The 72,089-nt window shown below is 42.7% G+C and overlaps 2 protein-coding genes across 9 annotated transcripts in view; one reads left to right on the forward strand and one right to left on the reverse strand.

Annotated features, from left to right (window-relative positions):
- The window catches only part of KLHDC10 (kelch domain containing 10), a 60,932-nt gene extending 59,692 nt beyond the window's left edge, over nucleotides 1-1,240 (reverse strand). For 4 of the 6 annotated variants that reach the window (XM_055084839.1, XM_055084838.1, XM_028489758.2 and 1 more), the window contains exon 1: nucleotides 922-1,091. In XM_055084839.1, coding sequence (XP_054940814.1) covers nucleotides 922-1,000 — 79 coding nt within the window. In that variant the 5' untranslated portion in view covers nucleotides 1,001-1,091. Of the gene's footprint in view, nucleotides 1-825 lie in introns of all 6 variants that reach the window. The other 2 variants (XM_024128267.1, XM_028489756.2) reach the window with 2 other exon arrangements.
- A 17,776-nt stretch (nucleotides 1,241-19,016) lies between these two features.
- On the forward strand, nucleotides 19,017-37,863 carry ZC3HC1 (zinc finger C3HC-type containing 1). 3 transcript variants are annotated; one of them, XM_007109132.2, is made up of 10 exons: nucleotides 19,017-19,418; nucleotides 21,127-21,238; nucleotides 24,125-24,275; nucleotides 24,838-24,921; nucleotides 31,191-31,318; nucleotides 32,535-32,692; nucleotides 33,455-33,698; nucleotides 34,319-34,531; nucleotides 34,994-35,200; nucleotides 37,429-37,863. In XM_007109132.2, the coding sequence occupies exons 1-10, from the start codon at nucleotides 19,273-19,275 to the stop codon at nucleotides 37,495-37,497; spliced, it is 1,512 nt and encodes a 503-aa protein (XP_007109194.1). In that variant the 5' UTR covers nucleotides 19,017-19,272; the 3' UTR covers nucleotides 37,498-37,863. The 3 variants fall into 3 exon arrangements, with proteins under 3 accessions (XP_007109194.1, XP_023987371.1, XP_023987379.1); XM_024131603.3 differs by having other exon boundaries at nucleotides 19,221-19,418; nucleotides 34,289-34,531; XM_024131611.3 differs by having other exon boundaries at nucleotides 19,264-19,488; nucleotides 34,289-34,531.
- The last annotated feature ends 34,226 nt before the right edge of the window (nucleotides 37,864-72,089 follow it).

Here is a 72,089-nt window from a genome sequence, read left to right on the forward strand (position 1 = left end):
GGGTACATTTTTCCAGTTCTCAATCAGCTGTTTTCATATGGTAGACACAGCATAATTTTGTTACTGAGTATATTCCTGACCTTCATTTTCTCCAGTTAAAATCCATACACACTATCTATTCTGTCTCTCTACGTTCCAAAATATTAATAATTCGACTAGTTTTCCCTAATTCTCTTGGTTCTGTTCCCCCCCCCCCCCCCCCCCCCCCCCCCCCCCCCCCAGTTAAAATCCATACACACTATCTATTCTGTCTCTCTACGTTCCAAAATATTAATAATTCGACTAGTTTTCCCTAATTCTCTTGGTTCTGTTCCCCACCCACCTCCCACCCACCTCCCACCCACCCCACTTCCTCCTCCTTTCTTGTTTCAGAATGCCTAACTCTTACACACTCGAGGTGGTTTTTTTACAAAAATCACTCTTTGGGATGCTCTTCCCTTTTCTCTCCTTAAAGATAATTTCCCACAGCTAGGCGCCAATGTCTTTCTTTTACAAGATCAAACTGCGGAAGAGGACGAGACTGGAAACCGAGTAAGCGAAACATTTGAGAATGTCAATGAGACAGCAGCCTCTCCTTTGAAAAGAAAACACAACTCTCAGCACAGAGCTTTCAACAGAGCAAAAATACTTTTTTTTCCGCTGTGCTCCTGTTCCCTCCCCGATATCAAAGACACCTTTCCTTTTCTCTAAGCCCCAGTCGCTTTGCTATGCGTGGGGCCTGCCTTTCCTCCTCCCAAGGAAAAGAAAGACAGGGAGAAAAGAAAAGGTAGCAGTCACCTTCCCGCCAACGCCCGCGAGCTGTCAGGACCATGCCCTACGACTCACCTGGCAGGTGCGGCCGCCCGGAGAGTTGCACGAAGCGGTTGAGCTGGCCGGTCCCCCGACCCCCGCTGCCCCCACTGCCCCCGCCGGCCCCGCTACCTCCGCCGCCGCCGCCACCACCGCCTGCGGCGCCTCCTCCCCTCCGGCGGTTCCTGTCCCAGCCCTGGGCGGCCGACATGACCCGCTAACGACGGCTGCAATCCGATCGCGGCAGCCCGTGGCCCGGCGGCACTAGCCGAGCCTCCTTCCTGGGCTCCTCAAGAGACCCGGGAGACAGGGGAAGGGGGAGCGCCCTGTCTCACCAGCGGCCAATGACTGATGGACTTGGTGACAGAAAACCAATGGCCAGTCCTCTTCTTGGTAGGTGGAGGGAGGCGGGGAGAGACGTGGTAACCATAGCTATGGCTAAAAAAAAAAGTGGGGGGAGAGAAAGGCAGAAGCAGCCACTCATCACTCGCATCCACCGCGCTAAGCAAGCCCGCGTCGCGGTGACTCCTGCGGGATCAGGCGAGCCAATCGAAGGCCGAGTGAGAGAGGCCACGCCTGCCGAGAGAGTCCCAGTGGCGACTTCAGGCGTGTCAGGATTCAGGAACGGGACGCGCACGTAATACAGATATTTTGAGGCAGTACTGTGTTCTGCCAGCTTTACAGGCTTAGATCCCTTTCCCACACTACACAAAGAGCTCTCTTCGAGGGGAAAAAAACAGGGGGCGGAGTCAAAGCTTAACTGTAAGAATGAGGTTTCATTTGTCTGTCTTTCAGTCGACTGGCGGAAATCCTCCCTAATTCAATATAAGCCACGTCCCAAGCAAACAAACAGTTTTAAACCTGGTTAACAAACATGGGAAGATGTTGAAGCTCACCAGTAATCATAGAATACAAATTAAGACCCCAATGAGAAGCCGTCTCAGGCTTATTACGTTAGAAGGATTGTTAAAATAACACCCAGCAGTGAATTAAGAGTCCCAAGAAAAATGTTCTTTCATAGATGACTGATGGCTATGTAAATGTTTTTGTTCAAATTCCTTTTTGCTCACAGAAAATTTGAATCATCTGGAAGACAGGAACAGGTACGGAGGATCAAGATCAAAGAAAAACGTAGATGTACAGATCAGGAATTCCTATTGTTCCTAAATTAAACAGAAAATTTGGCTTTGAACTTACTGGGCACAGTGCAAAGTGGGAAAATAGATTGTTCACTGACGTTTATGAGTGGTAAGGGAAAACCATATTAATTCCTCAAGGGAAACAAAACTTTTCAAGATTCTTAGATCTGGTGGCTTTTTTTTTTTTTTTTTTTTTTTGCGTGACGTTTCATGTAGGAGAACCTTACGTAATGCAAAGAAAAAAGAAAATCTGCTGGAGCTGAGGATGCATATCCTCTTGGTGCAAATTTCATGTCCCACCAGCCCCGCCTCCTTATTTTGCTACTTTCAGGCCTTGTGGGCAGGTATTTTACCCATGAAGCAGTAGAAAGCACTGCTTACAAAAATGTTTGAGGCCTGAAAAAAAAGTCTATGGCTCTAAAATATGAAAATCAAAATTAATCAATATTTTTATAAAGAAACTGTAGCATTGAGTAACCAAATAGTAGATGAAGAAAATTTTCTTTTTATAGGAGTATTCCAAGTAATAAATAATGAGTGATAGACTATCACCATTTTGCAACCTCTAATGAATTCAGAGATCAACCCACTGAGCATCAACCAGTGCTGTTATCACAAAAAGAAAGTTGAAACATACATGCCTCTAGAATGTAAACATGACTATGAAGTAGTCTTGTAGGAAAAAATTGAACCTGAATCCCATCAGAGGTCTATATCTAACCACCAATTTATAGGAAATATGGAGGACAGAGGAACATTAAAAAATACTGCAGAGATGCAGAAAGCAAAATCCAGACTATGGATATTCTACAGGATAAACAAGCAAATTTCTTTAACAAAAATTCCAGAGGAAAAAGATTTGAAGGGAAATAAAATCTATAGATTAAAAAGAGACTTGTGATGATTGTATAACTCTGTGAATATATTAAAAATCTTGACTGGAATTGGTTGCACAACTTTGTTAACATATTAAAAACCACTAAATTGTACACTTGAAAAGGGAGAATTTTATGTTATGTGAATTATATCTCCAAAAAATTTTAAATAACATGGGAGAAGTGGATGGTGAGATAGATGAAACAACATTGACTTCATTTTAAATCAGTAAATTATATGATATGTGAATTATATCTCAATAAAGCTGTTTTAAAAGAGAGCAACTTAAGAGGTATATCAATGATTTGCAATAACATTCACCCTTTAGTAGCATTACCAAACCAAACTTAGGTCCACTCACCCATGCACGGTAAAGCCAAGGAAGGAATGTGCAGCATTTACTGCAGGCGCCAAACAAGGAGTAGGGGCAGCTAATGCTCAAAAGACCTGAACTCCCAGATGGATTTTAGATAAGGGTTTTTAAAGGCAAGGTGAGGGAGAGTCACAGGGTGTGTGATCAGCTTGTGCATAATTCTCTGATTGGTTGATGGTGAGGTAACAGGGTGATGTCACAGGGGTTAACATCATCAGTCTTAAGGCTCCAGCCTGTCTGGGGGCTAAGTGTTCATGGTCATCATTCAGTTAGCTTCTTCCATCTGGTGGGGGTTTCAGTATCTGTAAAACAACTCAGGAATGCACATCAGACACTGTCGTCTATGTCCTTCAGGAAGGAACTAAAGGTTCTGTGACTATACTATGTGGCTGATGTATTGTTTAAATTGTCACCAGTTCTCCTGGCCCAACTGCTATCTTTTGTTACATGTTCACATTCTTCCAGACATTAACTCTTGAGCCAGCCTTTTGTGACTTAGGGGAGGCCTGAGAGACTAAAGCTTTTCTGCAAACAAGCAGCAGGTAGAGGACATGGGGGGGGGGGGTCTGTCCTGGGAAGACCCCTAGGGTGCAATAGTAAGCCTTATGTGAATACTGACTCATAAAAACTGGGGCAAAAAGCATTGATGAGACCACTAGAAATCTGAACACTGAATATTTTATGACATTAAAGAATTGTTAATTTTTAGGTGGAATAATATTATTGTGGCTATGTTAACAAGAATCCTTTTCCTTTCGTTTTTTTTTTTTTGGCCGTGCCACATGGCTTGTGGGATCTTAGTTCCCCGACCAGGGATTGAACCCCGGCCATGACAGTGAAAGCACCAAGTCCTAACCACTGGACCACCAGGGAACTCCCCAAGAGTCCTTATCTTTTAGATATACATACTGAAATATGTGTGGATAAAATTATATAAGTCACTTATTTGCTTCAAAATAATATAGGAACCAGCAATTCCACTCCTAAGTGTATACCCAAGAGAAATGAAAACATACATCCACACAAAGATGTGTACATTGCTGCTTATAGCAGTATTATTCACAACACCCCAAAAGTAGAAAAAACCCAAATGTCCATGGACTGATGAATAATCAAAATATGGTATATCCATACAATGGAATATTATTTGGCAATAAAAAAGTGGAATACTGATACATGGATAAATTTTGAAAAATTATGCTACATGAAGGAAGCCAATCACAAAAGACCACATATTATATGATTCTGTTCATTAAAAAATGTCCAGAATAGGCAAATCCATGGAGAAGGAGATTGGTGGTTGCCAGGAGCTGGGGGAAAGAAGAAGGAGTACAGGGATTCTTTTTAGGGTTACGAAAATGTTTTGAAATTAGATAGTGGTGATGGTTACACAATTTTGTGAATATATTAAAAACCACTGAATTGTACACTTGGAAAAGTGAATTTTATGGTACATGAATTATATCTCATTAAAAATAATTTTTGATAACACAATCCTTATCAATCCTTTTGATAAGGAGGGAGAAGTGGATGGGGAGCTAGCCCACCTTTGTATATGTTAAAAATTCTTCATAATAAGAAGGAAAAAAATCTACAAAAATAAGATGATATTAACCAATCAACTGAAAACCATCTCATATAGTTACATAAATATATAACCAATTTAAATTCCAAAAACAAAATGAAAGATTTATTCTGAACTAAATTTAAAATTATTAAATTATTTTAAAAGCCTTTTAGGACTTCCTTGGTGGCTCAGTGGTTAAGAATCTGCCTGCCAATGCAGGGGACACAGATTTGAGCCCTGGTCCAGGAAGATTCCACATGCTGCGGAGCAGCTAAGCCCATGTGCCACAACTACTGAAGCCCGCGTTCCTAAAGGCCATGCTCCACAACAAGAGAAGCCGCCGCAATGAGAAGACTGCGCACCACAACGAAGAGTAGCCCCCGCCTGACGCAACTAGAGAAAGCCCTCGCGCAGCAATGAAGACCCAATGCAGCCAAAAGTAAATAAATAAATAAATTTATTTTTTTTTAAAAAAACACCTTTTTAAAAGGTTACAGCTGATTTTTAACGTGGAGTGTGGGTACACTGATGGGTATCGACATGATTTGGAGAGGAGCCTTCAAAATAAGTGCATGCAGACAGTATGTACCCACTAACATGATGTAATATGAAGTACACAGTATCACCTATGGAAAAACATTAACTTGAATTAGTGAAGATATAAGTGCTAATGTCCAGTTTATAGGAACTTTCAGGGGACAAAGGAACAAATTAAGTGGCATGTGAAATGATCTAACAAATCCAGAGGGACAGTCTCCATAATAGTTAGACTGATCTTGCCAATAAGTCAATGTCATAAAAAACAAAATGAAATAACACAAAAATAAAATGGGAGGGTGGTAACCCCTAATGACATAATAGATCTAAGCAATGATAATCAATGTCTGCTAGCACAGCAAAAAGAAACCAGCAGGGCTTCCCTGGTGGCGCAGTGGTTGAGAGTCCGCCTGCCGATGCGAGGGGCGTGGGTTCGTGCCCCGGTCCGGGAGGATCCTGCATGCCGCGGAGCGGCTGGACCCGTGAGCCGTGGCCGCTGAGCCTGCGCGTGCGGAGCCTGTGCACCGCAGCGGGAGGGGCCGCAGCGGTGAGAGGCCCGCGTACGGCAAAAAAAAAAAAGAAAGAAACCAGCAGACATTATGTCGATGAAGTATTCTTACCAAAAAAAAAAAAACAAACCAGAATCTGAATAAAGTCAAAGTTTTAGCTCTAACTACCAGTTCACAGGAAATAAAAGGACAGAAAATATGTTAAATGATACTTAGGGATGTAACCTGGAAAATATATAATGTGGAAAACTCTAAAGAACAAATCGCCTGTTTTCTTCAACATTACATTTCAAGGAGAAGGAGGAAAAGGAAACCTACAGATTGATAGAGTTTTAAGAGACATATCAACCAAACGTAGTGTTTGAGACTTGTTTGCATTTTGATTAGAATAAGCCAAATATTTTTTTTAATTGGAGTATAGTTGTTTTATAATGTTGTGTTAGTTTCTGCTGTACAATGAAGTGAATCAGCTATATGTATACCTATATCCCCTCCCTCTTGGACCTCCCTCCCACCCCACACCCCCCATCCCACCTATCTAGGTCAAAGCAGAGCACCGAGCTGAGCTTCCTGTGCTTTATAGCATGGCAACTATTTTTTTAATGGGAAAATTTGATTGGACATTGGATTATATTGAGAAATCATTGTTAAATTTTTTAGGTACTGTCGATTTTTTAAAGAGCTCTTATCTTTTGAAGAAGCAGACTGAAATATGTACAGGTAGAATGTTATGATGTCTAGGATTTGCTTCAAAATAACCCAGGAAGTTGGGCATGGGATACAGGATGAGAATGTAGATTAAACAAGGATGTCCATGAGTTGATGCTTAATGTTGCTAGGTGATGGGTACTTGGGGTTCATCGCACTATTTTCTTCTTTTTTTGAATATCTGAATTTTTCCCTCGTAGAAAGGTTTTTTTAAAAATAGTTCTTAAGGGAATTCCCTGGCTGTCCAGTGGTTAGGACTTGGGGCTTCTACTCCAGGGGGCATGGGGTCCATCCCTGGTTGGGGAACTAAGATTCCACATGCTGTGCCATGCGGCCAAAAAAAAATTCTTCAAAGAACAACTTCAGATTAAAGGAAATTTACAACAGAATGTATGTGGTCCTCTTGAACAAATCAACCTTTAAAAAAATTGGAGGAAACAACTGGAAAAACTGGAATTTGGAAAGGGTATTAGAGGATATTAGGGTATTAATGTTATATTTGTTAGGTGTGGTAGTGATATCATGGTTATATAAGAAAATCTACTTTTTAGACATACATAATAAAATATTTAAAATATTTAAGAATGGACTATCATTATGCCTTGAGAAGGAGGACCATCTCTACCCTCCTGAGGCTTAACTACGAAGATAGCATGATAAGCAGTTAGAACTCGCAGTTGGTACTAACTCAGAAAGCAAGTCATTTGGAATTAGCAAGAAGTCTGCATTGAGAATATTTTTCAGGAAATTCTGTTTTGTAAATGTTAAATACACACAGTGATTCAAACAAATTTCCAGAATTGTTTTCCAAAAGAGATTCTGTAATTACAACATTTGATGTAGTGAGGAAGTAGAGGATTGGGGAAGTGGTGAAAAGCACTATTTATATTATGAAAGCTAGTTTTATTTATCATACTGGTGTCTTAAACTCAACACTGCACTGTGTAACCCAGTGACTCCCAATCCTGACTGCAATTTGGACTAACCTTAGGCCATTTTGGAAAATATTGATGTTCGGACTCTATTCAGACTAATTAGATCAGAATCTCTGGAGCACAGATGTTGGCCATAGTTTTAAATTTCCCAGAATTATACTAATCTATAGCCAGAGTTGAGAAAACAAATGCAATCCTCTGAACCCCAGTTTTATCACATGAAAAATGAGAGTAATATCTTCTGTTTTAGCAACATCTGAGCGTTATTGTGAGAGACCAATGAAACAGGATATGTGAAAGTACATGGAAAAGTATAATGTTTCACCTAAATGTAAGGTCATAGTCCCACATTAGCAATCAATGTATACAATCCTTTAAAAATGTTTACTTCTTGGGGCTTCCCTGGTGGTGCAGTGGTTGAGAGTCCGCCTGCCGATGCAGGGGACGTGGGTTCGTGCCCCGGTCCGGGAAGATCCCACATGCCGTGGAGCGGCTGGGCCCACGAGCCATGGCCGCTGAACCTGCGCGTCCGGAGCCTGTGCTCCGCAACGGGAGAGGCCACAACAGTGAGAGGCCCGCGTACCGAAAAAAAAAAAAAAAAAAAAGTTTACTTCTTGGATTGTTGGTTATTGTTGTAGATTAAATATAACCCAGGATCATATAAATTCCTTGGTGAATAGTCAGAGGTGACTAACTGCTCGTCATCAGCCCAGATCAAATGAGCATTGATATTTAGAAGCCCAAAGTAATGTCTTAGTTTACTTAATTATGAAAATTATAAGCATTACACATACAAGCATTACATACATATGCATCATACATATAGATGTCATAGAAACGCAAAGTACAAATTGTAGCTAAGGCCGCCGAAGGGAAAGAAGGAAGAGGGCTCCCATTTATTGGCCACCTTTTGTGAACTAGGTACTTTTATGTATATTATCACTATGGTAGTTTTTGAAACATTAAGTCATGAAATTGGTTTAGTGGGTTATGACCAGTAACTTTTTTTTTTAACCACTATAAGTCTAGTTATGATATGTCACCATTCAAAGAGATTACAGTTATTCACTATATTCCCCACACTCTACATTCCATACTCGTGACCGGTGACCAGAATTTCATAAATGAAATACAGTGGAAAAAGAAGAATAAAAATATGAACATGAGAAAAGGACCGAGAAGGTTTTGGGGGTTGTTTTAAAATAAATTTATAAATTTATTTATTTATTTATTTTTGGCTGTGTTGGGTCTTCGTTGCTCTGCACGGGCTTTCTGTAGTTGCGGTGAGCAGGGGCTACTCTTCATTGCGGTGTGTGGGCTTCTCATTGTCGTGGCTTCTCTTGTTGTGGAGCAAGGGCTCTAGGCGTGCAGGCTTCAGCAGTTGTGGCACGTGGTTTCAGCAGTTGTGGCTTGCGGGCTCTAGAGCTCAGGCTTAGTTGTTTTGGTGCACGGGCTTAGTTGCTCCACACATGTGGGATCTTCCCGGGCCAGGGCTCGAACCCGTGTCCCTTGCATTGGCAGGCAAATTCTTAACCACTGTGCCACCAGGGAAGCCCAGACCTGGAAGGTCTTAAAACATGTTGCCTATAGGTATTCAAGTTGGAAGGGCCTGCCAGGGAAGAACGGGTGGACTCTACTGCCCTTAAGCTCCCCTGTCATGATTCTCAGGCAGGTATTTGATCAACGGTAGAGCAGGCAACTAATATGTTTAGCATAGTTTTAAGTTCCCAGAAGCCCAGTAACGTGAGCCCTGTTTCAGAAATGAATCTGCTAATTGTGAAGGCAACTCCTTGTCTTTCTCCTACCACCGCTTAAAACAAAACATTGAAACAAAACAAAACGAATTTCAAAGCTTTCATGTTTCTTTGTGTAGTCTGGACGTAAAGGCCTGAATTTGCCGTTGAGGTTTGGAAAAATGACCTTGGGCTTTGCAAAGATAAAACTAAGATTTTATTCTGGAGTGGGGAAGGAATTAAATAATTCTGCTTGAGATGACATTGGAAAGGTAAGCCTCATCAAGGAGCTTAGATTGAATCCTAATGGAGTGAGAAGCCATTGAAGGCTTTAAGCGGAGAGCTGACATGATCAGATTTATGTTTTCAAAGATTACTCCAGTGAATTGGGTTGAGGATTTATCCCAGAGGCTGTCCACCACCACAGGTCCGCCTGCCTATAGGCAGCAGCCTCAGGGAAAAGACCTCTGATCCCAAATATCTTCTATCTGCCGCACTAAAGATCTATCAGGTCACATTATGCGTGTTTGCAAGCAATATAACTACAGATTGGAATTCTTGTTTAGGCTATGATTTAAATGCAATACTGTTCTAGCACTAAGCCGCACGGTCTTATAACCATCAATTATGAAGACAATGTTCTTGTAGTGGTGTTCTGTAACTGGAAGACTGAACAGAATTAAACTTTAGTTTATTGTTATTTAATGTTTAGTTTTTTACTTGACATCAGAAAAATGACATAATGTAATGCAGTAATATTACTTTAGTTGTTGCAGGCTAATGAGAAGAGGACAAGGGCTGCCATATAGCATATAAATGTGCACTCTTAACAAATGAAGGACTGCATGACATCACAGAAGGCAGCCCAAAAGCAAGTTTCACAGTGGTCTTAATGTTCCAAGTCCAATAAAAAGTGGAAGTTTATAAAGAAAACTGAATAAGGGTCAACCATTTTTAAAGTTATATGAAGGAGTCATCTGAGTGTTTACTTATTTCCTTCAATAATCTAAAAGAAATGTCTGGGCTAAAACTAGACAATTTTTTCCAACGTCTGCAATTGAACCTGAAGTCCAGATATTATTTCTTGTTCCCAGTTCCAGAATAATTGGCTTATATACGCATTTAATGCAGACTTAAAAAACTCTAACTTAACTACAAGGGAACGAGACAGTTTTATGAAGATATCAACTGACATCTTATTAAACTGACATTAGAGGAATGCTGTCTGGCATAGATTTGTGAAGTATTAAGTTGGATGATCCTGAACAAGTAAACAAAGCCTTGAAATTATTAATATCATTTTGTATTTTTGGTGTGACAGGCTTATGTGAACAAGTACTCTCTGCATGTGTTAATATCAGTGAAACTGAATTACCCAAGCAAATTAAATAGAGAACCTAAACTAGGACATAGTTTTCTACTTTTCTCCAAGGCTGGTGATTGTAGTTCGCCAAAGCAACATCATTCATCAGAGTAATGTTGTTAATGTGAACTATTTTGAGTTTATGGCTATTTAATTTACAAGTGTATTCTGATTTTATGTTTTATAAGCACTATAAGCATAAGGAGCTTTAAATAATTTATGCATTTAAGTAACATTTTGATAAAAATAACTTGTCAACATTGAGGAGGGGACTTTTTCTCTGTTTGAAAGAGGATGAACAAAATTAAAACATGGAATGAACATTACTCAATTTTTTCAATTTAAATTTTTATTTTTTCCAGTTTTATTGAGATATAATTGACATACAGCACTGTATAACTTTAAGGTGTACAGCATAATGATCTGACTTACATATATTGTGAAATGATTATCACAGTAAATTTAGTTAACATTCATCATCTCATATAGATACAAAAAAAGGTATTTTTCCTTGTAATGAGAACTCTTAGGGTCCACTCTCTTAACAAGTTTCATATATACTAATGGCAGTGTTAACTATAGCTGTCATGTTGTATATTATCTATCCTTAGCACTTATTTATCTTATAACTGGAAGTTTGTACCTTTGACGACCTTCATCCAGTTTCCCCTCCCCCATAAGAACATTACTCAATTTTAAGAAATACTGTTCTACCAAATTCTCCTTAAGTTAAACTGGGTTTGTTACCTGAAGCCAATAAAATCCTAATTAATACACTCACTACCTCTAGAGTTGTGAGAAATAGATGCAAACCATAAAGTAAATGACAAATGTGAGATATTTACTACACAAAGTAGATTCTTTTTTTTTAACATCTTTATTGGAGTATAATTGCTTTACATTGTGTGTTAGTTGCTGCTATATAACAAAGTGAATCAGCTATACACAAGTAGATTCTTAAGAAATATCTTCTAACTGGTCACATGAGAGAGGCAAAATAAGATAATAATATATGAAGTTGTAATAGTCCTAAAATAGCTATATGGCTCAAGAGGTATATGGATAACTATACTGTGTTTGAATTAAACTTAAATTTTAAAAACAATAAATACAAACTTCTTGTATAATCTTCAATAAATGGAAGAATATATATAAAAAGTGAAACTCTCCCCTTCACCCTCCACTCAGTCCTACTCCCCACTCCAAAAGACTGTTAACAGTTTGATGTCTATCCTTCAAGATGGTTTCTATGTACTGACATAAGCATGTGCGGACCCTTGAAGCTATTCTATTTTAGTTCGTTACAAAAATGGGACTGTACAGAATGTATTCTGCATGGCTTTTGTTCTTTTATACAATATGTCTTAGGAACAGTAAATACATTGGTATTCATTCTTTAACAGGTCATTCTTTTTTTAACCTGCAGACATTCTTCTGTTCCCTTTGGTGGAAACAATAAAAGTGAAGGCCTCTTAGCCCCAAATCAGCACATTGTCTTTTGGAATGTAAGTTTACAAACACAGCAAAAAACAAACAAAAAGGTGTTAAAGAAATCCAAGGACTCCAAACAAATTCAAGCAAAGTTAGAGTTGCCTTCAGCACCTGAACAATCTTTTGCTTCCAAAAAAAAAAAAAAATGTAGGGGTTGAGAGGGGGAATTTCTCCAAATGAGAAATATAATTTGTCAAGGTCTCAGTGGATCTGGGAATACCTTTGTTGACTGCACTGCTTAGTAGGTTGAAAAAGCCCCACTGACTTTCATCTCCCTGAGAGATTTGTTCACAGGACAATATTCTGGTTTCTCCATGCGAATTTCACTTAAATTGGGGGTTTTAAACCTCTTTCAGTCTGGTGATGCTTATGGATATTTTTTCAGAATAATGTTTTCAATGCATAAAACAAAATGTTTGACCAGGGAAACCAATTATACTAAAATGTAGCTATCAAAATATTAAAAGAATTAAATTTGTGATATAGTAGATATAGATTCATGTGCCTCCCTATTAACACATTATGACAAGGTCAAATGGGAATCTAATAACTACTATAGTTTAAAATAGGGCATAAACAATATTTCAAGGTATTTGCAGTAACTGTAATGGGATATGAAAATATCTGGATTTCTACTGTTGACAAAATCACAGTACAGTTAATACCACTGTAGTTTGTTGCCTACATTTATAACTGATGGAAATGCTGAATTTCAGTTAGAGGATTTTTTTAAATAGTAGTATTTTTTCCCTATCTATATTAGTTTCCTTGGTGTATTAGTTTGCTAAGTCTGCCATAACAAAATAACACATACTAGGTGACTTACACTGAAATTTATTTTCTCACAGCTCTGGAGGCTAGAAGTCTGATATCAAGGTATCAACAGGATTGGTTCCTTCTGGAGGCTCTGAAGGAGAATCTGTTCTGAGCCTCTTTTCTAGATTCTGGTGGTTGCTAGCAATCCTTGGCATTCCTTGGCTTGCAGCGGCATCACTCCAAGCTCTGCCTCCATCACCATACAATGCTCTCTCCCTGTGCATCTCTGTGTCCAAATTTCCCTCTTCTTATAAGGACACCAGTCATATTGGATTGAGGGCACATCCAAATCTAGCATGACATCATCTTTACTTATTACGTCTGCAAAAATTCCATTTCCAAATAAGGTCACATTCAGAAGTTACAGGTAGACATATATTTTGGGGGCGGGGGGAACACTATTCAACCCAGTATACCGTTCAAGTTCACAGACTCCCTAGCTTAAATGGAATCAGTACTAAGTCTGAAAGAGAGAAATGATGAAAAATGCTTATGATTACTGTGTTGGAGAGTGAAATTATGTAATTTTTTCTTCTTATCTCTATTTTCAGAATGTTCTATAATATGATTATATTACTTTTAGAATAAAAAAATTAATAAAGAAATGATGATGGTATTGATTCTAAGCACTGGCAACTTTTTATTTATTTATTTATTTATTTATTTTTGCGGTACGCGGGCCTCTCACTGTTGCGGCCTCTCCCGTTGCGGGGCACAGGCTTCGGGCGTGGCTCACGGGCCCAGCCGCTCCGCGGCATGTGGGATCTTCCCGGACCGGGGCACGAACCCGTGTCCGCTGCATCGGCAGGCGGACTCTCAACCACTGTGCCACCAGGGAAGCCCCTGGCAACTTTTTAGATAATAATTTCTTTTGAATTTGACCTTGGATAATTTCACCAACATAAAGGCAAAGGGATTTGGGCAGGTAAGCAGAGTCAGGCTCCTGGTTTTATACATCTGTGAAGTTGCAGATTGACCTGAAAAATCTCTCTCAAAGAAAAATGTAGAGTCATGTTTAATTCTTTTAGTATAAGAGAAACATGATCAAAGTCTCCTAGACTTAAGGCATCCTTGGATAAACACAAACTACAATTGCCATGTAACAATGAAATTAAAAACACTAGTCAACATTCCTCACTAAAAAGAGGCAGGGAACCATACATTTATGGCCAATGAGCTTTTTTTTTTTTTTTGTGGTACGCGGGCCTCCCTCTGCCGTGGCCTCTCCCGTCGCGGGGCACAGGCCCCGGACGCGCAGGCCCAGCGGCCATGGCTCACGGGCCCAGCCGCTCCGCGGCACGTGGGATCCCCCCAGACCGGGGCACGAACCCGGTTCCCCTGCATCGGCAGGCGGACGCGCAACCACTGCGCCACCAGGGAAGCCCCCTCAATGAACTTTTGACATGTGTGTCAAGTACATTGAATGGGGAAATAATCTCTTCAACAAATGGTGCTGCAATAACTGGATTTCCAGAATAAAGCTAGACACCTAACTCACACCATATGTAAAAATTAATCCTCAGTGTATCAATGACCTACATACAAGTGCTAAAACCATAAAACTATTAGAAGAAAACATAGAGGTGAATCTTCATTATCTCGGATAAAACTGTGATGCAGTTTCAAGGAAGGCCCCAGGGGACCCTACTGGAAACTCTAAAGCTAATGGCCCTTTAGCATTGTCCAGAGTTGGGGCAAGGGGCTAGGCCATTTATATCTCTGTCTTGATGAATCACTGGATGAAGGATGCCCTTGAGAGAGGGGGGTGGCGACCTCAGGCAAAACGGCCCTCTCCAGTCAATAACTCCTAAGGGAACTGACAGCTGAGGGTTTCCTGTTGGTGGTACTCCCAGTGGCTGGAGGAAATAGTTCCTCATTCCTGAAGGGGGATCTGGGTGGTGCATCACTGCCTCCACCACCTATACTAAAATGCTTGGGAAGAAAACTAGCACTTACCAAAAACCTACTGATATGTGCCAACCACTTTCATAGATGTTATCCCATTTAATCTCATAACCACAGGTCCCTCGAACACAAGGTCACAAGGTGAGTGACGGAAGTGGGAGGAGGGGCCATCTCTGATTCTAAAACTCTTTCTTCCACATCACATTTGCCAAGTGACTCTGACAATTGTCACTTTGGGAAATTATAGAAAAAAGACAAAATGTCTGCCATATACAAATATACATATTTATGTATGTGTGGAAATACACATGTATGTAAATATGTAAACATATATGTGTGTATATACATATATATGTATACACATACATAGTTGTTCAGGCCAAAATCTTGGAGTCCTCCTTGAAATCTATTTCCTCACATGCTATGTATAACCCATCACCACGTCCTGTTGTTTCTAGCTCCAAAATGTATCTTGAATCTGCCCACTTTCAGCTATCTTTGCCCATCATCATCTTTTGCTGGGGTTTCTTTAGCAACCCCCTAATGGTCATTCTGTATTCTCTCTTGGCTCCAATCCATTCATCACCTAGTCTTCAGAGTGATTTTTCCCAAAATGCACAACTGTGCATGCTACTGTGCTGCTTAAAGTCTATCAATGGCTACATTTGGCTTTTGGATAAAGTCTAAATCCTTTAGAAGCTTAACATACATTTATTTAACAATTATTAATTGAGTATCTACTCTGGTCCAGGCACTGTTGTAAACAATGGGAATACAGCAATGAACAACAACAACAAAAACCCACAAAAACTCCTTCTCTTGTGAAAATTATAAAGAATATACTCTAATGGGGATGGGGAGAGACAGAAGTAAACATAATAAGAAAATTACATATGCTATAAGAAGATAAGCACTATAGAGAAAAACAAAGCAGGGTAAGTGGAAGAGGAATTCCAGGTGTCTGTGTGGGGTGGGGAGGAGTTGCAAGTTTCTATAGAGTGATGTGAGTAGGTCTCACTGAGAAGGTGACATTTGAATAAAGAAGTCACAAAGAATTGAAGGAGGTAAGGGAGAAAGTCACGTGGGTGCCTGGAAGAGCCTTCCAGGCACAGGGAACAGGGAGTGCAAATGTCTTAAGGCAGGACTACATCTGTTAAATTCAAGGCCTAGTAAGGAGGCCAGTGTAGCTGAAGCAGAGGGAATGAGGGGGAGAATGGAAGATATTGGAATCAGTGAGAATAGGTAATTTTTTTCAAGGAGTTTTGCTGTAAAGAAGAGCAGAACAATGGAGTGGTATCTGGACGAGGAACTGCAATCAGAGAAGGTTTTTGTTTTGTCTCATTTTGAAGACGGGAGAAATAATATCCTAATGCTGACGTGAATGTTCAGTAGAGGGGAGAATCAGTGGGCAATGTCCTTGAGTAGGCAAGAGGGAACTAGGCCGAGTGTACAAGGTTGGCCTTATGTAGGAGCACAGACTACAGCAAGTTTTCTCAATCTCTACACGTTTGACATTTTTGGGTGAGCTAATTCTTTGTTGTGAGGGGCTGTGCTGTGCACTGTAAGATGTTTAGCAGCAACACCAGCCTCTACCCTCACCCCATCTGTAATAACCAAAAATGTCTCTAGAAATTGCCAAATGTCCCCTGGGAGGCAAAACTGCACCCATTTGAGAGCCACTGATCTATAGTAACAGGAGGAAAGGTAAAGTACTATCAGAGGATAAGACAACCACTCAATATATGAAATGAAAAGACAAAGCTGCATTTATTGCTTACTATAGGTAGTGAGAGTCATGCTTGTCAGGCACAGGTTTAGAGAAGACCAAACTGCTAATCTTATATTGGATTTAGAGAAAGTGGGGAGTTCAGGGATTGGTGACCTTTCAGAGGTCTAAGTGTGTTGACATTCTCTGCAGAAGTGATAACTTGAGTGAGAATATTGTTGACTGGTTGGCACTTGGAGGTGTGTGTACTGAAGTGAGTCTGTGATTGGCTGATTTTCAGAATCAATGGGTTGTCTTTGGGCTTGCAAAAGCATGTTCACTGGGGTGAGTTATCAATAGACTGAACTTAAAACTGGCTCTCATTTCTGGCTACTACCATGGGAATGTGGGAACTTAAAAAATTCTCAGTATTCCACATGCTAGTGGGTAGATGCGGTGGTGGTAATTTGTGGAAGTTTTCTTCTGATTGCTTAAATTTTTTAAGTGAAATAGGAAACAAGGACATCAGCAGACAGGGAGGATGGATTCGAAGAGACACTGAAGATTTGAGGCGAGAAATATGAAAGTCATCTATGAAAGTAGGAGAGGAGGTACACTAGGGAAACGTAGTATGATTACTGGGCAGAATTTAGGGCCCACTTGAGGTCAACAATACAAAGAGAGACAAGACAGCATGCCATGCATTTTTCTTTAACCGTATTCAGCTGACACTCTGCAGGAGCAGAGTGGTGGAACGCTGAACTGTACTGTGATTGAGGTTTTGCCAAACGAGTACTACAAAGCAAGAAAGGTCCAAGGAAATTGAGAGTACATTCTAGATAATGTATTATTTTCAGTTATATATTTTGCTTTTTTATTATGACATTGTCAAAAATACTCAATAATAGAATAATATAATGAACCCCCATGAGTCTATCACCCAAACCCAACAATTAAAAACATTTTTCAGGGCTTCCCTGGTGGTGCAGTGGTTGAGAGTCCGCCTGTCGATGCAGGGGACACGGGTTCGTGCCCCGGTCCGGGAAGATCCCACATGCCGCGGAGCGGCTGGGCCCGTGAGCCATGGCCGCTGAGCCTGCGCGTCCGGAGCCTGTGCTCCGCAACGGGAGAGGCCACTACAGAGAGAGGCCCGCGTACCGCAAAAAAAACAAAACATTTTTCATCATGGGATTTCCCCTGTGGTCCAATGGTTAAAACTCCACGTTCCCAATGCAGGGGGCACAGGTTGGATCCCCGTTCAGGGAACTAGATCCTGCATGCATGCCACAACTAAAGATCCCGAGTGCTGCAACTAAGACCTGGAGCAGCCAAATAAGTAAATAAATAAACATTAAAATTTTTTTTTCATCCATTCTCCTCACATTTTCTTTTTCTCCAGAACTTTAAGGCAAATCCCAGACATCATACTAGTTCACCCATAAACACCTCAAGACGTATCTCTTATAAGTAAGGATTTTTTTTGGCCATGACACGAGGCTTGTGGGATCTTAGTTACACGACCAGGGATGGAACCTGGGTCCTCAGCAGTGAGAGCACCGAGTCCTAACCCCTGGACCACAGGGAATTCCCAGTAAGGACTTTTAAAAACCATAATCACAGTGCCATTATCACATATAGCAGAACTAAATAAGTCTTTAATATTAACTAATTCTCTGTCCATATTCAAATTTTTCAAAGGAATGATGATAATGATTGGCAACGAACTGAAGCTGGCTAAGGAGAGAAGAAATAAGGTGGTGTTGTTCGGAACAATGGAAAGGCTGAGATCAATAGGCTGAAAGTCCTGGTGGGCGGGAACAACTACTGGAGTTAGGAGCCCACGGAGAGTGAGCTGGCGGGGTGGGAGGGTGGCCCCACTTTTATCTTTGCCCATTGCTCAGTCACATCAGTCTCCTTTTTCTGTTTATTATATGAGGAAAACTCCTTCCAGTTTGGGGTGCTGGAAGAGTCTGTGTAGATCTCTTTCCCACAATCTCATCTATTTTAACTCCAGCACTGATGCTCTCAGGAGAATCTGTAGACTGAATTAGGTCCTCCTTTACCCTAACCCTAACCCTTGGTATTTCTTTGGAGCACTTGTAATTTCAAAAGTTCAGGAAAACGTATTTTTTTAATGTCTAACTCCACTAAAAATTACGTCTCCTTTATTCACTGCTGTCATTGCCAGCGCCGAGGACAGCGTCAGTAGGACACCCTCAATAAATAATTTTTGGACAAAGCAGGGAAGAAGTGTTCGATAACGGCAAACGCCAGACTTCTAAAGCCACCCGTAACACGGTTTCTAAGGATTCTAAATTATTTACTCTCAAGTGACGGTCGCCATTCCGTCACATGTAAAAAGATAAACTTAGGAGGGTCTTATCAGTCAATTACCTTAAGACTAAATTGGGCCTCTCTCAGCCCTGCTGAACTCGGAGAGACAGCGCTCTAAAAACCTCTTATCAAGTTAAGTATGCTAGTACATAAAGGAAACGACTAATCTTGGTGTTTAACCAGAGCCCTCCCGCGAGGGTCTACCTCGGTTTTGTTTGTTTGGGCCACGCCGCAGGTCATGCGGGATCTAAGCTCCCCGACCAGGGGATGGAACCCACACCCCCTGCAATGGAAGCGCGTAGTCTTAATCACTGGACCGCCAGGGAAGTCCCTACCTCGTTCTAAAATGGCCAGGAAGGGCTGGGCCCGGCGGTGAGACCGCGCAGGTCGCTTGGGCCAACGAGTGGGAAGCCAAAAAAGGATCATAACCGCTCAGAACGGAAGTTCCTGAGCCTTCACAAGCGCGGGGAAGCAACTCGGAAACGGACCAAGATGGCGGCGCCCAGTGAGGGGCCAACGTTTGCCGCGGGGGTCGAAAAGAATTGTGGTGTGGTTGTTCGCTCCCCAGAAGGGACTCCCCAGAAAGTCCGGCAGCTGATAGATGAGGGGATTGCCCCGGAAGAGGGAGGCGCCGAAGCGTGAGTCCGCGAGTCCACGCTGGGTCTGGCGACGGCAGATTTGGAGAGGGTTTGGGGGACTCAGGCCAGGGTAGGATACCCTGGGTCTGTAACTCGCGCGATGTGAATGGCTGCCACTCGGGATCTTGAAGAGACTGGGGTTCCTTCGCTTAGTTAGCTTTAATCTTCTACTCGGGAGGTACTGGGCGCAATTTTGCCTTAAGACAGGTTTGGGGAGGAAGGAAAAAGACAGGACCGCTAACTGAATATGCACACCTGATTTCGCTTAGACTTTTTAACCTTTTTAAGTCCTAGATACCTTTGGCAGCCTGGTAAAGTTTATGAACACCTTCTCAGAATTATATTTTTAAATGCATAAAGCAAATTACATAGGATTATAAAGGGTACCAATTACGTTGGAATGCAGTTATCAAGAAGTAAAAGAAAAAAACTGATGCAGTAAAATGCTTCATTATTTAAGAGTTAAGTAATAACTAGTAATGGGTCTGTTATCTACCATAATTTTGAAGTAGCGAGAGCATAAATGGTATTTCAAACCATGTGCAACAACTATAATGTGGTGACAAAATACCTGTGATTTCCATTGATGACAAATTTACAGGTACTGCTGATGCTACTGTGGTTTTTTAAATTATCTTCATTCATAATGGAAGGAAATGCTACATTTCAGTTAGAGGTTATCAAAATAAATGTCATTTTTTTAATCCAAGTTTATGGGAGCTCTGAATTTTTTCCAAGATCCACACCTCCCTGAGGCTTTCTGTTACTCTCAGAAGGATTCTTAGAATAAATTACTTTATTTTGAGTTATAATAGTTGGTGTAATCTTACTTTTATTAAAATTACTTTCGTCTGCAGCAGTTCCTCCCTCCACACTTCCCAGGTGCTGTTGAAATGCCTTTCACTGAATATAAAATAATTGTTTTGCTGTTTTTTTTCTCCTTGAATTTTTTCATGAAATAGCTAAAATTTTTTACTTTGATTTAAATTTTCAAATTAGTTCCTTTGGGGAAGAAGTGCATAGCAAGGATCAATCCAGGTAGAAATATCAAAATTGTCATTTTCTTCTGTTAAAATAGTTAAATTTCTAAGGTGGTTCAAACTGGATGATGCACAGAGCCTTGAGTCTTATTTTGTGTTTACGAAAATTATACAAAATACTGTTGGAGAGCAGTGAGTGAGGTAGCATAGTTTGCCAGTGTAGGATTAGTAGAGCATGGTCAAGGTAGAAATTGCTTGAAACTTAGTTATGGCCAAACTGTAGAGATTTGAATGCCAGTCTGAAGAATTTGGATTCTGCTTAGTATTGTGAAACTATTGACAGTGTTAAACAGAAAAATTACCTGACTTAAATGATATTTAGAAAGGTTAAAATCCAGAGTGGCGTTATTGATGATACAATGTGCAGAGAAGCTAGATAAAAAACGTTTAGGCAGGGCTTCCCTGGTGGCGCAGTGGTTGAGAATCCGCCTGCCGGTGCAGGGGATACGGGTTCGTGCCCCGGTCCGGGAAGATCCCACATGCCGCGGAGCAGCTGGGCCCGTGAGCCATGGCCGCTGGGCCTGCGCGTCCGGAGCCTGTGCTCCGCAACGGGAGAGGCCACAACAGTGAGAGGCCCGTGTACCACAAAAAAAAAAAAAAAAAAAAAAAAAGTTTACACAAAGTGATGCCTTGAAAGGATTACCAATAGTTCTGCCACTTTATTTTAGGAAGGACACATCTGCCACATTCCAGTCAGTTAATGGATCACCCCGAGCAGAAGAACCTCCGTTGGAATCTACAAGCAAAGAAGCCTTCTTTAGCAGAGTGGAAACCTTTTCTATATCCTTTTTGGTTCGAGTGAGTTGCACTTTCTGCCTGCTTCTGGAATTATTCTTCTAGGAGTAACACCACTTACTCTGATGTTTTTAATTTTTAGAATTAAGCTTGGTAAGAAATTTTTTAGGAAAATTAGCATCATAAAATGTTAGCCCTCAAAGGGATATTTGAGATCTAACCTTTCTTTTTTACAGAAGAAAAAACTAAGAGCCTGAGAGAAGAAGGAATAATAACTAACATTTGTATATAGTATTTCCACGTATATTATCAGTTTCAAGTTGGTTATGTGACTTACCCGGGGTCAACTTGCTAGCAAATGGCAGAGCTGGAATTAATAGTGTAAGGCAGCGGTCCCCAACCTTTTTGGCACCAGGGACCCGTTTCGTGGAAGACAGTTTTTCCACGGACGGGGGTGGGTGATGGTGGGGGTGGTTCGGGCGGTAATTTGAGCAAGATGAAGCTTCGCTTGCTTGTCAGGCGCTCACCTCATGCTGTGCGGCCCGGTTCCTAACAGGCCGAGGCCTGGGGGTTGGGTTGGGGTCCCCTGGTTGTAAGGCTTTTAGCACCAAACCTAATGTTTTTTAACGTTATAATACACTTCCTATCTCTTTCAAGATTTTCCTTTGTAAATTATCTATGGTTGCTCAACAAATTACCCTAAAACTTAGTGGCTTAAAACGACAAGCACTTATTATCTCACAATTTCTGTGGATCAGGAATCTAGGCACAGCTTAGCTGAGTCCTTTGGTTCAGGATCTCTCTCAGACTGTAATCAAGGTGTTGGCCAGGACTGCAGTCATCTCAGGGCTAGACTAGGAAAGGATCCACTTCCAAGCTCACTCACGTGCTTGTTGGCAGGATTAATTCCCTCATGGCTGGATTGAGGGTTTCAGTTCTATACTCACTTTTGGCTGCAGCTCCGTGGGCTCTTCACAGGGATAGTTCACAACATTGCAGCGGGCTTCAGTCAGAGTGAGCAAGCAAGAGAGAGCAAGATAGAAGCTAGATCTCAACTGACATCACATCACTTTTGCCATTTTCTATTTGCTAGAGTGTTTTTAATGTAAAGCAATTACAGACTTATAGAAAGATTGCACAGGTTACAAAGAACTTCCTTGTGAGTACTTGAAAGTAAGTTGCCAAAGTGATACCTCATTACCCCCAAATATTTCCCACAAACAAGGACTTTCGCTTAAATAATCACAATGAAACCATCAAAATTGGGAAATTCACATAATAAATCACTACCATATAACCATTACATCATAATCATTCCATCAATTGTAGTAATAATGTTCTTTGTAGCAAAAGGATCCAGTTGAGAATCCTCAGTTTTTCCTTGAATTTCATGACTTTGATACTTTTGAAGATTATAGGCCAGTTATTTTATAGAGTGTATCTCAACTTGCATTTGTCTGATGTTTCATTATGATTAGATTCAGGTTATGTAGGAATATCACAGAAGTAATGCTGTGTTCTCATTGCATCCTGTCAGGTGGCATATGATTTTGATCTGTCCCTTTAACAGCGATCATCATTTTGATCGATTGATTAAGGGAGTGTGTGTTGGTGTTTTCCATTGTAAAGTAGCTTTTTCCTCCTTTGTAATTGAACTGTTTTGTGGGGATGTGCTTTGAAACCATGTAAATATCACATTCCTCATCAAACTTTATGTAACTTATTGTAGCAGCATGGGCTCATGATTTCCTTTTTTATTCAATGGGTTATAATCCATTACTATTATATATTTTGAGATTCTAGTTGCCCCTGATTTGGTGAGTGGGAGCCCCATGTAGATGCTCTTTACACCCCACTTGGCTACAGCACCCCAAGGTAGGTCCCCTCTGTATGGACTCCCTCTTTACCCGACTTGGCTTTTTTTTTTTTTTGGCTTTCGACACCGTGCGATGAGCTGTCTCCCCTACTCCCCTACACTCCTGGCTTAATTCTCTGCCTTGCTCACCACCTGGTGGCTTTAGGACTAAATTGTTCAGGAAGGGGAAAGTATTTTAACCATGCTTCTACTGCTGTTCCTTGGATTAATTCCTGATATTGACAAAGCATTTAAAATCATTTTCTTTTGTTGGATATAAATTGATTGCCACTTTGATATGATAATTATTTATTTAACTTAAGCTAGTTAAGTGATTCTATTACTTTTATTCTACATAATCCAAACTCCTTTAACATTTATATTTAGATTCTGTTTCTAGCCTTAAGTCCTCCTTTTGCTGCTATTAGAATGTTTTCAAGTTCCTATATCCCTTGTAAAAATATAGAACTTTCCTGCATCTTTTATGTTTTATCCTTTTATTTTTTCCTGTGCTCTGTAAAACAAGAGCTCTATAGGTAAAATAGAAAAAGCTGAGTGTTGAATATTAAAGATCAATACATATTTTAAGACATATTTCCCATGCACATACTTACAGATGCTCTTGATGCTCTCAGCTTACTTAAAACACACATACCACACACACATTAGTATATAACAATCAAATTTGGGGCAGGGAGGAATAATGAATATTATTAATTTTACTGACTTTATTCTTCAGAAGGCAAAAGTGGATGTGATACAATAGGAGAGCAGAGATGAGTGATAAAATATTTCAGCTTGTTTGACCTTCACCATCCCTTACTGCTTAGGCAAATCCCAGTGCTTTCACTAGTGTTTTCAAATCCCTAGTATTTCATATTAAGCAAAAGTGAATGGCTTTTCTACTGTACCTCACAACCAATAATAAAATAAACATTTTAAACCTATAAAATACATAGGGCTTCCTGTTGCTTTTCCTCTTAATGTGTTTATTCCTATATACATTGAGTTAAAGTTTTCATTTCTGACTTGTTCATTTTAATGTACATGCATGTTGTTTTTCTTAATGTGAATACTCTTTGAAATGGGCAGGTAAGCCCCCTGAGCTGTCTCCACTGGTCTGTGCAAAATATGGCTGGGTCACAGTTGAATGTGATATGCTGAAGTGCTCCAGCTGTCAGGCTTTTCTCTGTGCCACTTTACAACCAGCTTTTGATTTTGACAGATGTAAGTATAAAGTACAAATTACATTTTTCTCCATATTCAAAAGATATCTATACTAGTTTTTCTGAAACGACCAGTCACTTGTATTTGATCAAAGAATGTGTACTTCTGTATATAACAAGGTGAATTTGTGATTGTCTTCACCCTAATTACTAGCTTTAGTCATTACTTTTTATTTATTTATTTATTTTTTAAAGCTCAGCTACTTTAGAGTGAACCTGACTTTGTGTATTCTGGGAAACTAACAGCAGTATGTTTATTTTATAGTTCCGAAATTTATACTTAGGCTAAGAGACACAGGACTTTTATGAAGGCTCACATTTTGGAATGCCTGCCTTATAAGATACATGATAGCTCCTTTGTTATTGCTTTTAGAATCTTGATTTAGAACTTGTTTTGTGAAAAATATTGAGATGACTCAGTTGCTAATATTTCATATCTTTCAAATTTTTCTGAGTTATTTTAATTCTTAGTTGTATCTATACTCTTAAAGGCTTTTGGTCATTGGATTTTGAATCTATATAAGACATTGTTTTTAATGCATTGTTATCTATGCGGGTTTCAGATAGGGAACGATGTGCTGAGCTGAAGAAAGCCTTGTGTACTGCCCATGAGAAGTTCTGTTTCTGGCCAGACAGCCCCTCTCCAGGTACTTACTTACAAAATTTCCCATTTACCATCTCTTCTTGGTCAATGTGGGGTTTTTTTGTTTTGTTTTTTTGCTTGTTTGTTTATTTGTTTTTAATTGGGGTATAGTTGCTTTACAGTGTGGTGTTAGTTTCTGCTATACAGCGAAGTGAATCAGCTATATGTATACAAATATCCCCTCTTTTGGATTTCCTTCCCATTTAGGTCACCACAGAGCATTGGGTAGAGTTCCCTGTGCTATACAGCAGGTTCTCATCAGTTATCTATTTTATACATATTAGTGTATATATGTCAATCCCAATCTCCCATTTCATCCCCCACCCCAGTCATTGTGTTTCTCATATTGTCTATTTCTTTGTGAAAATCTAGCCTTTGAAGTTTCTTTTTCCTCCTGTCTATTTGCACTTTACAAGAGAACTAATATTCATTCACTTGTGTTATTTATTAAGTGCACTTGACATGCCAAAGGTTTAATCGTGCATACATTATCCCGTTTAATCCTCTCAGGGGCCCTGGGAGGTAGATATCGACCTGATTTTTAGGTGAGGAAACTGAGAATCAGAAATCTTTTTTTTTTTTTTTTTTTTTTACTATTTTATTTATTTATTTATTTATGGCTGCATTGGGTCTTTGTTGCTGTGCACGGGCTTTCTCTAGTTGTGGCAAGTGGGGGCTACTCTGCGTTGTGGTACGCAGTCTTCTCATTGCGGTGGCTTCTCTTGTTGTGGAGCACAGGTTCTAGGCACGCAGACTCAGTAGTTGTGGCGCCGGGCTTAGTTGCTCCATGGCATGTGGGATCTTCCCGGACCAGGGCTCGAACCCGTGTCCCCTGCACTGACTGGCGGATTCTTAACCACTGTGCCACCAGGGAAGTCCCGAGAATCAGAAGTCTTAAAACCAGCTAGTGAGGAGCCATGACCATGGTTTTACCTGATTTCAGACTCCCTGCTTTTCCCACCAGAGCAAACAGCCCCATGTTCTACCCAGGCTTCCTCATATACTAATGGCACTAACGGTGGCAGTTTAATATGGTTCAGTTGCTAAAGAAGACTCACAGGACCCCACATGAGAGTGATTACAAATCTACAGTTTATTACAGTAAAACAGCACAATATATCAGTAGCATTGAAGTAAGGATATCATCACAGCCAAAGACTGCCCCATGGTAAGGGGTCTGGAGAGGCCAGGTGCAGGCTCCTCTGTCCTTCTCGTATAAGGGCTGTGGTAGTACGCACTGTCTCTCGAATCAGAAACCACTGATGTGTGCACAAAATGCTTCAGAACAAGGGAGCCCAAGATGTAGTCTCAAGTGGGATTTGCTTTTATTTTGCTGGGCGTGTTGGCATATTCCTGCTGAGTAACCAGCTTCAACAGCCGAGCCCACCAGGGGCCTCACCAAGACCAGGGGCAAAACTCTTTGGACCCATGGTTACAATGCAGCACTATTAATCCATATATTTCATGCTTGACCAGAAATCAGCACCATGTAGGTATGTTTTTTATTTCAGTAGGACAGCTCAGGCTAATTCCAGGGTCACTGATGCCCAGGAATATTCCATGAGTGACCACTAAAAGGAAAAAATAGTTGGAAAGTGACCGTAGAGTGCCATCTACTGATATATGAAGAGGTGATAGAAAAGGAATTATTAAGAAATAAAATTTTTAAAGTGAAAATGACTGTATAACAAGGATTTCCTGCTGTTGGCCTAGCTGTTTCACGGTGTAGTATAACAAAACTCAGTCCTATGTGTATTTGAATCTTCTCTGTCCAGTGCACCCAGGGCAGAGATAGATTCTCTATCTGTTCACGCCTATGTTGGTGGTTGCAAACTCTTGCTACCATGCACTCTACTTTCTTTCTTTCTTTCTTTTTTTTTTTTTTTTTTTGCATTTTAATTTTTTTGTACAATTTTAAAGGTTTCTTTCCATTTACAGTTATTACAAAATATTGGCTGTATTTCCCATGTTGTACAATACACTCTACTTTCTTGGTCCCATTTGTGACTTCAGCTACCACCTACTTGAAGACTTCTGACTTCTATTCAGATCTCTCTTTTGAACTTGACTCATATTTTCAACTACCTTCTAAACATTTCCACTTAAAATCTTACAGGTACCTAGAACTCAAAATATACAAAACTGATTTCTTCATCTTATACTTAAAACTTTATTCACTTCTTACGTTGTCTCCATCTTGGTAGATGTTATTTACCTCCCCCTCCAGTTATGCTACCCCAAAACCTGAAAGTCACCTTAGATGCCCCTCCTTATCATCACCAGCTGGTCCTATCCATTCTACCTCCTAAATAGATCTCAAATATGACCTTCCAATTATATCATCCCTTGATTTGATTTTTTAACATTCAGGAGACTTTTGTGTGGAGAAAGGAACACCTCAACTATTTATACTTTAATGCTTGCATTTATTAAGCATATCTAATAAAATTGTGAAGGTAATTTTTTTCTAACATTTACCAATAATTACAAACTAAATTAAATCCCTGTAAACATTTTAAATTACAATTACTAATTTATCAGGACTGACTATTTTGAGCATATCATATACTTTAAAGTAGACAAAATATACACATACATTAATTGTAAAACACATATTTAAACTTATGTGAAGACATTTTCATGATGGGATTAATTTCTTCTCTGTTCACTCTTTTCCTTTCATAGGTTTTTAGTGGTACTTTCTTAGGGTTGTAACAATCAGACCAAATCCTGAATTAGAAGATGATCAGATATGTGTTGGGACCTGGTTTCTTCTCCCAAGTTTTGTTAAACCAAAGCCACTGGTCATCAGGACATGTTTCCTTTTTATTATTAAACCTCACTTTTTTAAAGTCCACCCCTTTCTCATTGATATCAGTTTTTTATTACCTGACTTTTCTAGTAAAATGATGCATCTTTTAAAATTAATGACGTTTTTTGACCTATTTGGTTGCTTGCAACAACTTTAAATAGTTTTTTTAAATTTTATTTGTTTATTTTTGGCTGCGTTTCGTCTTTATTGCTGTGCACAGGCATTCTCTAGTTGCGGCGAGCGGGGGCTACTCTTTGTTGTGGTGCACGGGCTTCTCATCGCAGTGTCTTGTCTTGTTTCAGAGCACGGGCTCTAGGCACGCGGGCTTCAGTAGTTGTGGCACGAGGGCTCAGTAGTTGTGGCTTACGGGCTCTAAAGCGCAGGCTCAGTAGTGTGGCACACGGGCTTAGTTGCTCCGCAGCATGTGGGATCTTCCCGGACCAGGGATCGAACCCGTGTCCCCTGCATTGGCAGGCGGATTCTTAACCACTGCGCCACCAGGGAAGTCCCAACTTTAAATAATTTGATAAACTCTTAAGGAATATTTTGTTGCCCTTGAATATAGAAAGTGTCTCTGTTTTATTTTTTAACTTTTTGAATAATTTCTAAAATTGTGGAGTGTTTCAAGTATAGAAAAAATTGTAGATAATAATAATATAAGAAACATCTCTGTATCTACCACCCAACCCCACCTAATACTAACATTTTGCTATACTTGCAAAACCACCCCACCCTGCTTTCTTTCTGTTAATCAGGAAGAATTACAGATACAGCTGTGTAGTCTAACCCCAATCTCATTCCCTGCCTCCCTGACCTGTAATAACTACTATCCTGAATTTGGTGTCCATGATTTGCTTACATGGTTTCTATGTCTACAACATTTACATGTATCTAGAAGCAGTATATATGGCACTATTTATTTGTTTTAAAATTTTCTATGAATGTTATCATTCTATATATATTCTGCAATCTACTTTTGTAGGGGGAGTCAACTTTGTTATAATTAATCCATGTTGTCACATGTAGCATGTTTGAAGCTTTATAATAAGTAGGGCCATCTAAAATTTTAGTCTTCCAGGAGATGAGGGATAGTGTTTATGTAGTTAACTTTCTGTTTGGGAAAACTAGCTTATTCATTTTAGAACCTCCTGTCAAACCCTCTCTCTACATGATCGTTGTGTGTGACTGTAACTTGAACACCCTTTTCACCAAGTTATGTGTCATCACAAGTGCTAATCAATCCTTCCTGTACTTGGTACACTTCCTACCTACTCTGATTCTATTTAGCATATTCGCTCTTCTCTGCTTACACAGATTTTGAGCTTTTAGATGTATAGATTACTGTTTTTCATAAAATTTGGGAAGTTTTCAGTTAGTATGTTTTCAAATACTCTTTCCGCCCCTTTCCCTGTCTTTCTTCTGTGTCTCCCATTATGCAGATGTTGGTGTGCTTGATAGTGTTCCTTCATTCAACATTGATGCTCCTTCTCTCCATCCTTATGCCACTCATATCTTAGAGGGATTACTACTTTAAATCACCTTAATGTCTGCTAAGCTTATTTCTTTGCATCCAGACTGACCCCTTAGTCTCTGCTCTAAACTAATGCATATTGTCTATAATATCACTTTCATTTCTTCCTTTTAAAAAATCTTCCAGTAGTTTCTCATCACATACATTAATAAAATCATGGTCTAGCTGCTGTCTATACTTTAACCTTCTCTCCGACTAGTGTCCCCACAGGAATACTGTGTTCCAACCCTGTGAGACTATTTAGAATTCCCCACATGTGCCATCCTCTAGGGCTTTACTTTTACACACTGCTGTTGGTCTTTGCAATTCAGCTTAGACCTGACTTCTTCTGAGAAACCTTTCCTGAGACTCTGCTTTTTAAACATAATCACAGGGACTTCCCTGGTGGTCCAGTGATTAAGACTCCATGCTCTCCCAGTGCAGGGGGCACGGGTTTGATCCCTGGTCTGGGAACTAAGATCCCGCATGCTGCACAGTGTGGCCAAAAAATAAACATAATCACAAAAGTACTATCACAGCTCTATCCAAAAAAATCAGTAATTTTTCTTTTGCTTTAATTGTTTATTTTTCCAGCTTTACTGAAGTATAATTGACAAAATTGTAAGATATTTAAAGTATGCAGGGGGCTTCCCTGGTGGCACAGCGGTTAAGAATCTGCCTGCCAATGCAGGGGGCACGGGTTTGAGCCCTGGTCGGGGAAGATCCCACATGCCATGGAGCAACTAAGCCCGTGCGCTGCAACTACTGAAGTCCGTGCTCCTAGAGCCTGTGCTCCACAACAACAGAAGCCACTGCAATGAGAAGCTCACGCAGCACAACGAAGAGTAGCCCTCTCTCGCCGCAACTAAAGAAAGCCCACGCGCAGCAACGAAGACCCAATGCAGCCAAAAATAAATAAATAAATAAAATTATTTTTTTTTAAAGTATGCAATGTGATGATCTGATATACACTGTGAAAGGATTTCCCTGCCCCCATCAAGTAAATTAATTCTTTTTTGAAAATTGCATTATGGGGTTTCTAGGAACCAAAGTATAGTATTAGAGTGAGATGATAAGGATTTTAAATATTAGGGTATTTGATTCTGGGACTCAAGAAACTGTAATCATTTTAAGACCCAAAGTACTAGAAGTTTAGCTCTAGCAAATGATATTAAAAACCATACTGTAATCATTTTGTTGTTGAGAAATAAAAATCAGTACTCTGATAACTGATCTTTTAGCATCGGAAAATTAATATTGTTTGATAGTAGCAAATATCTATTGGGGGCTTCCCTGGTGGCGCAGTGGTTGAGAGTCTGCCTGCCAATGCAGGGGACACGGGTTCGAGCCCTGGTCTGGGAGGATCCCACATGCCGTGGAGGAACTAGGCCCGTGAGCCACAACTACTGAGCCTGCGCGTCTGGAGCTTGTGCTCCGCAACAAGAGAGGCCGTGACAGTGAGAGGCCCGCACACTGCGATGAAGAGTGGCCCCCGCTCGCCGCAACTAGAGAAAGCCCTCGTACAGAAATGAAGACCCAACAAAACCAAAAATAATAAATTAATAAATTAATTTTTAAAAAATATATATATATATATATTGGTAGGAGTAATGAGAAATCTGTAAATTATGTGAGATATTGTCTCTGCCCTTAAGGAAAATAAAACATTATTGAGATTAAAAACAATACCTAAAACAATCCTAAAAAACAGGTGATAAATAATGATGACAATGATGAAGTAACTGTGATACATAGCACTTACTGTGCACTGGGAACTATTTTTAGTACTTCAGTTACATTATTTTAATTGATTATCACAAGTCTAGGTGTTATTGTTAATTTCTTAATATCATCGAATATCATCAATTTACATTTCCCCTGTTAGTCTATACATGCTTTTTATTTTTTATAATTTGTACCAATATAATCTCCCAGTTTACTTTTTCCACAGATCGATTTGGGATGTTGCCATTGGATGAACCTGCGGTTCTTGTTAGTGAATTCCTAGATCGTTTTCAAAGCCTTTGTCACTTGGACTTCCAGCTTCCTTCCCTGAGGCCAGAGGACTTAAAAACTATGGTGAGTTTTTCTTGGCTAGCATACGGTGGCCTTCAGTTGTCGCCAGCATGAAGCATTTCTTTTAATGACAAGAGGCTGCAGATAGCTAAGAGAACTACTTGTTTGTCTCTTAACTGACCTTTTTCAATCTCTACCGTAAAGAGGACTTGAGGGTTTAAATAAGTGAGTTCCATTTAAACTTTTAGATATGATTCTTTTTTTTTTTGGCGGTACACGGGCCTCTCACTGTTGTGGCCTCTCCCGTTGCGGAGCACAGGCTCCGGACGCACAGGCTCAGCGGCCATGGCTCACGGGCCCAGCCACTCCGCGGCATGTGGGATCCTCCCAGACCAGGGCATGAACCCGCGTCCCCTGCATCGGCAGGCGGACTCTCAACCACTGTGCCACCAGGGAAGCCCTAGATATGATTTTTTAAGTGGCGTAAATTCAATTTTATCTCAATTTGTTACTTAAACTATTTAACAGAAGATACTGAAATGTGGCTTCATATGGTTTATCGCATACCATTTTCCCAAAGAAAGTGCTGGAGAAGTTATAAACTCCCTTTTCCCTTGTAAATAGAAATTTTGAAATGCTCTGTCCTATCTGCACTTTGAAACTGAATATTTACTGTCCCATTTCATCATCCTGTGGGTATTCTGTCAAGACAAACTTTACTGTAGGAAATAGAAGCTATTATTTTGCTTCTTCAAGTTGAGAAACTATTATGGATTTTAGCACCAAACTGTTAGCCTCTGACGCCTATTATAAATGTCCTCCTGTCTCTAGCCAATGAAAGTTTTTTCACCCTGTCATAGTGCTTTCTTTTTCTTAGAACAAAAGTAAAGACTGGCAAGCTCTTTTGTGGTGTCAAAAGTAAATTCATTGCCAGGCCAATAAATTAATAGTAGTCTGTTGTGATTATTTGGGTTTGAAGTTTACAGGTTTCAGGGAAAATATACAATTGGTAATTTGAAAACAAGTTAGTACTAAGAAAAGATGTGGTAGTTCCAGGAACACTGCTCCCTTGCTCAATCAGCAGATCCAGGGCAGTTCAGAAAGCTTCTGTGTGATACCTTAGCCTGTGCTGGAAGTAAGTCTTCTCCAATGAAGAGAATTGTCTTTGTGTTTGTCATTTTTTTCATGATTTTTGCCTTGTACCACCTAGGTACATCATTATCTATGACTTTTCATGGTGGTTGAAACTTTTAAGTCTTTTCTCTTGGTTCCTTTGTAGTGCTTGACAGAAGACAAGATCAGTCTTCTCCTGAACCTGCTTGAAGATGAACTCGATCACCGAACTGATGAGAGAAAAACTGCAACCAAACTAGGTTCAGACATCATCCAAATCCACGTCACTGCCTGTATTCTCTCCGTGTGTGGCTGGGCGTGTAGGTTAGTGAATTTGCCTGGGGACATAAACTGTGACAACATTATATACCCATACACAGCAGTTACTCCTAACATTTGGAGATCACATGGTGTTTCCTGTGAGAAAAACAGTGACAAAGAAAAACTAAGGGGGTGGAGGAGGGAGAGTAAGAATTAGTAACAATACCAGAATTAGAACTCAGGAATTCTTGAACACTCCTGAACTTTGTTTCTTTTACTATCACTTCCCAGCTGGGAATTCGTGTTCCTATAAACAGTGAAGCTCCTTTCTAGTTTTAGAAAGGAAAAATCAGTTTAATTGATAGAAACTACAGAAGGAAGCACCAGCTGGAATCCTCTAGGTCCCAGGTTGGTGTCTGCGTTCCAGCTGCTCAGTTCAGCATAGACTCCCTCTGAGACAGAAGACTGTCAGACCAATTTTGATTTACTTTAAATATGCTTTCTTTGGTAGATTAAGCAATACTTTTCATTTACATGGAAAAACTTTAAAAGGGACATGAGAAATTTATAAAACTTACCTTTAAAATAGGCTTGCCATAGAGAGCATGTAAGACCCCTAGATCTTTCTGTAGGAAATAGTTGAGAGATGATGAAGCTGGGTCCTAGGATCGGAGGATGGGGCCCTGAGAGGAGGTGGTTCCCCGCCCCCTGGCCTGTTTCAGAGATTTGTTTGATGAGATGAAGCATACTCACAGATCATTATGCTTAGTCCCTTGAAAATGTTATCCTCTGAGAAAACGTACTTTTTTTTCTATTCCTACCTAGTTCTTCGCTGGAACCCATGCAGCTCTCCCTGATAACATGTTCACAGTGTATGAGGAAGGTGGGGCTCTGGGGCTTCCAGCAGATCGAGTCATCCATGACCGACCTGGATGCCTCCTTTGGTCTGACCAGCTCCCCCATCCCAGGCTCTGAGTGCCGGCCAGAGCGCTTCTCTCTGGTGCCTGAGTCTCCTCGGAGGATGATGACTCGGAGCCAGGATGCCACGTTTTCCCCAGGCTCAGAGCAGGTATAGACTTAGTTGGCTTGTTTGGGATGGACTTTTTATTTATTTTTTCAAATTTTATTCTATTTTTTTAAAAAATATTTATTTATTTATTTATTTGGCTGTGCCAGGTCTTAGTTGCAGCACACGGGATCTTCATTGAGGTGTGTGGGATCTTTTAGTTGCGGCATGCAGGCTCTTAGTTGCGGCATGTGGGATCTAGTTCCCTGACCAGGGATCAAACCCGGGCCCCCTGCATTGGGAGCGTGGAGTCTTAACCACTGGACCACCAGGGAAGTCCCAGGGTGGACTTTTTAAAAACAGCATTCTTACCAAAAGTGTTGTTGGCAGAAAAGTTGGAAATTAACTTAGGTTATGTAATTAACTTAGGTTAAACTTCACTTATAACCACAATGATCAGAATATTACAGAGTGGTTTTATCACCAGTTGCAATGGAGATGCTAAATTCATTATTTTATATAGAAATCTAATATTCTTTGAAGAGTTTAGTTATGTAGACAGTTCAGAAACTAAATTCTTATAGTTTTAAAAATATTAGCTTTCACATGCTTCTAGAAATATTTCTCCTGACCATAGTCATTAATGTCATTAGGGTACTTCCATCATCTCCCCTTTCCTTCAGGCTGAAAGGAGCCCAGGTCCCATTGTCTCTAGAACTAGAAGCTGGGACTCTTCCAGTCCTGTCGACCGTCCTGAGCCAGAGGCCGCTAGCCCCACCACCAGAACCCGCCCAGTGACCCGAAGCATGGGAACAGGAGACACCAGTGGCCTAGAAGTGCCATCTAGTCCTCTTCGGAGAGCCAAACGGGCTCGCCTCTGCTCTTCCAGCAGCTCGGTGAGTCCACCTGTGTGTGTGGAGGTCCCTGAGCACAGCAGCACCCAAGCCCTCACCATGCAGCACAGAGAAGCAGGCATGAACTGAGACTGGTCCTGTGGCTATAAGGAGGCCATGAGAATAAGTTTAAAGATGGGACAGTTGGGTGACCAGAGGGAAAAAAAATTTAAGGGTTTTGCCATTTGTTTCTTTGGGACGTCTCCTGGCAACGTAATAAATTTGTCTTGCCCAAGGGACAGTAGTGAGAAAGAGGATAGACCTGATAAGAGATGGTTTAACATGAAGGGAGTAAAAGAATTTTAAAAGTGAGAGGGAAATACACAGGCGAAGTTTAAAGGAGAACGTAAAACTAGAAATGTGGGCATTGTGAGATTCTAGATTTGACAATTTATATCAATGCCTCCCTGAACTTACGTAGTATCTGCCCTTCGTTAACACGGATTCCTCTTCCTCCTCTCTCAGGACACATCTTCCCGAAGCTTCTTTGATCCCACTTCTCAGCATAGAGACTGGTGTCCTTGGGTGAATATCACATTTGGAAAAGAAACCAGGGAGAATGGTGGAACTGAGGTAGATGCCAGCACCCCGGCAGAGCCAGGCTGGAAGGCAGTGCTGAACATCCTCTTGGCCCACAAAGAGTCTAACCAGCCAGCTGAAACCGACTCCATGGTGAGATAAGCCATTGCCCTGATCATGTGTAGAACTTCCTGTTTATGGGATGAGGAGAGGAGGCTGGTCCTATAATTAGCACCCTGCCTGCCCACAGCTTTCATAAGTCAAGGTAGACTCAGTCTGGGTTCATCCTAGAGAACAGGCATGGGACTGGTTCATTCTTTCTGCAGTTTAGCATATGGCATTCCACCAAATTCTGATAAATTCTTTGTCTTCTCCACTCAATGACTCGAAGTAGAAAAGGAATACAGAAACAGAAAGAGATAACAGGCTGCTGCTAGTGTTGCAGAGCAGTGGCTTTTTCCATCTGAGTTACTGTCACTTGCACTTGGAGCCTGGCCAGTTAACTTAGCTGTCAGGATGGAGCACTGTGCTCTGCCGCCACGACCTTGATTTCATTCCTCATGGTGGGCACGTTACTTTGCTGTGTTCCGCGGCCCCAGGCTTGTGCACTGACCCTCAGCTGCCATCACAGTAATGACTGCTGCTGGTGACACTTGTGGGTAAATGCAAACCCATCATGACAGCTGAGAAAACAACTCAAGTGTTTGCTCTGTGCAAAGGACAGAAGTGAGAGGAGGGTGGGCATTAAGGAATCACAAAAACTGCATTCTCTTTCCTTTACTGGCGCTTTCCCAAATTTGCCATGTAACCTGCTTAGTGTAAATATAATAATTTCTGACCTCTGTTCCCTCCAAGGACAAAGTAAAACAATACTTGCCAGCAGATGTTTATCAGAAGCATTCCCAGATTCATGGTTTTGTAGGGGTCACAGAATTCCACTGGAGGGAGCTATAGTGATGCTAGAAGCCCAAGAGTGTGCATTCAGGGGCTTCCCTGGTGGCACAGTGGTTAAGAATCTGCCTGCCAATGCAGGGGACACGGGTTCAAGCCCTGGTCTGGGAAGATCGCACATGCTGCAGAGCAACTAAGGCCGTGTGCCACAACTACTGAGCCTGCGCTCTAGAGCCTGCAAGCCACAACTACTGAAGCCTGCATGCCTAGAGCCTGTGCGCTGCAACAAGAGAAGCCCGCGATGAGAAGCCCGCACACCGCAACGAAGAGTAGCCCCCACTCGCTGCAACTAGAGAAAGCCCACATGCAGCAACGAAGACCCATTGCAGCCATTAATTAATTTAATTTATTTTTTATTTTATTTTTGGGGGGGGGCCGTACTGCGTGGCATGCGGGGCCTTTGAAGGTCCGTTTTAGCAACTTGTCTTTTAAGATTCCCCACAGCTGCTGTGACTGGGAAGTACAAAGCTTAGAGGCTCTGCAGTAAAGGATCTTGAAGTTAGAAAAAAGTTTATACTATTTTTCAACTTAAATCTCTCAGTTGTGTCACTGTATTAACTAAATTGCCCTCAGTCACAAGTAAGAGTTCAAATTTTCCCTCCTGGAACTTTATTTTATTGAGACATTCAGCCACAAAGAGTATAAGAAAACAGTGAAAATGTCGTCTTCTGTCAGAAATTGGAGTGAACTTTATGGATTATCTTGCTAGATATGTTTGTGCTCTCACTGAGACCCTGTGCTTTTCACTATGACTCTCAAAGGCAGAGAAAACCAAGTGTTCTGCTTCACCGAGAACTTTTATCTTTTAGTGAACTGTTTTGTCTCCATGTAACACCGTTTCTCAGAATCTCAGGTCACTTCACAGACGTGATCAAGTGGCAGTGAGATTCTTCCTATTATTAGCTCTGCTGGCTAAATCATGAATCTGAGAAGGCCAAGGTCATAGTTTAAACTCTTAAGGGTCATTTAACTTTGTTTCATTCCTTGGCCTTAGATTATACTGTTAGCATCAGCTAGGCATCTTGTAAATATGAATCCTTGTTCACCAGAGATGATGAATAGGGCCAATTCAGCATCACAGATGCGAAATCAGTGCAAAATGTGTGCTGCACTGATGCTGGGTCACAAGTGTCATCCTCACATTCAAAGATTAGGACACATACGGATGCTTGGAGGAGGACATAAGCCGTATTTTAGAGGCTCCGAGTATGTTAGCAGTAATCTAACAGTAGACTCAAGCTTCTTGATTTTTAGTCTGGCTTTAGGTGTATATTATATGTAGCACAATATAAGATTAACTGGTTTTACTCACTCCTAGATATATGTAGATCATTGTGGGAGAAATTTACAGACCACGTCTTAAAGCTATTACCCATCCTTTGTCTCTATAAAAGAATTTAATCTCTAATAATGAGCTTTTCTATTTACAGAGTCTCTCTGAGAAATCAAGGAAGGTATTCCGAATATTCCGGCAGTGGGAATCTTTATGCTCATCCTGAAGATACTCCAGCCCTTCCTGCAGAGAAGTGGAATGAGTGGCTTTGAAAAATGAAGCCTGAATTCCCTTTTGAGCAGCTGATGCTAAGTTTTTCTCCGTTCTGGTTTAATCATAAGGAGCCCCTGCCCTTGCAAAGGCATGCATGTCATCATCTGCATCTGACTGAGGGGAAAACCTGTTTGCAACACAGGGATGTGGGCTGGGAGAGGTAGGGCGACCCTGGCTCTGTTCAAGGAGTGCGTGGTTCCAAAACTCTACGGAGGACCCAGAACTTGAGCATTTTCAGTGTCTTTAGTGGGGGCAGTGTTTTGAGGACTCTTATATCCCAGGAATACATCATCAGTATGTGTTAATAAAATATTAAGATTCTCACAGCTGGAGAACTGTTTTCCTCCTTGTCTAATGGGCTGACATAAAGAAAGCTGAGACTGAGAAAACTACAGTGGAGCAGTAAACAAAGGCAAAATTTCAGTTTTCAGATTGGCTGCAAAGCCTAGAATTTATTTGTGATTCTAGTCAAAGAAGTATTCCTAAACCAGAGGCAAGACATTGTTCATTATATCACCAGGAGATCTCCTGATGTGTTATAGTGAATGGTAAGCTGATAATTTTCTTTCTTCACTTTGATAATAACAGAATAAGAGACTATAACACAGGGAGGAAGGCTCTTCAGAAGAGACCCCTCTCCATGTGCCTTCTAATGCAAGGCTCCCCTGAGCGGGGCTCCCCAAGGCTCTTTCACTGCTGGTGGAGAGCATTGGTGTCCATGGTGGAGAAGCTGACCCTGACCTGCCCCAACTAAATAGACTACCCACTGAGAAAGTGAGCATGAAGGAAACTAGCTATTCTCCAGAATGTTGTACTTTCTTTTAGTGACTGTGGTTGGTTGGTTTTATAACTTACTTCTTTTATACTGAAGTATTTTAAAGAACATATGTAATATAATATTCCACCCATGCTAAACTTTAGGTTATATCTCTAAAAAACAGAACATTTTTTCTATGTACTACAGCCAACAAAAATTAATAATCCCTTAATATCATCTAATACCCAGTCCATATACAAAATTCCCAATTGTTCCAAAAATGTCCTTTACATTTGATTTGTCCAAACCAGGATCCAATTCAAGATCATGGGTTGCATAAATCTCTTTAGTCTAAAGGACAGTCCCTTTTTCTCATATATGTCAGATTTTAACTTTGTCAAGGGTAAATAGTGTTGATATCTTTCCTAAATCAAGCCTCCATTCATGGATAAGCCTGTTAGAGGCTGCTTCCAAGTTACTTTTCTAGGGGTGCTCTTTTGCCTTTGGCACTAATGAAAGGCTTGACTGTTCATTCTCCTGTCTCCATGGTCCCCTTAGAGGCTGATTAATGGGCAGCTCTCTAATGTTACAGGAATGAGACTTCTGGCCCAGGGTGGGAAGCCATTTGCTGACAAGTGACTGTAGAAGTCTGCTCACTAGAAGCTCATAGCCTCTAGATCACGATTTCTTAAGGAGTAGTGTAGAATCATTAACACAAGGTATTCAAATGGACTACAAGCCTAAGTTTCAGTTTATAATAATGTGGGGTTGTTTTTTTTGTCTTTCCATTACAATTTTTGATTTTGACCTCCCTCCAAAAATTGTTTTTACTTTTCTTTAAAATAGGCAAAGTTCCACACTTTTTTTGGTTTTGTGTTTTTTCAATCATAAATGGAAGCAGATTGGGATAGACTTGATGTGACTCAAGAAACATTAAGTTTCTTCCATGTGTGTGGCACTGTCCAAGCCCTTATATAATGCAAAGGTGAGTGACCACCTGGTTTCCACCCTCAAGAAGTTTATAGTCCAGGGACTTCCCTGGTGGCGCAGTGGTTAAGAATCCACCTGCCAATGCAGGGGATACGGGTTCGACCCCTGGTCCGGGAAGATCCCACATGCCGCAGAGCAACTAAACCCACATTCCACAGCTAGTGAAGCCTAGAGGCCGTGCTCCGCAATGAGAAGCCCGTGCACCGCGACAAAGAGTAGCCCCCGCTCGCCGCAACTAGAGCAAGCCCACACGCAGCAACGAAGACCCAACACAGCCAAAAGTAAGTTTAAAAAAAAAAAAATGTTTATAACCCAGCCTGGAAGATATGTTTGTACATAAATGTTACACAAGACTAACAGTGCTAAATACTCCAGGAGTATAAAAGAATTCTCATCTTTTGAATATAAGGAATTGTAGAGAACTGGGGGGAAGGTGTGGATTTGGCCTGGGCCTTGGAGATGAGCTGAAGATGTATGCTCCATGAGAACAGGGACCTTGTCTGTCTTGTTCATCACCTCAACACTTAAAACTGCCCTGCACATGGTAGACACTAAATACAAGAAGGATATTTGAGGCTGAAGGAACATTGAGCAAATGAGCAGAATTTCATATGTTCTTCAAAGAGCGGGTATTCTGCTGTGGCTAGAGCTTTCCATTGAGTAGAAGAAAAAGGATAAAAGAATACAAGTTGGGCCACTTTGGAGTCTGAGGACTTTGGTCTTGAATCTGTGGGAAAAGGGAAGCCGTTGAAGAATTTTTGAGCAGGGAAATGACATTCAGGCTCAGGAAGATAATCCTGGTGTCCATATAGCGCGCAGTAGGGGAGACAGGAGTCTGTGTGAGGTGTGATGGCAGGGAAAATGGATGACTTGATAGAAATGTCAGTGGTGACTTCACCGTCAGTTTGGGCGTGAGGGAGAAGGGAGGAGTCATGGATGGCCTTGAGGTTTGTGGCCTGCCCAATCAAGATAGAGAATTCAGGTGGGGAGGGAGGATAGTAGTTTTATTTTTAACATTTTGAGTTCAGTTATGTAAAAATATCTCTAGAAATGGTGTTTTAGAGGTCAGGAGAGGAGGGTTCATTGCATTAAAGTCAAGGATCATTGTTTCAAATGCTCAGAACCTGTAGAATCTAAAGCCACAGAGAATGATGCTGTCAACCTCATCATCTCGCAAGGATCTTAATGCCAGCCTGTTTAACAGTGTACCTGAGGGCTCCACACTACCTGTCAATTTTATGGTGAATATACTACGAGGCTGGACTGAGTATACTTTCAAATAGTAATGGGTGGTCTCAGATGGGGTAATGATTAATTTTATGTGTCAGTTTAACTGGGTTAAATATGACCGGATAGCTGGTAAAACATTATTTCTGGATATGTCTGTGAGCATGTTTCCAGAAGAGATTAGCATTTGAGTTGTTAAACTTAGTAAAGAAGATCACCCTTGGACTTCCCTGGTGGCACAGTGGTTAAGAATCCGCCTGTCAATGCAGGAGACGTGGTTTCGAGCCCTGGTCCAGGAAGATCCCACATGCTGTGGAGCAACTAAGCACATGTGCCACAATTACTGAGCCTGCACTCTAGAGCCCACGAGCCACAATTACTGAGCCTATGCGCCACAGCTACTGAAGCCTCCGTGCCTAGAGCCTGTGCTCCGCAAGGAGAGAAGCCACCAAAATGAGGAGCCCTCGCACCGCAGTGAAGAGCAGCCCCCGCTCGCCGCAACTAGAGAAAGCCTGCGTGCAGCAATGAAGACCCAATGCAGACCAGAAAAAAAAAACAAAAAAGATCACCCTCAACAATGCAAGTGGGCATCATCCAATCCACTGAGAGCCTGAATAGAACAAAAAGGCTGAGGAAGGGCAAATTTGCTCTCTTCTTGAGCTGGGACCTCTATCTTCTCCTGCCCCGGGACGTCGGAGCTCCTGGTCTTTGGGCCTTTGGAGTTGGACTGGGACTGAACCATTGGTTTCCTGGGCCTCCAGGCTTGCATATGATGGATAATGGGACTTCTCAGCCTCTGTAATCACTTGAGCCAATTCACATAATAAACCTTTCTTTATATGTATCCTACTGGTTCTATTTCTCTGGAGAATCCTGACTAATACAGATGGGATTGAGCTCATGAGCTTCATTTCCCAAAGTGTTTGTTCTCTTCCACACACTAGGACATCACTTCAACCCCAGGCTGTTATTCATTCTTCTTGTGGGTTGTTCCTATAGAAGTGTTTGGTTTGACCTTTCTGGTAACCCACTTTTCCTGATTTGATTCTTTATTTGAAAAATAATTTTTTTTCTTTTGGCAGACTCTTTTAAAGAAGGAAATTGCCTAAAATTTTAATTTTGCTACTTTACTATCTTAAAGAGAGCATCATAACTCATCATTATAAGGAATTTTCCCACTTGTACCTAGCCAGACCAGGTAGCTTATGGGGATACTGTGTAATCTCTGTGTTAACTGTCTCCTGCTGGCTCTCTCGCCGGTAAATAGAATTTCCAATACCTTCCTTTCTACCTCCCAGGTCAGAACCTTCTTTTGCAGTCTTGGTCCTGGGGATCAAGGCCGGTGGTGCCTTGCAGACTCGCAGCTGTTCAAGGCTATTCAGACTGCCTAGTTTGGCCAGTCCTGCCAACCTTCAGATTCTCCATGTATGATTTTTCTTCACTGAGACCTCTAGGATTCTATGTTTTGTTTTCACAAAAGTTGTATTTCCCATCCAAGTAGACTATGTTTTCTCAGAGGCTAAGACTGGAGCTCAAAGACATTTAATAACAAGCTCTGTCATACAGCTGGAATGTGGCAGAGCCGTACTTAAACCCATGTTCCCCAGCCTTCTGTTCCTTCCATTATAATACAGCTTGGAATACCTTTCAGCACAGTGAGTCTAAGATTTTCCTTTCCTGAACATAAAGTCGAGATCTGCCTCTCACAGCGGAAAGGAATATCTTACAACCATTAATGGGACACCAGTATCCAGAATGAGTTTCTTACCTGGCTCTTTTTAGATTTTAGCCAACTTGAATAGACTTACCAGGGGGAACATTCTCTTTGGGGGCTTTCCTCATTTACTCATCAAACTCCTAGACCAGCTGTGGCTGCTTCAGAGCCAGCTTTTAAATCCCTTGCACCCTTTTCCATCTTTGGAACAGAAACAGCTGCATGTACAGCTTGACCAAGAGCAAAAGTACAAACACTTCCTCCTCCTCAGTTTTCCTTGCTATTTTTAGTTTTATTCCTATTCTGGGTTTTCTTTGGCTTTATATAGCTGTTATCTGGGTTGAGTGACCCATGCCCTTGGAAGTGAATGCATCACCCAAGCCCTTTAATTAGAGACCATCAGTCTATCTTTATCCCACGCTCTCTTTTCTCTCATTGCTTCGTGGCTGAAGTGTTGGTGGTGGTTACGGTTTTTCTCTCCACACAGCCTCTCTGGTTGACTCGACTGTCGTGTCGCTGAAGCCAGTTAGGAAGAGAGGGAAAGGGGAACATGTATGAAGGCCTCTGAGGAGGACTGGTAGGCCATGGAGATTGGTCGTGTATCTGAAGATTATCCAAAGATCAGACCACCTTAATATACTTTTCAGATTTCTGTCCTTACTTCTGTCAGCTACCTAGCAATATCCTAGGATGAGATATGGAAAAAAAAAATGGAGTATTTCCCAGGTAGGTCAATAAAAGCCCTCAAAAGGGTTGAAGTAAGGACATAAAATGTTAGACCTGGAAGGAATTCTAGGTTTACCTCCAGGTCCCTCACTGTTCTCATGAGGAAGCCAAGGTCACAGAGGCAAAATCATTTTTCGCCTCCCCATCCATTTCCTAGCTGGTCTTGTCCAGCTTAACAAAACCAAAGAAGGAGAAAGAAATCTTGGGTGGCAGGATGGATTTTGAGCCATCTTGAAGTGATAGGCAAATACTGCAGGTGGAGTCTGCGTCTTAGACCTGAGAGAGGAGAGAGGAACAGTCTAGAACAGGAGAACCTCTGAAAATTGATTTTACTACTATGACAAAGAGCTGTCACTCCAAGTACATATTAAACACTGCTTAGTGTTTAATCAAGCACCGTTCTAACACTGCCTCCAAAGCCTGTGTTCCCAACACTGTACTGTCTGTCTCCTAACCAGGAACCTAGTTCAAAAGAGGGAAAGTTGGACTTCCCTGGTGGCACAGTGTTTAAGAATCCGCCTGCCGATGCAGGGGACATGGGTTCGATCCCTGGTCCGGGAAGATCCCACATGCTGCAGAGCAGCTAAGCCCATGCGCCACAACTACTGAGCCCACGTGCTGCAACTGCTGAAGCCTGCGTGCCTAGAGCCCGTGCTCCACAACAAGAGAAGCCACCACAATGAGAAGCCTGTGCACTGCAATGAAGTGTAGCCCCCGCTTACCACAACTAGAGAAAGCCTGCCTAGAGCCCGTGCCCCACAACAAGAGAAGCCACCACAATGAGAAGCCTGTGCACTGCAATGAAGTGTAGCCCCCGCTTACCACAACTAGAGAAAGCCTGCGTGCAGCAACGAAGACACAACACAGCCAAAAAAAAAAGTTACATACATGAAAGATGTTCGATACATAGTTACTTATAATAAGAAGTTGACAATAACCTAAACATCTAACAATTGGAGGGTGATTAACTACATAGAGTTTAAATTGGTGGAATATAATTTAAACTATTAAAATAGTAATTGTAATGATTCCGTTGGTGTGGAAAGTTGTTTGCAATACACATGAAAAACAATGCCGGAGCATATATCTCCACTGTGATTAATATACCCATGACTAGAAGAAAACTTGAGAAAATGAAAAGCCAAATTATTAAAATAGGGTTATATAATTTTCTTTGGATTTTTTGGTCATACATACTGTTTGTGCAATGAAAATTTTTTTGTTTCCTTAATCTTTTTAATTCTCTAACCAGTAGTCTGTGGCCTAGCAAAGATTTCTGGTAAATCTTTTGTTCCCTCCTTAACCCATATCTAAAAGTTTTTATATTTTATTCTTTCTCCTGTACTTTTTGTATGCATTTGATATAGGGTAGGTGGGAAACAGTAGAAGTAATTAATAGCTTGAATTTAGCTTGAAAGCTGCCAAATATATTGCCTAGTTTTGGTAAATGTTTTTATGCAAACAAGTAAAAAAAAAACCATTCTTGGTAATTTACTAGCTCATACTGGATATCATTTTACACAGTTGATAGACTGGGCAGGAAAGCTACCTGTTCTATATCATATAGAGTAAGTCCCCTACATACGAATGAGTTCAGTTCTGAGAGCACGTTCATAAGTCCAATTTGTTCATATGTCCAACAAAGTTAGCCTAGGTACCCAACTAACACAATTGGCTACATAGTACTGTACTTTCATAGGTTTATAATACTTTTCACACAAATAATACATAAAAAACAAACACAAAAAAATAAAACATTTTTAATCTTACACTACAGTACCTTGAAAAGTACAGTAGTACAGCACAACAGCTGGCATACAGGGGCTGGCATCGAGTGAACAGCAAGAAGAGTTACTGACTGCAGGAGGGAGAGGAGCGGGGAGATGGAAGAGCTGAAGGACCGTCAGCAATAGGAGACGGAGGGCAAGCTGCAATTTCAATCATGCCTGACATTGATGGCACAGGTTCTGGTTCCTTGCTAGATTCGATTCTATCTACCCTCTCGAAAAAAACGATCCAATGATATCTGGGTAGTAGCTCTTTTTTTTCTCACCATAGATGACACGGTAGCACTGTATTGTATTCTGAACGGCTGCTGCAACCTTCGTGTTCCGTTCTACATTCTGGTCCTGTGCCTCAAAAACTAACAGTGCCTCCTCAAATGAAGAAAATCCTCTTGCCGTTTCCTGCGTCATGAATCTCTTTGGCTCTTCAGTTACTTCTTCCTCTTGTCTCTCTTTGTCCTTTCTCTGGGCCTCCAATTCCATTTTTTTTGCTTCGATCCACTCTCTCAATTATTTTCACTTATGTTTCCATCGTTATTGCTTGGCTCTCCTTAGCAGTACCAGCTACATCACTGCTGCTTTTACACTTGCTTCTGGACATCCTGGGCTTTAAATAAAGAAAGGTACTACTGTACTCTATACGGTACTGTACGGTAAAGTACACAAAAGCACAACCACTTGTAGAGGATGCACGCATGTGACAGTGTACGCCAGACACGTGAACTAACTTATGTGGTTGGACATGCGAATGCACATTCGCATCTTTGAAAGTTTGCAGCTTGAAGGTTTGTATGTAGGGGACTTACTGTAGTAATAGAGGAGACATGCCGTCCTTTCCTCCCTTCCTCTATTCACCTTCAATCCACCTTCACTCGAGTGCAGAATCTAGTTAATCCTTTCTGAGCTGAGTATCTTCATAGCTGTTAAAAAAGAAATGGGTGCACACTCATGTTCAATGCAGCATTATTCACCATAGCAAAGAGGTGGAATCCTAAGTGTCCATGGAGGGTGAATCGATAATGTGGGGCTTCCCTGGTGGCACAGTGGATAAGAGTCTGCCTGCCAATGCAGGGGACACGGGTTCGAGCCCTGGTCCGGGAAGATCCCACATGCCGCGGAGCAACTAAGCCCGTGCGCCACAACTTCTGAGCCTGTGCTCTAGAGCTCGCGAGCCACAACTACTGAGTCCATGTGCCACAACTACTGAAGCCCACGTACCTAGAGCACGTGCTCTGCAACAACGAAGCCACCACAATGAGAAGTCCAAGCACCACAATGAAGAGCAGCCCCCGCTCGCCACAACTAGGGAAAGCCCGCGCGCAGCAACAAAGACCCAACACAGCCAAAAATAAATAAATAAATTTATTTTTTTAAAAAAAGAAAATGTGGAAAATATATAATGGAACATTCAGCATGAATAAAAATTTAAAAGAAGGAAATTCTGTCATACGCTGCAGCATGGATGAGCCTTGAGGACATTCTCCTAAGTGAAATAAGCCAGTCAAGAAAAGATGAATACTGCAAGGTTCCACTTACATCTAAAAGAGGTATCTAAAGGAGTCAGACTCCTAGAAACACAAAGTGGAATGTGGTTACCAGGTGCTGGGAGGGAGGGGGAAAAGGAGAGTTGTCCATTGGGTTTAGAGTTTTAGTTTTGCAAGAAGAAAAAGATCTAAAGATCTGTGCACAACAATATGCATGTAGTTAACACTACTTACTCTCAAAAATGGTTCAGATGGTAAATTATGTTATGTGTTTTTTTAACCACATTAAAAAGAAATGGCCACTTCTACTGCCACCAACCTTTTATATGTACAGAGCAGGATCACAACTTGAACTCTGTCCCCTTCATCCTCCCAGTCTAGGTTTGGACAGCATCGTTCATCATCCCTTTTCCTTCTGTTGACATGTGTGGGTATGTCTTTGCTTTGAGGCTCTCCAGCTGTGCCATGGTCCTGGTTTTCCATGAGCTTGAAGTTGCTCTTTCTCTAATATGGGAAGAAAATGGATGTGAAACCAGATGTGAGAGCTTTCTTCTGTAGATCCAAAGAAATGAGATGTCAAGCGAAAGGCAACTTATCAGATACTAAGTGACTAGGAGCCATCTCCCCTCCCTAATTATCATGCCACATCAAGAAGAGTAAGTCACACAAAGTAGCTAAGCAGAGCAGTAATGCAGCAGTACCTACCGGAGCCACTAGGTGGCTGCCATGCTCCACACCTGGCTTCCCTACTGAGTGACATTGCAGAGACAGGACACCTGGCCTCCGCGCTTCGTTGCTAGTCACTAGCAGATCAACAGTGGGGGACAGTACAGCACTTACTTTTTCAAATGCATTATTCTCATTTTCAGCATCATTCCTACTTTGCCCTTATTTTGTTACAGGTCTTCTCCTAACCAAAGTTCTTTGAAGGCTGAAGCTGCCTTGTTTCTACCGTAGGCTTATACAGTGTGGAGCGAGAGAGACAGACTGAAAGCACTGAGATGGGTAGGACAGAGATAAAGGGAGAAAATGGAGCCACAGAAGGAAAAAAGGTCCAAGGTCAGGGTTAGGACCCTGTGTCCAGGATTAGGGGAACAAGTAGCAAGGACAAGAAGCTGATTGAATGGGAATTCAGCTGCAAGAGGAAACCCAGGGCAAGATAAGCCATTGGCGGGGCACATTGGCACACATGAGGCAGCCCTTCTGAGGTGGCATCTTTGTGCCCCATCTCAGCACTGGGACTCGGGGCTGGGTCACCCCAGGGCCAACTCACAAAGTTAGGCAAGCCACTAATGAAGATTTGAGGACATGTTCTTCGAAGCACGGGCCAGAGTGGTGTGTCACCAAGGCCACAGAGCAGCTGGGCTCAGGAGATGACCCTTTCCTTGTGAGGATTCCAAAGGCTGTGACTCATGCTAATTAACCCTGACTCACTGTAGCACTGAGCACAGCGAGGTCATTGTCTCCACTGAATTGAGTGGGGAAACTGAGGTGTGGAGTAGGGAAGCAGCTTTGCTCCATTAGTGGCACCAGGCCCTGATCAAGTGCCCAGGAAGCTACCCTTGAAAATCAGGAGCAAATACTTCCTAGAGGGCGGTACAGAGGAGGAGGAGGAGAGAGGGACATTTTCTTCGAGCTAGTTCCATGTGGGGTAGAGCCATACAACTCTACAGTGTTATGTAAAACAACAAGGAGTTGCAAAGACTACTTGGCCTCACCTGCTGCTTCTACAGTGGGGAATTTGAAGGCCAGAGTTGGGGAGTGAGGGCCAAGGTCGCACACTGGGTGTTGTGGCTGCACCAGGCCTGGAATCCTGAGGATCCATGCTCAGTCCTTTTGCACTACAGCCCCACTGTCAGCAGAAGAGGCAGTAACATGGGGTGTAAGAGCACTAGCTCCAGATCCAGTAGGCTGTGTTCAAATCCTGGATCCCCCAGGTGACCTGTGTGCTTCTGCGCCAGTGACTCAGTGCTTCAGTTTCTTCATCTGTAAAAAGGTAATAATGCTAGTTGCTATGTCATAGGGATGTTTGAGAATTAAGTGTGATATGTGAAGTGCTTAGAATATGTCTGGCATGTAGTAAGTGCTCAGTAAATACTAGCTTTTTAAAAAAATATTGTTTCGATAAGGTAGGCATGACAATCCTTAGCTGCACACCTAGCCACTCAGCCACCCTATTGGCTTCAGCTCAATGCTCTCTCTGGCCAAATTTCTCCAGTTCGCCTGGTCTCTTGGGTCTCCTGAGGGCAGAGAGCACTGAAACAACAGGTGTTGGGGTCAAGAGGACGAGAAATACCAGAGCCTCTGCACCACACGGTCCTTGCTCTGAGTAGGGCTCTTAGCCCAGCAACCTCTGTGACATCATCAGACAATGCAGGTGCTGGTGACTCAGCTCCAAGCCCAGCTCTAGAAGCATCAGGAAGCATCTTGGGCAAGAAGACACAGACCAAGAAAACCACATTCCTGCCAGTCTCCTCGGGTCCTAGCTCTGGGCCTGGCAAGCCCACCATCAGAAAGTGGTGGTGCAATGACAACAAGAGAGCTAATTACAGTCATCACCATGCTGGGGTAAGAATACTGGCTTGTTGGTCCAGCACAGCTTACCTGAGTCATCCATCCTGTAGCCTGTAGCCACCTGGGCCTGGAGCTGGACCAGCAGGCTGCCGGGAGGCTGGAACACCTTCTGCCTCCTGCACTGGCGAGTGCCAGCACTTTCTGCTTTTTCTCCCTTCAGAAAGCAAGTCAAGGCAGTTTGGCCTCAGAGACATAGCTCCAAACTGAGTGAAGAGCCTAGAGGGTTCTTGACAACAGGCCAAAGGCCCCAGGACCCATCCTGGGATGAGCAGAACCAGACCTGAGGCCTCAGAGCCTTCAGAAAATCACTTCCAGATATCAGAGATGAAACCAAAAAGTAGAAAACGGATGGGGCGGCAGCTTCCTCCTCCCTTCATGCCACCCTTTACACCACTGAGCCACTTCTGTGCTCCACTGGCCCTGGGTGCGGGGAGCGGGGCGGGCAGGCACTCTTGCCAAGCCCCAGCACTGCCCAGGCCAACCCCACAGATCTGCAGTGATCTGAGTCACCTCCCACTAGCTCAATCTGGGGGTTTTGCAAAGTAAAATGAGGAAGAAAATAGGAGCTATATTTCACACACACACACACACACACACACACACAAATTTAATTACAATAGAATTAGATAATACTTTTTCAAAAGGTATAATAAATGAGAATGAAAGTCCTCTGTTCTCTCTCTGACTCAATGGGTGAGGGAGACAAGAAGGACATGACAGAGGAGAAAAGGTGTGGGCCCCTTCTGTGGGACCAGGAGGAAGAAGTTTACAGCTTTGAGGTGATTTCCATGGTGGGGACCATCTGTGGCACAGCTGGTGAAGGGAAACCAGAAAACGCCTAGTGAAGGCACCTCTGGATGGGACAGGAGTCACAGGAAAGAATGCGTGAAGGCAGTAATCCCATGGGCCTAGGTATGCGGCTCTCCTCCAGGAAGGAGAGCTAAAAAAAAACCCATAAAACAAAGCACTGGTCAAGAGGCCAGCTTCCCTGGGCCCTGGGGGACCTGAGATGGGGATTGCGTCAGGCTCACTCCCCACAGCTGTGGCCATTGCTGGGCTCCTTCTCCCCAAGAAACTGGAGGCTTGGTGGTAGCACCCCCTGCTGTATAATCTGTGAGCACTTCAAGCCTCCGCATTTCCATTGCTACCTATTGCCACTCAGCTTTCTAGTTTGGCAGGAAGTGAGGCTGACAGACTGTCCCCTGAGGGAAGGGAGAGGCAGGAGGGAGGGGGAAGACCTAGTTCTGACCTGGGGGGCTAGAACATGACCTCAGTCTCCTAATAACTGGCTTTCTGGTTAACCTGCCAACCTAGGGTGACTCCCAGCCCTGACCTTTTCGACAGCCTTATAAAGAATATTGTGGCCTTCCCCAGAGCAAGCTTGCCATGAACACCAAGTGGAAGCTGCATGGTCTTTTCTGAACCAGCCTCAGAAATTACCTAGAATCACTTCCTCTGGATTGTATTGGCTACAAGCAAGTCATGAAGGTCAACTCAAAACCAAAGACAAGGATCCCTACCTTTCAAAGAGAGAAATGTCACACAATTTGAGGACATCTTTTAAAACACTACACCTCCCTTGTCAACTTCTCTGGGATGACAACCTTAAAGGTTAAGGGTGTAAGTGAATCCTTCAATTAGAACAAAGGTATGAGAGAGAGAGAGGCCAACTTCCTGAAGGTAAAGGGATATGCGAAGTCTCAGAATGCAGTGGGATCATCTATGTGAGTTCAAACAGGACACCTAAGGAGCTCAAGGATAGAACTCAGGCTTGAATACCAGCAACTTAGTCAAGATTCATCCAAGGCAACCTACTGAATGGGAGAGAATATTTGCAAATCATATATCTGATAAGGGATTAATATTTAAAACATAAAGAACCTATAGAACTCAATAGCAAAAAACCAAATAATCCAATTAAAAAATAGGCAGTAGATCTGAATAGACATTTTTCCAAAGAAGACATACAGATGGCCAACAAGTACATGAAAAGATGCTCAACATCATTAATCATCAGGGAAATGCAAACCAAAACCACAGTGAGGTATCACTTCACACCTGTCAGAATGGCCATCATCAAAAAGACAAGAAACAGCAAGTGATGGCGAGGATGTGGAGAAAAGGGAACCCTTGTGCACTGTTGGTGGGAATGTAAATTGGTGCAACCACTTTGGAAAATATGAAAATTAGTATGGAGGTTCCTCAAAAAATAAAAAATAGGGCTACTATATTATCCAGCAATTCCACTTCTGGGTATTTATCCAAAGAAAACAAACACTAATTTGAAAAGTTATATGCACCCCCATGTTCATTGCAGCATTATTTACAATAGTCAAGATAAGGAAACAACCTGTGTCCATAGATGGATGAATGGATATATATGAAATAGAATCTTATTCAGCCATTAAAAATAATGAAATCTTGCCATTTGTGACAACGTGGATGGATCTTGAGGGCCTTATGCTAAGTGAAATAAGTCAGACAGTGAAAGACAAATACCATATTATCACTCTTACATGTGGAATATAAATAAATAAATAAATGAAACTTAAAAAACGAAGTTCATAGACACAGAGAACAGATTGGTGGTTGCCAGAGGTGGGGCTTGGGGGATGGGAGAAACAGGTGAACTGTTTCTGTTTTGTTTTTTATTTCAAATAGAATTTTTTTTTTAAAAAAAAGCAGATGAGTCTCTTATTCTACATATCTCACCATAGAACAAGCACTGAACTCATGGCTCACTCACGAGCTTTTTAAAGATCAGATGCCAAACAGGACATCTATGATTTAAGAAACTGGGTCTGGAGTTGTCTACTCAAAATTAGAGTTGGAGCCAATAACAGTTTATGTCCAAAGGAAACAAAATTGAGTCAACAACTAAAAATAAAAATTGTTCCCAGAGACTTTGGCCTCAGGACCTTGGGAAAGGTAATACATCTGGCTGAGAATAATGTACACAAAGGAATTTTCTAGTCATGATATGACATTCTTACCATTTCTTTCATAGTTCCATGTCTTTGGGGGATGGGTAGCATTGTCAATTGACTTAAATTTATTTAGTACTCTTTGTGCTGTTGTGGTTATCCTGTAATATTTCCTGAATCTTGAGAAAAGTTCATACATGTTTGTGCATGTTAAAAGAGGTGTCGCTATAGCTATATATGGGGCCCCAGATGCATCAGGTCATTGTACCCTTTCCCATAAATAAATATATATATATACATATAGATAGAGAGATAGATAGACAAATACCAAACCAACACCAACCTCCACTTCTTTTTCTTTTTTAGCTTCAAACGATAGCTGTTTTATTTTTTTTTATTAACAATTCAACTTGCAATCTCAGAATACACTTCAATTTAACGAAGGTATGCAGAGAGATTTTATTCCAAGGTGTCCTCCCCCAAAAATTAAATCAGTAGCACATAGTACTGCAGCAATTATCTTCAGCAGATTTAAATTGGGGAATATACCTTGACATGTCTTTTGATATTTTAAATTTTTTGTAATATTTTTATTATAGCTTTTTAGATAATTAAAACTATATAAAAATTTAAAACTGTAATTAAACATTTGAAATGCTAAGGGCTGTGTAGAATATACTTTAAACTCCTCCTCTCCCCATTCTATGTGTGGGTGCGTCTGCAGTGTGTGTGCACATTCCACTTCTTTTTCAAATTGAGACTTGTATCCTGCACTGAAACCCACTTCTCTTGTCCAACTCAGGTTCAAATATTGTTATTTTGTTGTTCAAAACTATCTCCTCCACATAGATCCTTGATTTCCTCTGACATCTCATTAAATAACTTTTCTATTTCTTCTATGTCCAAAATTTTAATCTATATTGACTCTTCTAAAGAATTATGAATTTTTAAAAATAAATTTATTTATTTTATTTATTTATTTTTGGCTGCGTTGGGTCTTTGTTGCTGTGCGCAGGCTTTCCCTAGTTGCGACGAGCGGGGGCTACTCTTCGTTGTGGTGCGCGGGCTTCTCATTGCGGTGGCTTCTCTTGTTGCGGAGCACGGACTCTAGGAGTGCGGGCTTCAGTAGTTGTGGCACATGGGCTCTAGAGTGCAGGCTCAGTAGTTGTGGTGCACGGGCTTAGTTGCTCCGCAGCATGTGGGATCTTCCCGGACCAGGGCTCGAACCCGTATCCCCTGCATTGGCAGGCGGATTCTTAACCGCTGAGCCACCAGGGAAGCCCCATGAATTCTTAAGAATTAAAGAATTAGAGAATTATGAAATATGTCTTAATCCTCAGAAAAATTTGATCTGTATATTTTTTCTTTTCTTCATACTATATTTCCACCAAAATAATTATCAACTTTATCAAAACCAATGTACTGGACTTCCCTGGTGGCGCAGTGGTTGAGAGTCCGCCTGCCGATGCAGGGGACACGGTTTCGTGCCCCGGTCCGGGAAGATCCCACATGCCGCGGAGCGGCTGGGCCTGTGAGCCGTGGCCGCTGAGCCTGCGCGTCCGGAGCCTGTGCTCCGCAACGGGAGAGGCCACAACAGTGAGAGGCCCGCGTACCGCAAAAAAAAAAAAGAAAACAACAAAAAACCACAATGTACTTTTAAAATTGATATATAATTGACATAACATTGTGTAAGTTTAAGCAGTAGAATGTGTTGATTTGATACATTTATATATTGCAATGCAATTACCACCTTTGAGTTTGCTAACACCTTGATTACTTCACATAATTATCTAATTATCATTTCTTTGCTTTTTTTTTGTGGTGAGAATAATTAAGATCTAGTCTCTCAGCAATTTTGAAGTATATAATACAGTATTGTTGACTATAATCATTACACTGTGCATTAGATCTCCAGAATTTTTATATCTACTAGTTGCAAGTTTGTTAAAAAATGAAGATAAAAAATAAGGACTTAATTTGGGCATGGGAAGTGCTACCATGGGAGGGGGTAGGGGACAGCAGCTAGGGCACAGCTGTGTCAAGAACAGGAAAAGAGCAGAAGTGAGAGATGGTGGTGGAAAGTCAAGGACCCGGGAGAAAGCCCTGAGAAACAAGACCGAGCAGCCCTGGGGCTATGGGTTGAAAGAAAGAAGAGAATGAGGTGGTGACCTGGGCAGAGGACGTTCTTTCCCTGCACCTTCTGGGATGCCTGCAGGCCTGCAGTCAGGGCCCCGCCTGCCAACTGAGGAACAAGATATGTGGACTCCCAGGCCGTGCGGGCCTCAGAGTTGCTGCCTGCTGAGCCAGAAACAAGCAGCAGAGGCCAACAGACTGCCGTGAGTGCCAGAACTGACACCAGCTCTGCGGAACAGCTCACAAAGCCCAGGTTTTGGGCCCATCCTAGGCAAGTAAGACAAGCCTTTGAGAAAATTCTGATTTTTGCCCCCTCGACTGCCCAAGCTGGAAATTAGTGCCACCCAGGATCCTCAGATCTTTTGGGGAGTCCCGAAGGGGTGCTTCACACGTGTCCACAAGCCAGTCTGTCACGGGGCATCTTCCGTCAAGATATTTGTCTCTGGCTTCGGCTCCCACTGGCCAACCTCACAGACCCCTAAGCCACTTGAGGGAGCCAAAGCTGCCATGCTTCGGGCACCCCAAGAAGTTGAGTTCCCTGTCTTTGTGGGGATGATAACCCCCTCTCCAATTCAGCGCCAATGTTGTCAGTGCACCCCAAAGCTGCAGTGCACGGTCCAATCTCAAAGCCCTTTGTTACCGGCTTGGTTAGCTTCTGGCTCTTACCCCTCAAACATGAGGGCCTATTCCGCGACCAAGGGTCTGACGGGGAGGGGACACCTACTTGGTCAGCCCTCCTTCTCTCCACCAAGATTCCCCCTCTGCTCTCTTCCTTTGGCACCCCAAGGCTGTTGTCGCTTCTTAGAGCCAGGACACACAAACAGCTCCATTTCAGAAAAAGCTCTTCTTTATGTTTCTATATCTACAAGATTGATTTTAGTGCTTTTTCCTGAAACAAAAAACTGGGTGCCCTCAACATATACAAGAACAGCTTTCCAATGAGAAATTTGTTTGGACTGTTCCCCTGGGCTCTGAAAATCTCAGGACTGAGTTTCAGCAGGGCACAACATTACATAATGCTAGGAGGAACAAACAAGACGAGGCACGCACTGAGTGTTGAAAGATGTGAAACCATGTGTAAGACCACGCTGATCTCTCAGAACTTAGCTGCTTCATCTACCCTCTGCCACGTGGATCTTCCCCGGTGCTATATTCCCAGTGATTGGCACAGAGAAAGTGCTCAGGAAGGATTTTTTGCATAAATGAACGTTTATAGTTGGTGTAGGTGTTTGAAGGCAGAACTTTGTATTGCAACCCTGGTGTGGGGTTGAGGGGTCCCATTCTGGTCCCTCGAAGAAGCTACTTTGAAAGGGGTCTGGAAGACGTGATTTGCCCTCCTCCTGATGAGAAGAAGTCAGACTGGTCTAAGAAGTGGGAAGGGAAATTACCCAAGGGCTGGAAAGGGGAAATTCGGGGCTATGTTTAGGCTGAGAAATGAAGAGGGGAACCATGTGCACCACCAAGTATGCAGCCTGACTTTGATAACATTAGGAAAAATTTGACGCAGCATGCACTTCTATAGTTCCTCACCGTCTCATTTAATAGGTTCAAAATGGCACAGGTAAATGAGAGAGCTGACGTGCAAGCGCTTGGGTTTTTGTTTGTTTGTTTTAATTAAAATAAGGGTAACTAACCTTGCAATGAACTTTACCATTCACAAAACCCTAACCCATACAATTGTCTCATCTGACCCTACAAAAACTTCATAGAATTAGGTAAGCAGATATTAGTCTCACCTTCCTTTTACAGATGAGAAAAGTGAGAACTGCAGAGTCAGTAAAGGGAATAAAGACTCCAACCAGGGTCTATCCAACTCAGAGCCCTGTCCTCTTTCTACTATACGTATTTTAATTTGTACTGATTGCATTACAACTCTACAACATGGAATTAAACAAAAAGATCTTTTTGAAAACTCCCTGTAAAACAAAGCTTTATATATACACAAAATGTTTTTTTAGTGGTAATACAGCATATGATCAGGGCTACTGCTGGTCCATATGAAGTCTTTCTAGCAGAGTATGAGCTGTTTGTATGGTGAACAACCTGCCCAGCAGTACATGGTGTATCTTTGGGGTATGCGGGAAGGTAGTAACGGATGTGAAGTCGCAGACTCTGGGGGTTTAGTTCCAATTCTTCCCCTATTAGCTTTGCAACAGTAAATAGGTCATTTTGCCTCGCTGAACTTCAGTTTCCACATCTATAAAACTTAGATATTAATTATGCTGTTACATTTATCACAGTATTATGAGATTTAAGTGAGTTAAGATACTACAGGAATGTTGTTTTACAGATGAGGAAAGACTTGTCCCAGTATGTATGTATGTATATGTATACATATATCTATCTATAGATATAGATAGATATAAAAACTAGAACTGTTTTTTTGCCTTTTGTTCTTATTTTGTTTTATGGGGGAGGGGGTGCTGGGGATGTGCATATTTCCCCTTAGTTTTCCAGGATAGTGGACTAGTCATCATCCGCCCAGAACACATTTCCCTTTCTTCCTTCCTAAAAGGACTCAGCTTTTCTTGGATCCAGGGGTTGGCTTGTGTATCTACCCCCCAGCATTGGAAGGTAAGGGCTCTACAGCCTCATATCTAGTGAGGGTGTGTACTTACCCTGTGGGCAGAGCTGAATGTGCAGCCCTTGCTGCCTTCAGGGCTGGGATTTTGCAAGGTGGGTATCTGAGGATCTTTATGGTCTGGGCCTTGCTTACCCTTCATTCAACAAAGATGACAATCAGAGTTTGGGTCTGAGCTCAGAGAGGAGAAGACTGAGAAAGGAGCATATCTGAGGGGGAGTCAAGAGTTTTAATTTGACCGTAGATAACTGAGATGCTCATTAGAAATCCATGGCAAGATAGCATGAGAGCACTTAGGACCATGGGGTTCACCATTCTGTTTTCCTTACTTTTCTATATATTTGCATTTTTCCATAACAATAAAAAAAGAAAACAGTTCAGCATATGAGTCTGGAACTCTGGAAACTTCTTACAAGACGATGTAAACTTGGAGATCATCTGAATACACTTAGTATTTAATCATGGGCCTGCAGGAAGACACCTAGAAGAATTAAGGAATCAATCCCTGGGAACTCTGATATTTAAAAGTCAAGAAGATAAGAGATGGACGGACACAGACATGAAGAGGGTGTGTCCTGAAAGACAGGTGACGAAGGAGTCTTAAGGAGGGAATGATCAACAGTAGCGAATGCTCCTGACCATTTGAATAAGATGAGGACTGAGAATTGGCCATGGCCTAGGCAAGCGGAGTGATAGGGGCAAAGTCGTGACTGGAAAGGATTAGAAAGACCAATGGCGGGGAGGTGAGAAACGGAGACAGGTATAGGTAACACCATGATGGGGTTTTGCTGTAAAGAGAATTGGAGCGGTAGCCAGAAGAGGACTCTGCTTTTTTTGTTGTTGCAAGATTAAGACATTACCGAATGTCTTTATGCTGATAGGAATGATCCAGTAGGGGTGGAAAAACTGACGATGAAAAGTGCTGCTACAAAAGGGAGAGGGTTAAGTGCTGGAGCAGGGTGTTTGAGTAGAAAGGAGGGAACAGCATCCAAGCAAAAGAGAGCAGCAGGAGACAACTGGCTCTCTCCTTCCTTCACAGAGCTCGGGTCTGCATGTGAGCCCTAGAGTTGCTGGGACCATTTGCGGCTGCCTGAGGATGAAGTCCGTGCTGAAACTGTTGACCGGAGAGATAAAAAGAACCGAAATGCTCTGATGTGGAGGTGTCCCTGGACCACTGACCTGCAGCTTGCCCTGCCCCAGGACCCGCTGTCGCATGAGATGGTAAACGACCTCGTTGTTTAAGCCGGCTCAAGTCAGGTGGTGGTTGTGGTTGTTTTTAACTTTATTTTGTGATAATATTAGAGAAAAGTTGCAATATTAGTAAAGAAAACACCCATATACTTTCCCCAGAGTCACCAATTTTTAATATTGTGTGTGTGTTTGTGTACACACACACTTGTTTTCTGAACTATACCAGAGTGAACTACATGTCTTGTGTCCCTTTATACATTAGACCTATACTTCTTCAGTGTATTTCCTAAGAACAAGGATATTCTCTTACATAGCCACGGTCCAGTTATCAAATTCAGGAAAGTTTACCTTGATGCAATACTTTTATTTAAGCTACAGTCCATATCCTAATTTTGTCAATAGTCTCAATGATGTCCTTTATTTATTTCTTTTTAAAAATTTATTCTATTTATTTATTTTTGGCTGCATTGGGTCTCTGTTGCTGCGCGCGGGCTTTCTCTAGCTGCGGTGAGCGGGGGCTACTCTTCATTGCGGTGCGCGGGCTTCTCATCACGGTGGCTTCTCTTGTTGCGGAGCACGGGCTCTAGGTGCGTGGGCTTCCGTAGCTGTGGCACGCGGGCTCAGTAGTTGTGGCTCACGAGCTCTAGAGCACAGGCTCAATAGTTGTGGCGCACGGGCTTAGTTGCTCTGCAGCATGTGGGGTCTTCCCAGACCAGGGCTCGAACCCGCGTCCCCTGCACTGGCAGATGGATTCTTAACCACTGCGCCACCAGGGAAGTCCCGGAAAATTTTATGTTATGTATATTTTACCACTATTTAACCCCCCCACAAAGTGCTTAGAACAATACTTGGCATATCTAAGTGTTTAATAGTTGTAAGCTATTATTATCATCTCTCATATTACTGCCTTTGTTAAAGCTTAATAGATGTAAAAGAGTGGTTTGGAGATCACGGTCGTCCAAGGCTGGACCACACAGATCCAAAAGTGTGACACTGTCAGTGCCTCTGGGGTTGATCAGGCTCAGGAAAACAGACTCGTTAAGTCAATTCCCTAGAAACTGATCAACTAGATCTTCAGACGCACATTCTTGGAAAGCCTCCTAGAAAAACAATCTGTTGTCTAAAAATTCCTTACCATGTGGAATCAGAGATCAGGGGTCAGGAGCATTTAACCACTGGTGGCATTAGGGACTGGTTGCTTAGGGTTCCATCATCCTCTGAAGGGATGGCTTTTGCTGCCAGTTATATTGCTCAGGGCACCCTCTCCCTGGGACCTGTCACTAGAGATCACACCAACTAGTTTTTTTGCCCTTCAACTTCCTTTTTTCCAAACTGCAGGTAGATTTCCCCACACCTACACCCTGATAGGACCGTCTGTCTTTAGCCAAGTTTACAAAACCATTAATTCACTTATAAGCCCTTTTAGTTCTAGATCTGACACCTTTGAATGGCCTTGAGGGTTTCCCAAGTCTTCATCAGCAACACAACCCATCTCGAAGGGAAATACTTTTGCATCTGGCGAATGTGTTCATTTTCATTTCTCTGGGAAGGTAACCATCTCCAAATTCTGAGGATACCCCACAGACATATACTGCCTACAATCTTCCTTTACTGGTTACAGCTCTTATTATTACTTGGTGTATCATTTCATTCATTCATTTAACAAGCATTTATTGAGCATCTACTGTGCATCAGGCATTGTGCTAGGTGCTGGAAATACAATAGTTGGCAAAACGGACATGTGCCCTCCAGAGCAGACAACCTACTGGACAGAAGATGACCATAAGGCTGTGAGACTGACTTTCTAACCAACATGCAGAATTGAGACATCAGCTCTCTCCCAACTGCCCCAACAGGAGATGAGCCCCCTCCCGCCCACCTCTAACAAAGCTGCCGCTGCTCAGAAGGGTTGGTTTGTTTTGTTTTGTCTAGCTTTTCCCATGAAATAGCTTTTAGAGCCTCTGGTGTATTCTTTTGAATAACCTCAGTGGTGGCAAAGGCCTAAATGGTTTACAGCAGATCTGACTTTCAGAAATAGTTAAAAGGCATTAAGAGTTAAGTCTGGCAAATAATTTGTGTGATAAAGTAGGTAATAACATTGTGGGTAGAAAAAAAATTTGTTTTAAATGTAACTCTCTGGTGACTGATTCTTGTCACGCTCAAAAACTGCCTCTGGAAGCATCTCCAAAGCTGGAAAGCCAAGAATGTTTGGAGCCACAATGGCATCACTGTTAAGCCCTCCGAAGGTGAAAAGGACGACAGTTATTTGGATGTGAAGTTCCAGAGAATGGCTGGGTTGTTCACTCCACAACCTCTGAGTGCTTTTTAAACTTGAGTGCCTATGGTTCTATTTTTGTATCAAAAACAATCTCATTATTTTGTTATGAACTCCCAGGAGGAGGAAGGGGCCTTAAGCAGCATCTTCCCAGCCCCCAGTCTGTGCCAAGCATATTGAGGACAGTTTAGTGCCAGGGTGATGGCCCAGCCTCAGGTGCCAGATTCAAATCTCAGCTCAGTCCCCTGCTAGTTGTGACCTAAGGCAAATAGCTTAGCCTCTCTCTGCCCCAGCGTCATCTTTAGAATAGGAATAATAATAATTGGGACCGGGCTTTCCTGGTGGCTCAGTGGTTAAGAATCTGCCTGCCAATGCAGGGGACACGGGTTCAATCCCTGGTCGGGGACGATCCCACATGCCACGGAGCAACTAAGCCCATGGGCCACAACTACTGAGCCAGTGCTCTAGAGCCCACAAGCCACAACTACTGAGCCCATGTGCCACAACTACTGAAGCCCACACACCCTAGAGCCCGTGCTCCACAACAAGAGAAGCCACCGCAGTGAGAAGGCTGTGCACTGCAACGAAGAGTAGCCCCTGCTCGCCTCAATTAGAGAAAGCCCGTGCACAGCAATAAAGACCCAGCACAGCCAAAAATAAATAAAATTTTTAAAAAATTTGGGACTGCCTTGTAACCATTGCATAAGATAGTTGTGAAAATGAAATGAGTTAGGACATTGTAAGGCATTGAGAACAGTGCCTGGCACACGGTCAGGCTCAGTAAGTGAATGAGTGATTTCCAATGATGTTAGTTCTTCACGAGCAGGGACCAGGCGTGCTCTTTGGGTCTCACTGCTCCTAGCATGGAGCTATCAATATGGTACATGCTCAGTAAAAACTTATTCCAGGATAAAGTGCACACACACACACACACACACACACACACACACACTTCCAAGAGCTCCGTGTCTTGACATACACATCTCTTTAAGTTCCCTTCATCTTGGGTACTTTCACTGTGATGTCTCCCCTTCTGCCTAGGTGCAGTCAGTTGTCTGCTCTCTGGCAGGTGGACAGCAGTGGGGGGGCTGGAAGCAGGGTGAGCCAGGGGTGGGGTGGGAGTGGGAAACAGGGCCCTCTATTTTAAGCACTTGCTTCAGCTGTTCCAAGGGGAACATCCCATCACGATTTAAAATAGGGCCCTCCAGGTGGCCAGGGCAGGCTCTCAAGGCCCACTGGGGCCCAACTGACCCATCATGGCAGTGAGGCTGAACCCTGCATCCTGCCGGCCTGACTAGCTGCTCCGAAGAAGGGTGGCTTTGTTTTCGGGTCAGGTGGTATAGCTACCTGCCACAGTGGGAGCTGCCAGGGGCAGAGCTAGAAAGAAGGCTGTGGCTCCCAGAGAGCTGCAATGCCTCAGAGGCCTCTCCACCACCCCGGAGGGCCTCCGGATCCCTAACCAGCTGGCTTTTCACTGGCTTGGTTCTATTTTTAGACACTTACAGTAGGTTGGATTATCTCCAGTCCTGAACATACTCCCAAGGCACAGCAGAACTTACCGCAACTCAGGCCATGTCTGTCTCTTCCCCAGAAATGGCCAGAAATAAAAAAACATAAAGATCACAGTACAGGGTGGAAGGTCAAATGTCCAGCTGCCTCTTGGAGGGCACAGGTCTTGACTTGCGGTGACTGCTTGCTCTTCATGCTTGATCTGGCCCAACTATATCCAAACAGAGAAGTGGCCACAGTCTCCCAAGCCTCTGCCCCTCACAGGTCTAGGCCTCAGAGCAGCTGAATCTGGCCCTTCCTGGCCTTCCTCAGTTCAGATTCCTCCTGCAGGCTCTAGTCACGCCGTTCTCAAAACACAGGTGGCTTGTTAAACTCACCTGGGTGGCTTGTTAAACTCACCTGGGCAGCTTGTTAACAATCCAGATGCCTGGGCCCCATGTTAAACCCATTAAATCAGAGTCTCTGTGGTGGAGGCAGGTGTCTGAATTATTTAAACAAAGTTCCAGGTGATTCTGATTCACGCCAGACTCAGAGTCAGTGCCCTCATCAGTCAGGTTCTCTTCGATCCTCACTTCCTTGTTTGATTGAAACTGGAAACCCCTGAGGCTCGGACTGGAGCCACACGTAATTTCTGCCTCTCTAAAAAGTGAAGTTTTCTGTTGAAATTATGCAGACACCAGAGCCCCAACATGAAGAACTTCCTAACTGCCTAGGATTGGCATTTTCTGCTTATCAGACTCTGCTTTTTAAATATAAAACATGAGGGTTATTAGCAAGAGTAACAGAGTCAGGAGAGGTGGCCTGATCTGGTTCATTTTTACCAGAAGTATTGCTTGAGCAGCTATTGTAAGCCAGACCTGATTCTAGGCACTAGGGGTCCAGGCATTGAACAGGCCAGACCAGGTCCCTACCCTCATGAAGCTGACATCCTAGTGAGAGAGACAGTCAATAAATGAGCAAATAAGTAAATAAGATAATGTCAGGCTGCAGTTGAATCAGGTTGATCTCCAGCACAAGTAACAGAAGATCCCAACTGACCAGGCTTAAATGATAAGGGTGATTTCTTACCTTACTGTTATGGACTGAATTGGCCCCTACCCCAAATCCTTATGTTGAGGTCCTAACACCCAGTACCTCAGAATGTGACTATATTTGGAGACAGGGCCTTTAAAGAGGTGACTGATTTAAAATGAGGTCTTGGGCTTCCCTGGTGGCGCAGTGGTTGAGAATCCGCCTGCCGATGCAGGGGACACGGGTTCGTGCCCCGATCCGGGAAGGTCCCAGATGCCGCAGAGCGGCTGGGCCCGTGAGCCATGGCCGCTGAGCCTGCGTGTCCGGAGCCTGTGCTCCGCAATGGGAGAGGCCACAACAGTGAGAGGCCCACGTACCATAAAAAAAAAATAATAATAAAAATAAAAAAAATAAAATGAGGTCTTTAGGGTGGGCCCTGATCCAGTGTGACTGGTGTCCCTATCAGAAGAGGAGGTTAGGACACAGACAAGTGCAGAGGGAAGACCATGTGAGGACACAGGGAGAAGACATCAGCTGCAAGCCAAGGAGAGAGGCCTAAGAAGGAAGCAACCCTGCTGACACTTTGATCTCAGGCTTCAAGCCTCCAGAAGTGTGAGCAAATAAATTTCTGTTGTTTAAGCCACCCAATCTGTGCTACTTTGTAATGGCAGCCCTGACAGACTAATACACCTGCCCGATATGAACTCCTGAGGTCAGACGGCTCTGGGCTTGAGAAATTCAGGGGCTCAGTGGCTTCATTCCTTTCATTCTTTCCATGCTTCTGCTCTGCCATCCTCTGCCTGGCCCTCAGCTCCTCACTTGGTTGTAAGTTGGCTGGTAAAGTTCCAGGCATCAAACTCAGACAGGACAACACTCTCCCTGGAACGAAAGAGGCACCGTTCTGTGCCAAGTATCTCCTCTGCAGAAAAATAAAGCCTTTTCCAGCAGCCCCCCAATAGATTCCCCTCATGTTTCATTGGCCAGAATGTCATTCTGTGTTTAGTCCCAAACCAAGCACTGGCAATGGGACTGGAAGCACCTTAGATGAATTAGGATTCACTCCTGAGATGAATGGGGGGGTGGGAATTCTCAGCTGAACAAAATTAGAGTTCTGTGGGCAAGGCAGAAGGGGAAATGGGCTTTGGGGAGGCAGCTAACAGTGCCTGCTATGAAGTGTTCTGCAGAAAATAAATGCAGGCTGATATGATAAAGAGCGATAGAGGTGGGGTGAAGTTGACAGGGTTAGACCAGGAGGTGGGGCAAGGCCTCTCGGAGATGATGTTTCAGCTGATCCCCGATTGACAGGAAGGAGCCAGCAAGCAAAAACTGGGGCTCAAAACATTCCAGGCAGTGGAACTGCAAAGGTCTGGAGGTAGAAACAAGCTGGCTGTATTCCAGCATCAGAAAGAAGTAGAACTATACTACCTCCAACAAGACCTTCCCTTCCCTCCTCTCCTCCCTCTCTGCCTCAGTCTACCTACCTGAAAGGGGGGTTTAATGAAGGTTGTCGGGCATCTCCATGTGCCTGAGTCATCATCAGGGTGGACACCAGTCTGGCTGCTTCCACAACAATGTCACAAGAGCAGAAAGCCCTGGAACAACCAGGCAGGTGTTCTCTTCCAAGAAGGATGGGAAAACTCCAAATGGAAGCCAGTCCAAGGGTCCTGGTGAGCAAGTACCTGGAGCTCTGAGCTTTCCTTCAGGGGGAGAATTTGCAGTTTGATGAAGAAAAAGGCATATACTTTGAGAAACGTGTGTGCAGGTCCTCCGAGAAAGTAAATTTCACATGCCAACTGTCCACATCCCCCTCCAACTCATTCACATCACTTCTGCCCGGGCAGGGAGAGGCGGGGAGAGTGTAGAGAGCAGATCCCAGTCTCTCAGAACTCAGGGGTGTGCATCCAGCATCAGGGAAAATGTATGGTCTCATCGGACGTCAGGCCGGGAGGGATGTCCAGGATTATCTGTCTGCCTGCTTTATCTACTATTTTTCTTTTTTCACATAATAATATGTTTTTATATTCTCATTCTTAAACAGTGAGCATAAAGCAGTCATAAATAGAGTCAAAAAGGTAAAGTCCCGCTGGCACATTGATACAGCCACTTTGGAATTAGCCTTACCTCGTCAAGTTGGGCAGGCCCATATCCCATGGACCAGCAATCTCACTCCTAGGTACACGCCCAGAGAAACGCATGTGCTTGCACCAGAAGATGGGTGCAAGGATGCTCGTGGTGGCATTGTTGGTAGGAGTGCAAAACTGGCAACCATGCAAAGGCCATCCAAAATAGAATACCTCTGTAAATGGTGGTATATTCAAGATTACTATACATCAGTAAAATGAATGAATGATAGCTGCACTCATCAACATGGGTGAAACTTACAACACTATTGAGTGATAAAACTAGTCTGAAAATACAGTATGATTCCAATGGTTCTAATTATATAACGTTCAAAAACAATCAAGTAATGTTTAAGCATACATACATATATGGGAAATTAAAGAAAGTGGAGAGAAGAGGTTCCCACTGGTTGGAGGAAAAGCAGCACAAAGGCATTGGTGGTGTGCCCTTCATTAGGTGGGGTGGAAGGTGCATTGCTGGTCATTTTGTAAAATTGTTCTTTAAGGAACTTCTGCTTCTGTAAAGATGGAGTAGACAAACTTTTCCCTATCCTCCCACCACTATAACTAAAAGGCCTGGACATTAAATAAAGAGAAATATAAGAAGACTTTGAAAGGTGGAGGGAAGAGGCCCAGCCGGTTGGGGACGTCAGATTTCCAAGAAGGACACGCTCGTGTGCTCCCTGGATTTTCTGTTGCCTCCTGTACACCAGAGGCGGAGCTAAAAGGAGCCAGCAACCAGAACCGTGAATGGGCACAGACAAAAAAAGCCCCAGCACACCCTGCTCTCCCTAGCCAAAAGACCAGGAAGGGGACAGCCCAGCAAGACAGAAAACTTGCCAGATAATAACCGCTACTTGAGTGCAGTGCTGCAGAAAAAACTGATGCTCTCACAGTCTGCAGGAGGAGAATGTTCCAGGTTCTTTTGGTTACAAGAGAAAGAGATTCTTTCAAGAGAGAGGAAAGTTGGGGTGTTGCTGAAAGAGGAACCCAGGAGAAACTGGACCAGGCCAGAAACTGACGGAGCCCTCTTTTTTTCTCCTAGATCTCATGGCATCCCTGTGTCTCGGCCGGCCTGCTCTTTCTTGCCGCACCCGCAGCCCAGTGCCCTGCACCTTTGCACAGTCCCAGCTTGAACATGACCCCAGTGGCCCTCCCACTCCACAGCTGCTCTACATGACAGCAGTTCTTGGCGCAGTCTTCATGTCTCATCTCTGTCCCTGCCGCTAACTGCCTCAGTCTCTCAATTTTCCAACTTCCAATTTCCAACAAAGAAATCAGAGCGGCTCAGTTTACCTTTTTGAGGCAGCTGCCAGTCACAAGTTGCTGGGCAGCTTATGGATTGTTCAGTATGCAGCTCCAGTCCAATTAATTGTGGGCACGGGTAGCAGAGTCTTGTCCGAAATATGGCTTCTTAGAAACTCTAATTCAAAAAGATACATGCACCCCAATGTTCACAGCAGCACTATTTTCAATAGCTAAGACATGGAAGCAACCTAAATGTCCATCGACAAATGAATGGATAAAGGACATGTGGTACATGTATATATATATATATATATATATATATATATATATATATATACATATATATATACCATATATATGTGTGCAAATAATGCCATTTGCAGCAACATGGATGGACCTAGAGATTATCATACTACGTGAAGTTAGAAAGAGAAAGACAAATATCATATGATATCACTTACATTTGGAATCTAAAATATGATACAAATGAACTTATTTACAAAACAGAAACCAACTCACAGACATAGAAAACAAACTTATGGTTACCAAAGGGGAAAGGGTAGGGGGAGGGATAAATTAAGAGTTTGGGATTAGGGGCTTCCCTGGTGGCACAGTGGTTAAGAATCCGCCTGCCAATGCAGGGGACACGGGTTCAAGCCCTGGTCTGGGAAGATCCCACATGCTGCGGAGCGGCTAAGCCCAGGAGCCACAACTACTGAGCCTGAGTGCCACAACTACCGAAGCCTGTGTGCCTAGAGCCCATGCTCCACAACAAGAGAAGCCACCGCAATGAGAAGCCCGATGCACCGCAACGAAGACTAGCCCCCGCTTGCCGCAACTAGAGAAAGCTCGTGCACAGCAACAAAGACCCAATGCAGCCAAAGATAAATAAATAAAATAAATAAATTTTTTTAAAAAAGAATTTGGGATTAGCAGATACAAACTATTAAATATAGAATGGATAAACAACAAGGTCCTACTGTAAAACACAGGGAACTATATTCAATATCCTGTAATAAACCATAATGAAAAAGAATATATATATATAATTGAATCGCTTTGTTGTACACAAGAAACTAACACAACATTGTAAATCAACTATACTTCAATTTTAAAAAAAAGAACGAATTATGGCTCCTTCAGTGCCTGTGAGAACAGGCGTCTTCCCAGACCCACATGGAAGGGTGGGTCCTTCAAATATACCAAGTGTAGACGTAAAAGAGTAAACACATAAATTATAGTAGACTATAGCTGGTGTCAAACAATGAGCCAAGGCCTAGGTGAACCCGGGCCTGAGAGTCAGGGAAAGCTTTGCAGAGGAAAAGATCATGTGAAGGAGGAGAAGGTGTTTGCCAGAGAAATATGGAAAGGAGGGCGTTCCAGATGGAGGAATGTATGGGCAAATGGAAGCTGTTGTCAACGGTCGTGACCTGTTCAGAGCACGGAGGCGAGTGCAGGGAGACTAGAGTGAGAGTGGGTGGCAAAAATGGGAGCAAAGCTGGGAAGACAGGTGAGATCAGACTGCACATGACTTTGTATGTACACTGAGCTAGGGAGTTGGGGTTTTACCCCATAGGCAATGGGAGCCAATGTATGTTTATTAAGCAGGGAGGTAACATTATCCATTGTTTTCTGGAAGTAGGTTCCACGTTGCTCATAGGATCACCACTTCCTGCCATGGTTGGGCTCTGATACAACATCAAGGCTACTGCACTGGGCTCCTTATCTCATGGGGGAATGGTCTTTCTTTTGTGATGGGGACCTTCTGTCCCCCCACTCCCAAACCCACCAGAAATATCTATACATGTCTCCAATTGTGAATGGGGTTCTAGTAGATATCCAGGAGTTTCATGGGGCTTTTGACCCAAGGGATGGGCACCTCATATTTAAGAAGACAGTAAGCTTGGTAGCAGTGTAAAGGTTAGATTAGAGGGGAGCTTGGAAGAAGAGGGGTCAGTTAGGCAGCTGCTCTAATCGGCGAGATCCAACCAATAGGTAAGGAAGACCTAACCCAGGCTAGCAGGAGAGGAGGTGTGGCATGAGAGACATTCTCCAGGTGGGATCCATGGCCCTTGACAACTGCTGAGGTGAGGGTGAGGCAGAGAGAAGAGGCATCTAACCTGGGTGAGTGGGAAGAGAAGGGTGCTAGAACACACACAGGGGACCCTGGAGAAGGAGCAGGCTTGGGAGGAAGATGCTGGATGAGGTTTTGAGCATGTTGTCCGGAGATTTCTAACAGGCAGTTGGAAATGTGGACCTGGAGTTCGAGAAAAGTCTTCACCTTTGCACACCCCCTCCCCACTTCAATCTATTCTACATGTTCAGCAAAGATGTTATAAGTTATGTGCTCCATCAATATAACCACGGCTGGTTTTGACGTCCTTCAGATCCTTCACTCAAGCTGATGTCTGGACCTGGAACTGTGGTCTCTGCCCAGGAGGGATTGTGATTCTGTATCTTATCCTTCAAAATCTACCCCAACCTTTGAGTTTTTTCTGTTCAGTCAACTCATAGCACTTCCTCTTATCCTTCCAAATTACCTGAGTGCCTCTCCTTTCTGTGACCCTTTTCTTCAGTAACAGTCCTGCAGCCTGGGTGAAGAGCCCAGAGGGTGAGTTTCTCTCAGCCCTCTGGAGAAAGGAAAGGAAGGAGCAAGTGTAGAGCGTAGCAGTGGGAGGGGCCGCGGCTTTTACTTACTCTCCCTCTAGCTGGGCTTGAAACCTGTATGTGGATTCCCTTGTCTTCCTTAGGCCCATGCTGGGGATGTCTCTGATGCTTGGGTAGAAGTTCCACCTTGGAAAGCTTTACTCTACCACCTCCCCTGCCCCCAAGAATTTCACACACACACACACACACACACACACACACACACACACACACCTGATGCTTGGGTAGAAGTTCCACCTTGGAAAGCTTTACTCTACCACCTCCCCTGCCCCCAAGAATTTCACACACACACACACACACACACACACACACACACACACACACAGGACCTGGAAGGAGGTTATAGCGGCACTTAGATCAGGTTCTCCCGTCAAGTTTGGGAGATGGAAATGAGCATTGCTCTCACCCCCAACCCCCCACCCCCGCCCCCACTAACTATTAAGTCTCTGCTTCTATTGCTTCTACCTTTGGTGCCTCCCTGTGGCAGATGCCACCCCTCCCCCCATCACCTCCCTGTCCTCCCCTCTTTCCATGCCTTCTCTAAGCTTCTTCCAGCCCTAGAGCTCCATCCCACACAACAGAAGAGGTTGGGTGTCTTAGTCAGATCAGGCTGCTATAACAAGATACCATAGACTAGGTGGTTTAAACTACATTCATTTCTCACAGTTTTGGAGGCTGAGAAGTCCAAGATCAAGGCACTGGCATATTAGGTGTCGGTGAGGGCCCTCTTCCTGGTCCCCTTCTTTCTGTGTCCTCACATGATGGGGAGAAAAGGCTCGGGTCTCTTTATTTTCTTATAAGGGCACTAATCCCAGCATGGGGGCTTTACTCTCATGACCTCATCTAAACCTAGTTACCACCCAATGGTGCCACCTCCAAACACCATCACATTGAGGGTTAGGTTTTCAACATGGATTTGGGGTGGACACAAACATTCAGCTCCTAGTACTCAGGCTTTTAGGTTGAGCATGGGAGAAGAGTAGGGTTGCAAATACCAATGCTCTAATATTTTTGACCCTGTCACATTTCTACTTCAGAGTTTTATCTCTGCACATGTTTCTAAAACCATATAATGACCTGCCTTCCTTTGACTGGTCATCACTAGATTGGAAACTCCTTGAACACAGGTAATATGTCTAAATTAAATACATTTCAAGAGCCTGGTACACAGTCATCTCTCTATGGGAATCTCAACATCTAAGTGGATGGAAATCTGGGGTCATGGCCTTGCTTGCCTTGCTGAGCCGGGGTGGTCTGCAGTGAGAAGATAGAGGTTCAGATCAGCTCTCCCACTCACTGTTTGTGGTGGGCAATCCACTTTCTCTCCTCTAAAAAATTAGAATAAATAACACCCGTCCTGCCTTTTTTTTACAGGATTCCTGTGAAAATTAAATATGGAAACACTTGTAAAAGCCCTTTGTAAAGTGTGAAAAATCCTATACAACGTGAGATATTGTGATTATTATCTGGGGCACTGGAAAGGCAAGAGTTCTACAGATAGATAAAGGGGTTCTAAATAGATAAGATTATATGGCTACCCTGTGTGACTTAGCACCCGACTCTGTCCAGAGTGTCTGTTTGCCTATTTTCTCAGCTTGCTAGTGATCCAAAGCCGTACCAGCTTGTCTACTGTTTGGCTGGAGCCTAAGAGAGACAGAGACAGAGACAGGGAGAATGAGGGACGGAAGCAGAGATACATGGGCAGACCTCACCTGGCTTCAGGGCTGGGATTTTCCAGGGTGGAAAAGTCCAGAGGACTTTCTTACCCTTCTTCATTCAACAAAGAATGACTGCCAGGGTTTGGGTCTGAGTTCACACAGAGAGCTCGTAGTGAACTTTGAGATACTCTTATGGCAGCAGTCCTGAGGTCACCTGACCTACATGCAGACGCTGGAATATGGGATGTGGAAGCTCCTCTCTCCTCCTTCCCTGTACTCCAGCCACATTAAACTATCAGGAATTCATCTAACATGCTGTGCTCTTTAGGTCTCCCTCCTGACCCCCCCTTTTAATGTGTATATATATATATATATTTTTTTAATTAATGTTTATTGGAGTGTAGTTGATTTACAATGTTGTGTTAGTTTCTGCTGTACAACAAAGTGAATCAGTTATACATATACATGTATCCACTCTTTTTTGGATTCTTTTCCCATATAGGTCATTACAGACTATTGAGTAGAGTTCCCTGTGCTATACAGTAGGTCCCCATTAGTTATCTGTTTTATATATAGTAGTGTGTATATGTCAATCCCAATCTCCCAATTTATCCCTCCCACCCTCCTGCACTTTAATTGTGCTTCTTCTTCTCCTTCCCGAATACCTCTTCCCATGCCCCAAATCATGCCTTAACCTGGCTCACTTATCTGTTCTTAGGTCTCTACTAAAGGGTCGCCTCCTCCAGGAAGCCCTCCCTGAAGTCCTCACTTTGGGGTAGGTGTCCAGACTAAGCCTCCCACATATGTAGCAGGTATGAACTGTTCAACAACAATGAGGACACCAATTATATTACTTAAAACATGTTCTTGACATTAACTAGAACCACCTCAAGCCCACCCACCTAGATTGGAGAGAAGTTCGACACCAGTTGTTCCAGAGATGGATTCCACTCCCTTGGATCATCAGTCAACCCTGGAATGCTTAGAAGGGGTCCCCCAGGCTCCCCGTCCTCCAGTCGGAAGAGGCCCTGGTTGGCTGTGTTGCTTCAGGACCCGTTCACGACCGCCTCTTTGTCATTGTTGTCCCATGGATCATGCAGCCTCCTGGTCCAGCTCCCTGCTCAGAGCTTAAGGATTTCCCCCACGGAGGCCGGCTCCATAGCATCTCTCCCCTTCCCCTAGGCTCCAAAAGCTCTCCCAACCCAGTTCTTCTTCCTAGTCCTTGAGACTCTCCTGGGGTCTGGCTGCTGCCCCTTTCCTACCCCCTGAACCTCCCACCCCTTTCTTAGATAATAAAATCTAATTTCACTGATAGGAGATTACACAAATGACCCTCACCCCCTCCTGTTATCACCTTCTGGAGGTAAAGATTTCTCAGGACTCTGAATAGAGGCCTGCTCACCATCCTGAAAGGGGAAAAATGCCTTCCATTCCCTCCTACGGCATCCACAGCAGCAAAAGATGATTCTTAATAGATTACTCTGCTTCATGTCGCACATTTACATCTCACCCTAACCAAAAAGAAAAAGAACATTCATTCACCTGTGCTGTAATTATGTATGTTTCAGTCTCCATAATAAATAGCCTTAGGCCGGTCTTGAGGAGAGATACCCCATATTACAAACCTTTGTATTCCCAAGATGAGTGCTTAATAAATGTTGGATGAATAAAAGAATTGCCTGTGGAATTCAGAACTCAGTACAATATTGTACTTACCAGCCATGTTACAAGGATTAAATACCAAGGCCTGCTGGGCAGTCCCTTTTACCAACAAAGAACTCCTGCTTTTCAGAGTGTGATAGCAGCTTGTCTTCTAGACTGGGGACAAGTTTGAATGAGGCAGAATGTTTGTACTGTAATTTTCTATCATATGTGGCCAAGTCTTTGCCAACTTGTGAACATCAGTTCCATGGTCAGTCAATTGACTTGACCTTCCTGACTCCAGGCAGTTAAGAGCCAGGTGTTAATAATT

Source organism: Physeter macrocephalus, chromosome 5 (genome assembly GCF_002837175.3).
Source record: "Physeter macrocephalus isolate SW-GA chromosome 5, ASM283717v5, whole genome shotgun sequence".
NCBI lineage: Eukaryota > Metazoa > Chordata > Mammalia > Artiodactyla > Physeteridae > Physeter > Physeter macrocephalus.

Bases quoted from the DNA above. Each gene is read 5' to 3' on its own strand.
- ZC3HC1 (XM_024131603.3), top strand. From the start codon at position 19,273: ATGGCGGCGCCCAGTGAGGGGCCAACGTTTGCCGCGGGGGTCGAAAAG. The intron at 21,239-24,124 runs ATATCCTTTTTG...TAATGTGAATAC, and splicing joins GCAGAGTGGAAACCTTTTCT to TCTTTGAAATGGGCAGGTAA. The intron at 35,201-37,428 runs GTGAGATAAGCC...TTCTATTTACAG, and splicing joins CAGCTGAAACCGACTCCATG to AGTCTCTCTGAGAAATCAAG.